Source organism: Pyrus communis, chromosome 4 (assembly GCF_963583255.1).
Source record: "Pyrus communis chromosome 4, drPyrComm1.1, whole genome shotgun sequence".
NCBI classification, from domain to species: domain Eukaryota; kingdom Viridiplantae; phylum Streptophyta; class Magnoliopsida; order Rosales; family Rosaceae; genus Pyrus; species Pyrus communis.
The window spans coordinates 27,522,753-27,594,841 of NC_084806.1; the positions used below are offsets into that span (position 1 = coordinate 27,522,753).

General features: G+C 38.2%; 3 protein-coding genes and 2 pseudogenes across 4 annotated transcripts; 1 reads left to right on the forward strand and 4 right to left on the reverse strand.

Annotated features, from left to right (window-relative positions):
* Nucleotides 1–914: 914 nt before the first annotated feature.
* On the reverse strand, nt 915–4,848 carry LOC137732047 (probable xyloglucan endotransglucosylase/hydrolase protein 30). The gene is made up of 4 exons (XM_068471341.1): nt 4,533–4,848; nt 4,330–4,430; nt 3,898–4,106; nt 915–1,599 (listed from the first exon to the last, which is right to left on the reverse strand). The coding sequence occupies exons 1-4, from the start codon at nt 4,759–4,761 to the stop codon at nt 1,071–1,073; spliced, it is 1,068 nt and encodes a 355-aa protein (XP_068327442.1). The 5' UTR covers nt 4,762–4,848; the 3' UTR covers nt 915–1,070.
* A 14,580-nt stretch (nt 4,849–19,428) lies between these two features.
* LOC137730907 (UV-B-induced protein At3g17800, chloroplastic-like) lies at nt 19,429–35,057 on the reverse strand (annotated as a pseudogene).
* Nucleotides 32,839–34,455, reverse strand: LOC137731179 (AAA-ATPase At2g46620-like; annotated as a pseudogene).
* A 3,725-nt stretch (nt 35,058–38,782) lies between the features above and the next one.
* On the reverse strand, nt 38,783–49,044 carry LOC137730918 (bZIP transcription factor 16-like). 2 transcript variants are annotated; one of them, XM_068469920.1, is made up of 13 exons: nt 48,835–49,044; nt 47,751–47,922; nt 47,560–47,616; nt 47,396–47,470; nt 46,606–46,695; nt 46,448–46,507; nt 46,188–46,357; nt 45,754–45,808; nt 45,510–45,552; nt 45,145–45,431; nt 40,034–40,111; nt 39,817–39,942; nt 38,783–39,269 (listed from the first exon to the last, which is right to left on the reverse strand). In XM_068469920.1, exons 2-13 carry the CDS (start codon nt 47,823–47,825, stop codon nt 39,156–39,158), a joined length of 1,230 nt encoding a protein of 409 aa, XP_068326021.1. In that variant the 5' UTR covers nt 47,826–47,922; nt 48,835–49,044; the 3' UTR covers nt 38,783–39,155. The 2 variants fall into 2 exon arrangements, with proteins under 2 accessions (XP_068326021.1, XP_068326022.1); XM_068469921.1 differs by lacking the exon at nt 48,835–49,044 and having other exon boundaries at nt 47,759–47,843.
* Nucleotides 49,045–65,680: 16,636 nt separating this feature from the next.
* On the forward strand, nt 65,681–68,402 carry LOC137732928 (uncharacterized). The gene is made up of 7 exons (XM_068472171.1): nt 65,681–66,092; nt 66,174–66,574; nt 66,932–67,051; nt 67,289–67,342; nt 67,496–67,682; nt 67,954–68,027; nt 68,136–68,402. Exons 1-7 carry the CDS (start codon nt 65,681–65,683, stop codon nt 68,400–68,402), a joined length of 1,515 nt encoding a protein of 504 aa, XP_068328272.1.
* The last annotated feature ends 3,687 nt before the right edge of the window (nt 68,403–72,089 follow it).

Consider the following 72,089-nt stretch of genomic DNA (forward strand, 5'->3'; position numbering starts at 1 on the left):
AAAAATGGAAGAAAGAAGAGGTTGGGTGGGGAGAAGATAAAGGACTTGGACTATGAGTTAATGGTTGGCCTAAAATAAAAGCTTAAAACTTGGGTCTAAACTTAAATTGGGCTTGGAATATAAACATTCAAATATTAAATAAATAAATATGTAAAATTATATTTAATTTGGTTCGGTTCGGTTTTTGAATTACCGAAATCGAACCAATAACTTTCAGTTTGGTTCGGTTTTTTTTTCGGTTTTGGTTCAATATTCGGTTCGGTTTTTTTCGGTTTTCGGTTTTTCCAACCCTCACCTATGTTTCTCATTGTTATCAATGAGTATTATTTGCATCTGAAATCACATCCATTGATGTTTATAATTCGGACTCATGCCCTATTCTTTTAGTTAATCTTTTTTTTAATGATTACTTTTATAAGTTGTTCTTTTGTAGAAATATTAAAAATATTTGAATTTCTTATTTTCAGTTCTTTGTCTTGTGAATTGAAATAAGCATCCAATAGCTCATTTTACTAGGGGTAATGTAACATTTAAGTAATAATTCAATCTTTAACATCCATGTTATTTAGTTTACACAATTTTTCTACAAATTTAACCTTCCTAGTATTACCCTTTACTAATTCATGATTTCGTGTACATGAGAATGTGCTAATCAAGTTGCACACTGGAACGTCCGTACGTTGTATATGCAAATTTGTAGAGCACTTGTTTTTCTTAAATGAGATTTAAATTCGAGACAAGATTTCAACGAGGCAAATTGTATATACAAATTAATACAGCACTTGTTTTTCTTAAATGAGATTTAAATTCAAGACAAGATTTCAACGAGGCAAAAGATAAAAAAAAAAAAATGCGCGTGCACACACACACAATATACATATTGAAACACTAAAGATTCAAGTGTTGAACTGACATTGGAGAGAGAACAAAAGTGTGATGCACAGACGTATGGAGTATGGTACACTAGTATAAGCTAGGGTTGAATTTACACGTATGAGATGTATGAATTGATCAATCGATCGTATATAGTGTCTGAAAAGTTTCAACTGTACGTGATCCATGCACCATCATCACACCTCTGCAGCGTTGTCGGAGTTAGGGACGGCTCGGTTCCGGTTGCGGGACCTCCGCTTGGACTGTCGTTTGTGGCTGCCACCAAACTTCAACCTGCCAGTGTCCTTGAAGCGTGCCTTCTCGGCAGAAACGGTGACGCACTCGGGTGGTGGCACTGGGTAACGCAACGAATCGTAGCAATATGAGTAGTACATGTAACGCTGCCGAAACCTGCGCATGGCGGCTTGCCGCTGACGCGTGATGACGGAGTAGTCTTGGGTGGCGAGGTGGTTGTAATGTTCCGCGCACGCTTCAGCGGCAGGGATTTGCTGGATTGGGTCGGCGGGGCAGCCCACTAGGACTAGGTCTTTGAATTCTGCTACGAAAGGAGCATATTTGTAATTCACCTTGTATTGCCCGCCGGAGGTGGCCCAACTGCTTGCATCCCATATGGTCGTATACAATGACATTGGCTTGGAGGGGTAGTCAGCGCCCATTTCTTCATTTCGCACTACCTCTCTAATTGGGACTTCATCCACGTAGAATCTGAACGTTACATTCACATATTCTTTTTAATTTTAGTCATCGAATTAAATAAATCAAATTAAAACATATGACAAGATTAAACAAGAGTTTAGAAAGAGAAAGAAGGTATTTGGTAATTTCTCTTTTATAAATAGTTGAATATTGCTACAACCGGTTTCAAACATGAATACATCAACATCTCACATTAACGTTATACGATGACTTTGTCGAATAACATAATTCAGTTCCCATTTATTCCTCACCAAGTCAGTAGCATAAATAGCAGAAAGTATTGTGTGTGTCACACATAAGAGAAGGATGCTTTAAACATATATGACATGTTTTTTAACCAATAAATATGTGACATATTGTGCTATCATATTTTAGTCCAGACATTTAGCAATAATTATACATTATCTATCATTTAATTGATTCAATTAATAGGTTGATCTGGTATAAACATAACATGTACTTTGTCATAAAAGGAGATATAATGCCATTAGAAATGTTTTACAAAAATGCTACTCTTAGCATCTAGTTGTATCATCTCTCTAATAGAGATGAGACCTACATGCATTGGCGGACTCTACTAACCGATTAAATTTAGTCGCTCTTTTCGACCTCAAAACATTGAGGAATGATACACTTACCATCTAATTGTATCATCATTTGCATTATTCCTCTAATAAGATAAGACTCACATATGTTAATGATATCTATTTCTATTAGAAAAATAGTACAAATGACACTATGAGAAGTGTAGTATTCCTCAATGTTTTGGGGTCAAAAAGAGGCACTAAATTTAATAGACTTGTAAGTAGAAGCAACCCAGACGCAATCCCATAGTGCGTGGGGCCTCCCGTGAGGTCAAATAAAGCATAAAACAAAGTCCACAAAGCATGGTGGTTGCGTATCCGCGTTAACAACGAGAAAATTTTCATTATGACGGGAATATAGATTGTATATCACGTATTTTTATATAAGTAGTAGAAAATTGTATTTTCTAAGTTATTAACTTTTTAAAACATATATTTCACCATTGATATAGTGATATGTGGTGTACCACTCTATGTTTCAATTACACTGAAAAATCTCTGTTTAACAACAAGAATCAGCATGATCCATATATAAATACTAAAACTTTCCCAAAACAAAAGGAATCAATTAAAGAAATCAGGAAGTAATTTCCTAAACTTTCTTTTTTTCTCCCTTTACGCATCATTATCTATTTTTAATCATTAATTTAAAGGAAAACTAATAAAAATGGCTTGAAGGCTTTGAGTTTTAACAAAAATGACAAAATATAGGGTAAAGTAAATAGTACTAGGATTGACCTTTTAGTGTAAAAATGTGGTTTTTCGTTAAAATGAACAATACCAGAAGTTTTTCGTTAAAATTCCCTTAATTTAAATCAATAAGAAATAAAAATAAATGAACAGAAATAAACATCAACGTGTATAAGAAAGAAAAAGTGTAAAAAGAGAGGAATGACAATAAAAACAAAGCCATAAATAGCTTAAGAGGAAGTGAAATTAACTAATTAGCAAGGGCGGAGCCATGATTTTTTTCTTGGGCGGGCCAGCTAAAAATAGTATCATAAAATCGTATGTTTATTTTTTTGCTTATATAAAATTATCAATATAAAAGAACAACAATATAATATAAACTATTCTCAAAATCATAACCCTAACCGATAAATTCAAAGACCATATAAATAATTAATTAACCTACTAATTAAATCAAGAATAAGTAAATAAAGAGATTAAGAATGTACCAAATGTGACATTCATTGGAAAATTGCAATGGAAAGTCAAGAATTGCGGAGATAGGGATTTAATTGTGGATTTAAAGAACTTATGTTTCTTTTCTTGAGTAAGAAGCACAAAGGCTAAATTATATAGGGTAAATGGTCTTTTTTCTTTAAAGAATAGAATAAAAGTGGACTGGAGATAGAACTAATTTATAATTTTTAGCATAAAATGTATCATTTACTACCTCTCCTCTACTAAATATACATTAAAAAATAATCTGTATTGAAATTGAGTAGGTTATAAGCATGAGTTTACAAAAGAATAGATCTATTCACAAACTCATTTTTACTTCCAACACATCCTTGTTAATATTTTGCCAGTGATCGTCTTCAATTCATTTGATCCGAACAATCAACAATTGAAAGAGGTGTGTAAGAAGTAAAAATGAATGCGTGGATAGCATTACCCTTACAGAAAACCTCTTTGGGCTACAGACCACCTTAGCCTTGTGGGTGGCTACGCCATTGCTGATTAGATGAGAATGGAAGAAAGGATGGATCGGACTTACATGGTGTTTTCGGGTGTCCAAAGGATGCTGTAGCGGTGGAAGTCTTTCGTAGGGTCGAACCAGAGGCGGTAACGCTCTTCGCGGCCGCGGTTGGTGCTGCCATTTCCGTAGAGGTTGGTTTGGAATCTCCATGGCTTCCTTTCTGTGTTCCCTAAGAATTCTATGTCCAACTCATCGTGGTTCTTCTCGAATACGTCCGCGTTTGATGTCTGTTTGTTCAATTTGGTCATCGCCACCAGACAGATTTAGAAGCAAATTAGAATTACCTCCCCTAGTTATTTAGAAAATATCAAGGAATTTCCGTTCAATTCCTCAGACCAAAAACGGCTCAGACCAAAAACGGATCATTTCTACGTAAGAAAAAAAGGGTTGTTTCAAATTAATTTACCATATATATACAATTGTGGTACGTAGAAATAACAAGAAACTTACGTAAAAGGCAACACAGATACCGGCAGTGTAATCGGACGGCAACTTAATGTTAGCGCTGAAGAAACCATGGTTGTAAAGATTGGAGGAGATGAAGCCAGAACCTTGATTAATTTTTATTTTTATTAAAAATAACCGAGTTAATTAGTATGAATAAAAAAGAGTATTTCAAAAGACAATTAGAGAATTACAAATTAATTACGAACCTGTGAAGCGATCGAGGAGGAGACGTACACCTTTTCCGTCGGGTGACCGGACAAGGTTGCCATCGCCGAAGAGAGGGGTATAGCTTTGGTCGAAGGGGATGGTGGTCAGGTTGTAGAAAGCTGCGTCCACGTTTCCAACACACACAAGGATCAATAGTATTAACCTCAAAGGCTGGGAAAAGAGAGAAACTCCATTAAACCAATATCTACAGGGTTGTAATCCCTCCATTTGCTTTCAATATTTTTTTCTTTAGCGATTCAAATTTAATTTCTCTCTCTCTCTCTCTCTCTCTCTCTCTCTCTCATCCGATCCCACCTCTTTCGATTTCTCTTCCAAGTCCGTTTATATACACACACACACACACACACACACAGAGCAGCTAAAAGAGGCCAAGGGGAATTCAATGCAAAGGTTACGAGAGAGAGAGAGAGAGAAGGATAGAGTATATGGTCGTCGGCTGCTGATTAGCCATTGAATGTGTTAATCAATTATTTCTCCACCCATCATTTTCTTTTTTGCTGAATATTTCTTAAAAAATATTAAACTTTTAAACTTTTTTTTTTGACAAATAATGCATCAACAAGTTAAATTGTTAGTTGTTAGGAAAAGAGGGTCGGTGAATTGCACTCACACCATGGTGTATAGACATTATTGTTTTCCATCATTACAGTAAAACGTCATCTGACTACAAATAAGAACCGAAAACAACTTGTTTTTCCAAACTGGATTTTAACTTTTAGAAGGGATTTTAACACATTAAAATTTGAAAATAACATAAAGGTGGGTGGCTTGTTACAATTAGTATATAAATTATATAATGATGATTAATGTATACAGCAGGTGATTGGACAAAATTTAATGACCACCAATCCAATATTCATGCAAAGGAATAAAGGATACTGATTCCTGACAACTATAAATAACAAATATGATATGGATTCTTGTGGTTTTAATTTACAATTTATGACAAAAAAAATTAAAATACTAGTTCCATGCGGTGGTTCATTTATAATTTTAATGATAATGATCCTACCATGCAATTCAGATATGGTCAGGTTGTTATTCTAACCAAACCAGCAGGTCCATAACAAGAGAACAAACTTACACGTATATGTATGTTAAAATACCGTAAAGCGAACCGTGCCTCAAATGCTTCTATTTTTCTTTTTTTTTCTTTTTTTGGCTGTCAAGACGACCATACTCAAAGGACGACGTTTTGAGCTAGATTTTTCTATGATTAATCTGTAGCGTTCTCATCATAAATTAGTTATTTGTTCAGCCCAAACAAATTTCGTATTAAACGATTTTTATTATGATACTTGTGCAATAATACGTTAATTATAATAAGTCAACAAGTAGACATGTATTTTACAAAATGAAGAATAAGCTCCTTTTTAACTTTACCAAATGTTTTCCTTCATGAAGTCGATAATATGACGTTGGAAAAGTGGCATGTGTCTAGTTCTTTTTATTTTTTATTTTTTATTTTTTGAAAGGGGCATCATTTGTCTAGTTATGAGAAGTAGGTATATATGCTATAAGATTATGGAAATCAGCATCTTTATAAGATGACTCAATCCTTTAATTGCAATTAGAACCCTGCATGTGTACCACACATATTATAACACTAGTCTACTTTCTCGGGTCGTATTATTTATTCTATGTCTCTATGGCCACTGAATATAAAGCGAGGAATTTTATATGTATACGATAAAAATAAAAGACAAGCAGAGCAGATGAAAATTAGCTCACAAGAAACGAGAGCAATTTATATGAAATAAATCTATTTGTTTTTGGCGTCTTGATTTAATATTATAGTATCATGTAAAGAAAAGTTATGTATCTAATAATATATTATTACCTAAAAGACGTTATATAGAGTATACCTGTTTTATGTTGGTCATTTTTCTGTTTTTATAAACAGGAGGAGGGTTAGAACTTTCGGGTACTAGAATAATTTTGGTAAATGAAGTTACGTTCCAGGTGTCTTCTTGTTTTTTTTTTTTTAATTTCTAATCCACGTTCCAGGTGTCTAAAAAGCAAATTGACACTGAGGGGACGAAAGGGAGAATGCTTCACAAGCAAGCCACTTAAAGGGCGTTTTGTAACATTACAATTGTGCATCTTTTGGCTTTATGAGGTTGAAAGGTGTAAACCGCGTCTGAGGACAAGAAATTTTTCATTATGATCGGAATACGAGTGGTACATCATGTGTTTTCACATAAATGGTAGGAAATTTTATTTTTTAAGTTATTAACTTTTTAGCATACATATCCCACCATTTGTATAGCGACACATGGTGTACCATCCCGTGTATCGGTCACATTGAAAAATCTCTCACTTACGACGGCTCGTATATGTCATGTTGTCGTAGTTCTGCATGATAATTTCTTTCTCCTTTTTCACGTATAAAATTAATAGGAAACTAGATTATAATCCTTAAATAAGATCTATTTTTTATTAAAATTGGGTGTAATATTAAATACTGATTTTGGTCATTTGACTTTATATATAACCTATAATCTAGCTAATAATTAATAATTTTTATTTTGTTTTATTTTTACTATTACAAATAGAATATTTTTACTTAATTTGTATTCGGGTACAAAAATAGCTTAAGTGGTAACAGTACATATATGTTTATTTGCACGTATATATATGTATACATAATTTGTGTACATGTGTATATGTGCATAAATATATATTTATATATCGATATATATGCACCTATATATTGTAAGATCCCACATCGTCCAGGAGAGTGATCCTTATATGTATATTCACATCTCTACCTAGCACGAGGCCTTTTGGGAGCTCACTGGCTTCGGGTTACATGGGAACTCCGAAGTTAAGCGAGTAGCGCGTGAGAGCAATCACAGGATGGGTGACCCATCGGGAAGTTCTCATGTGAGTTCTTAGAAACAAAACTGTGAGGGCGTGGTCAGGGCCCAAAGCGGACAATATAATGCTACAGTGGTGGAGTGGGCCTGGGAAGTGATCCACCCCGGCCACATCGCCCAGGGGAGTGATCCTTATATGTATATTCTCATCTCTATCTAGCACGAGGCCTTTAGGGAGCTCACTGGCTTCGGGTTTCGTAGGAACTCCGAAGTTAAGCGAGAAAGGGGCTAGAGCAATCCCATGATGAGTGACCCACTGGGAAGTTGCTCATGAGTTCCCAAAAACAAAACTGTGAGGGAATGGTAAGCCCAAAGCAGACAATATCATGCTACAGTGTGGAGCGGGCCCGGGAAGTGATTCGCCCCGGGCCGGGATGTGACATATATACATTTGTGTATCTATACATATGAACCTATGTATATATGTTACCTATGTATATGCACCTATATGTACATTTATGTACCTATACATATGAACCTATGTATACATGTACTTATATATATGCACCTATGTATATATTCATGTACCTTTATAATGTATATTGTTTATTGTGTCTGCATATTAATCTATTTGTTTCGTTTTGTGATTGTCTATATAAATTTTTATATAGTTTAACTCTCATTAGCAAAATGATTTAAAAAGTCTTTCATTTTAAATTACTAAATTTGATATGTAGAAATAAAAATTTCTATTTCTAAGGCATTATTGATGATTAAATTAGGTGTTTTAGGAAAAAAATTTGAAAATAATAAAAGTGGGCAAGGGTATTTAATATGATTGATAATGAGTTTTAAAGTTAGGGATAGATTTATAAAAGCATCCTGGTTATAATGAAAAAATAATCTTCTTCAAGTCCTTAAGTCTAAATGCCCCTAAAATTAAACTTCTAAGTTGCGCAATAACATTTATTAGTTAAATAGTTAATTGTTAAAAAAAGAAGAATTGAGGTTAATTGAACTCTATCAGAATATATAAACGGTAGAGGAGCCATAATTTTAACAATGGAGTCATAATTTTAACAACAAAAAAAACTTCATTGAATCCTTTCATTAAGCTTTGATGGGTACTTGCCAAGTTATGCTACATTTTATAGGCCCATCTAGTGAGGCATTTCCTGAACACATGTTGTCTACCATGTGGTTGCACACAAGAAGTAGGAGAAGAAAGACAAAGGAAAGACATAAGAAAATTTACAAACAACTATAAATGGAGTTGCACAAAAGAAGCAGTAGGTTGTAATTCAGTGTTTTTAACTCCTTTCAATTCATATATAGCTGTCATATAAAAATATACAAATATGTACATTAGGGTTATGAAACTATTCCTGAGCAACCTATGATCCTATATTGACTCCTTCATAATGTATACATATGTTTATTTTTTGCTATTACTATAAAGCGCCATATGCTTGTTACAATACTTATCTTACAAAAAAGTTTGAATGTGGGAAGTCAGGGTATACTTTTGTTTTTCATTAGACTACTTTATGTAGATAATGATTATATGAAGACTTCTGTCAAATCTTTCTATTTACATCATTAATGAATTTAACTAATAATATTAAATATTGACCCAAGTGTATAATAAGTGTTCTAAAAACGGTGTAGGCGTTGGTTGGTGCGGTACCGTTCCGATTAGGTGCCAATTGATGGACAAAAGCGGGAAGGCGTTAGGCGCCCGCCTTGGCGCTCCTAGACGGCCTAGACAATGTCTAAAAAGTGGTGCTAGGCGAACTCGCATTTACCGTTCTCATCGCCTTCCACCTCCGGTCTCACCCACATACCTCAAATTTCCCAATGAAATTTGACGATGAGAGAGAGAGAGAGAGAGAGAGAGAGAGAGAGAGAAAGAGAGAGAGGAGGGATAGATCATAGAGCTGTTGCAGTGAGGAATGAAGGAGAGAAACGGCAGATGATATTGAGAGAGAAGGGTGGGGTGGGAGCGGGTAATGCATGACAGGGTTAGTGGGATTTTCTTTAATTAAAAGTTTGTGGACTTTTTTTTTTTTTTTTGATGTATAGCAGGCCCAACTTCAATTTTTTAAAATAATTAAGGACCAATAGTAATTCCTGATCTTAAAAAAGCTCTAAAGTTTTATATAATACTTATATTTTATAATAAATATTAATTTTTGTATGTTCTGTATTTTATTTTTTCAAGAAGTATGATATTTTTAGTGTAAACATGCACTTATTTATATATTATATAATAAATTTATTTTAAAAATACAAATTTGCCTAGTCCTTCTAGGCACCTAGGCACTAGGCTTCAGTCTACCGCCTACTAGCGCCTAGCGTATTTTAGAACTTTATGTACAATCATACAATTAATAATATTTACAACAGTCTCCGAGGAAGTGAATGACCGTTGTCCCGTTAAAATTTCCGTTGGAAAATTTAGTGGATAACCAAAATGGCATGTAAAGATAATAACATTGTATCAAACATTATAAATAGGGTTGGCCCTGAGATTTATGGGTCCCCATGCAACAGTGAATTAGAGGCCCTAAAATTGCTAATTGTTGTGGCTTATTTTATTTGACAAGGAGAGAGGGGTACGGTAGAGAGATAATGGAGATGTAATTCTGAGGTGTGTTTCGCTCTACGCAGTGCCTTTATTTAGAGTAAATAAGGGAGAAGAAGAATCCTTGTCCTCCAAGGAAATACAGTCCTAATAGGGAGAGAATAAATAGTAATAAAATTTATCTAGGATTTACAAAATCACACTTTAATATAATATCTATAAATACTCAAGTAGATTCGTCACCAGGTAGAGTTGTGGAAGTCGACTTGTCGGCACTAATTCTGGGAAGACGGTAATCTCAAACAAAGGAACTTGCATATGGAACTAAGTCTCACAAAAACTCAATGGCTATGGTAAAACCCGAGGTGGGACAAAAGCCCATAGTCTAGGGAAAAGTACGTGAGAAAGTGCAAAGTCAAATGAAACATGTATGAGACGTACATCAGGGATATGACCAACCCAAGATGGGTGCCTCGTCAAAACCTCGTTAGGTAGCAAAAACCCAATGGGAAAACTGCTCTTAATCATAGGAAAGAGTAGATTAAGCTCAAGTGAATATACTTTGGAATACTATCCTTGAGTTTGACATAATTCCAAAGAGAACTAATAATGTTACAACTCAGAAAGTTTGCACATACCTATTCCCTGAACAAGCTTCTGAAACGTCGTCTTCGGTAGTGATTTGGTGAAGAGGTCGGCCAGGTTGTCTTGAGAACGGATTTGTGTGACTTCAATCTTCTAATATTTTTATTGTTGATATGAGAATAAGAACTTTGGAAAAATGTGCTTGGTGTTGTCTCCTTTAACGTAACCCTTCTTGAGCTGTTCGTTGCATGCTGCGTTATCTTCATAGATAGTCGTAGGGATGTCAACGACGAGAAGAAGATGACAAGTGTTTCGAATATGGCCCACAACTGCTCTTAGCCTGATGCATTATCGAATAGCTTCATGCAAGACGAGTATTTCAACATGGTTTGAAGAAATGGTAACTAAGGTCTGTTTGGTTGACCTCCAAGATATTGCGGTTCTTCCAAAAATAAAGACGTAACCCGTTTGAGGATGCGGCACTTCTCGAGGATTCATAAGGAAAGAACAAGCTGAAATTCGTCTTACCCTTAAGGTAGCGGAAACTCTCTTTAACACCAATTTAGTGGCTACGTGTCGGTGCATTACTATACCTTGCCAAAAGATTAACAGCGAAAGAGATGTCGGGTCTAGTGCATTGAGCTAAGTACAATAGACCGGCTATTGCACTTAGATAAGGAACTTCGGGTTCCAAAATCTCTTTTTCGTCCTCCTACAGACAGAAGGGATCTCGTTTTGCATCTAGCGATTGAACGACCATATGAGTACTCGAAAACTTCACTTTATCCTCTTTAAAATGGCGCAACACCTACTGGGTATAGTTCGATTCCATTCAAACAATACTCAATCTCAAGACCAAGACAGTATCAAATTTTCCTAAAATCTTTCAACTAAAATTCCGGCTTCATGTGCACCCAATTTTCTCAAGCTCTTCAAGAGTCCTGATGAGATTCATGTCATCGACATAAACTGCAACAATCGCAAAACTTGAATGTCACTTCTTAATGGACATGAATCGGAAGAGTTCGTTATTCACATATTCCTAACTAATCAAATACTCACTCAAACGGTTATAACACATCTGCACGGCTTGCTTCAATCTGTAGAGTGAACACTTCAGTCGAATGAAGAGGGTATTTCGTGTGCTAGAACTATTTGGACCAGTCAATGTAAGTCTTTCAGGAACTTTCATATAGATTTCCATGTCAAGATCCCCATAGAGATACGCGATTACCACGTGTATAAGCTGCATATCCAGTTTTTTAGAAACTACCAAACTGATAAGGTAACGAAAAGTAATCACATCCATAACCGGTGAATAAGTTTTGTTATAGTCAATCCTAGGGCTTTGTGATAAACCATACGAAACAAGATGAGCTTTGTAACACATAATTCTGTTATTCTTATTACGCTTCTTAACCAAAACCCACTTGTAGCCAACAAGCTTTATATGTGTAGGAGTAGGAGCTACAGGCCCAAACACTTTTCGTTTCGCAAGCGAATTAAGTTTGTTTGGGATTGCTTTTTTCCAGTTTGACCAATCAGTTTTATGTCGACATTTATCAATGGAACGAGGTTTAATGTCATTGCTCAGAACAATCTGAGTAACTACTGCATATGCTAATGCATCGTTGATTATCATCTCATTTCTACATCAAACATCATCCAAGATAGCACAGTGGACTGAAATCTCACGATTCTCAGGAGGGAGATTTGTTTCTTCTAGGACGCTTCCATAATCTAGAATTTCCTCATGCGTTGCATAGAATGAGTAGGCAATGGTTGGATTCACGGTAGGCTCAACAGCCTATGTCATGGGTTTCCTCTTCCGGAGTTGTGAATCCTTTGAACCAAAAGGTCTGCCATGTTTCTGTAGGAGCAAAGGATTAGCTAGCCGCCAATGTACGTGGATCGGTCAAAGTGGCATCCTAGGCCTCCAAGATGGAATTTCGTCATACATTTGGTACATTTATCTTTGCAGGCACAGGCACATTTGCAGCTGGTATATGTGTTCTCGTCACTTTCGTTAGATCAGTGCTTTCTAGCATGCTCTAAGCTACGCTCTGAAGATCTAGTATGCATCACACTTCAGTCTCAGACTAGGCAGTGCAAGGATCTGCCCGTGGAATGGGAGTGAATGTTTGATTGGGCAAAATGGCCCGTGGATGTTGATTTGGGAGAAATGACCCGTGAAATGTGGAGAAATAATTGAATGGGCACAAAGACCCAGTGTTTTCGGGAGAAAAGCTCCATGTGTGGGCTATGAGAATAAGTTATCAATGTGATGTGTAGCGACCAAGCAAAAAAAAACAAAAACAAGATGAAATTTATCGAACGGGGAAGAAATCATAAATCAAAGTTATGAATTGTTCATTATAATGGGAATGGTGGGAAAACCGTGGAGATTTTTTCATTTATTGAATTATTGGTGGACATGAATAATAGAATGAGAATTTGAGTTCGTTTAATATAAATGGAAATTGCAGGTTGGTTTTAAATTCCTCACTTTTATGCAGTGATTGTGATTAGAAGTTCCAATAATTTTCGCTGGAATTTCTAACATTTAGGTTGCCAATTCTGTTGGTTTGACTTGAAATTGTAATATTTACTTAGCCATTGCTGATTATGGCTTGAAATTTTGATATTTATTTGGCCAATGATGGATATGATGGGAATATATGATAATTGTTTGCAAAAATAATAAATAAATAAAATTAAAAAAAAATGGATATGGCAAAAATTTTCTGAGGTCTAGTATCGCCAGTGATTGTGGCCATAAATTTTTGAGAAAGAATCAAAGTAACGGCTATGTGTAGCCAATGTTGGTAAGTAGTTTTACCCATGATTGTGGTTCTTATGCTAGCATTTATCTAGCTAATGGTAGATATGGTTGGATAATTTGGTATTTATTTAGCCAACGAGGATTGCGACTTGACGTTTAATATTTAATTTGCCAATGTGTATAGCTAGAATTTGTGATATTTATTGACACACCCCAATCCAGAATGCCCACTAGGACTTCGAATCAAGTTGTACTGATCGACACCTGGAAGGTGACAAAGCCATAAAGTGTAGTGATGTGGAAATGACAATAAATTTAAACCTAAAAGTGCCTAAATACAAGAGTGCGCGGTAAACGGGAATGAACCCAATTCACACGTGATGTCAGAGCATAAGTACATTACAGTAAGATAGGGTGAGAATTATACCATCGAATGTAATCGTCTACACTAAGACTTGCCAAGAATCATTGTAGATACAAAAGTTCAGCTGCTAAAACCTGGAGGGGCGAAAAACAATGGTGAGTGAGCCTAAAAATAAAGTTTTAATAAAAACCTTTTGAAAACGTCATAACCCCTCGTTGTAAAACTTGTATAGTTTCCAAAAAATCAAACTATGTACAAGTATGAAAACAACTGTAAATAAACAATAATGCCAGAAGTATGCCACATCAGAAATACTCAACAACAATATAGATATGATCATGTGAAGTAATCTATACTAGCATGTCAGTCGGAGTCACATAATGTGACCTGTACGACTGCACCAATTGCTTATTAGTCATATGCTAACACACGAGTCAGAATCACCTAATGTGACTTGTAAGACATGACTAGGTGTAATAATAATCGCTCTATTGCTACGATCATGTGAAGATTACCACTATGCACGGGATACCTATGAGTCGGAGTCACCTAATGTGACATGTGCGACAGGACTAGCACCTACTTAGATCCAAGGCGAGCGTGCGGTGCGGGAGGTGAACATACACGTGAAAGACTAGCCCTGGCCCTGAGCGGGAGCACTAACATCGGGGTGTAGCAATTATGAGCATTCTCTATGAAAAACATGCCATAATGATTCAACAATTTCAATCAACATAACCTTACCTGAACTTACTTGCGCATCCCGTAGGATCATTTTGGGCATTTCACAACTATGCAACATTTCTTATAACATTATTTAGTCATGGCATGATATGCATAAATCAATTTAAAATCATTTGTGGAAACTATCAATCATATATATACTACAAAAAGGAAAAGACCCACTCACCTGGAGTCCGCGTTACAATTCCCTAGCACAAATATCAAGGCTTCACGAACAATCATCGCTTAGAACAAATATCAATTCACAACTCAGAATTCTTATTGATAGAATATGTAAGTTACGTAAAACACATCCCCAAGGACGTTCTACAATGATTTGAAACCTATTGACCAAAAGTCAACCATCAGTCAAAGGTCGATGGTAGGGTCTACAAACCTACGTAACTCGATCCAGAAGATCCGCCTCAAATTTCTGATCTATAACTTCCATAGATCCACATTATGTTTCTAGAACACCATAATAAAATTTCATTACAATCCAACGGTTGGATCTTCGCCAATTGCAAATTCAAGTAGCGGTCAACGTTTTATTTTATAAGCTTACAAATCCATCTTGGGAAGATCCGCACGTTGGATTCCCAATCCGTCAGTTCCTATGGTCCTCAAATATTTCGTACTATAAAGTATTAAGGTTTGGTGACGATCCAACAGTCGGATAATCAATGTATACAAGGGCCCTGTGGCGGCCAACTACGAAACTATACTAAAACATCATAATGTCACTAAATGGATGTCAAATACAGAATCGAGACATCAAAATTAGCCTAGGATGGTCAGGTGGGGCCTCGGCCCACGAGCCGCCGCACGCGACTGCGAGTAGCAACAGCTCGTCGAAAAATTCCACTATTTCTAAAAATTACCAAATTTTACAGGGATAAATATCTCAATGAGAGGAACAACTTTCATACCTGTGGCCAAGGCCAATTCAGCCAAAAAATACCTCAAATTCCCCTTAACTCGTCGAAAACCCTAGAATAGGTGACCTTCGATTCTCCTTCCTCGGTGTTCCAACGCCCCTACAAATGGTTGGGTCTTGTTTTTAGATCTAAGGGGAGTTGATTAAGGGTGGTGGTGGGTGGTGAAACTCGCCAGAACGGCGGAAACGCCATCGAGCACCTCTGGTGCTCCTGTGGAGTTCCTCATGGTTTAAGCCTTAAAAACCCCTGATTTTTTGTGAAGATGGAAGAAGAAGGATAGCTGAGTAGGTTGCAGGTGGTGGAAGTGGATGAATTGCATGAAAAATGTTGAAGATTGGCTGGACTTTGGCCGGGTCGAAACTAGGTTGTACACGGGTTGAAAGGGAAGGGTTCTTCTCTTTCCTTCCTGATTGGTTGATCCCTCTCTCACTAATTTCTGATTGGTCCTTATTTTCTTTCCTTGAAACTAATTGGGCTTCTTTCCCATAAGGTGGGAGTTCAAATAATTTACAATCTAAAATGTAAGTAACCAATTTCAAACGTCCATAACTATACCGTTATAATCTGGAACAATTTTCGCCTATGCGTTTGTACCAAGGAGTACTACACAAATACGCTAAAAGAATAAGTCATACGTTTTTCTAGACGATGGTCAACGGAAGTCAAAGTTCTTGCCTCTACGGCATTTTCGTCAGTTCCCTAGATTAAAATAAATAAAAACGAAATTTTAGAGACGGGTTGTCACATTTATTTTGCCAATTAATGTGGCCAGAAATCTGAGTATATGTGTGAAAATCATGATAACTAATTTCGTTGAATTATTTATTTTCAGCTTGAATAAAATCGTAGACTGAGGTTATGATTTTATTCACTATAAATGGAACGGTTGGATTAGTTCTAAATTCCTTTTCATTATTCGATGGTTGGAAATCTCGGGAAGGGGATTTATTTTAATGGGGGTCGAATGTAATACCCTGAAAATTTAAATATATGAATTAGATATTCATAATTATGTATATGTGGAGAAAATAGAAAATAAATCGATTTATGGTTATGAATATTTGATTGAGAAATTTTAAAATTTTGTTACTAAAAATTATTATAATTTACGTCGTAAAATTTATCGATAAGTGAAAAAGATGAAAATGCCCCTAGTTGTTTTAACGTAATTATACGAGGACGTATTTTATACTACTTTATTTGAATTTAGATTTTAATTAAACTTGTTACGAAGTTTGAAGCTTGGAAACTAATTATCTAAAATCCAGACCTTTCGAGGTCACAATTTATATTTTTTTTATAGAGCTCAATCTCACGAATGCATAGGTGCAAACCATTTGTGAAACGGAATTATAATGAATGAGTTATTAACGTTTAAAATCAGGGATATTTTTGTAATTTTAACCTTTTCTAGAAAGCTCCAGATTTTCTGGAGCACTGAGATTGTGCCACAATGGTTTCCCAGCCACTTTACAACGAATTACGCCTAGACAACACCTGAGAAATATGTCACACGAGAAATTCTCAGTGGGTCACCCTTCTGAGGGTCACCCATCCTGGGATTACTCTCGCCCGAACTCGCTTAACTTCGGAGTTTCGTTGGAATCCGAAGCCAGTGAGCTCCTAAAATGCCTTGTGCTATATGGAGGTGGGCATGTACATATAAGGCACATCACCCACTCTCCGTTGGTCGATGTGGGATGTTACAATCCACCTCCGTTTAGGGGCCCAATGTCCTCATCGGCACACTTGCATCCCACGGTAGGGTGGCTCTGATACCATTTTGTCACATCCTAATCTCGACTCTGCCGTAACACGATATTGTCCACTTTAGGCCCCAGTCACGCCCTCACAATTTTGTTTCTAGGAACTCACACGAGAACTTCCCAGTGAGTCACCCATCCTAGGATTGTTCTCGCTCGAACTCGCTTAACTTCGAAGTTTCGATGGAATCCGAAGCCAGTGAGCTCCCAAAATGCCTCGTGCTATATGGAGGTGGGCATGTACATATAAGGCACATCACCCCCTTTCCGTTGGTCAATGTGGGATGTTACAATCCACCCCCCCTTGGGGGCCCGACGTCCTCGTCGATACACTCACACCACACGGTAGAGTGGCTCTGATACCATTTTAACACATCCCAGTCTCGACTCCGCCGTAGCACGATATTGTCCGTTTTGGGCCCCGGCCACGCCCTCATGGTTTTGTTTTTGGGAACTCACATGAGAACTTCCTAGTGGGTCACCCATCCTGGGATTGCTCTGGCCCAACTCGCTTAACTTTGGGGTTCCAATGGAATCTGAAGCCAGTAAGCTCCCAAAAGGTCTTGTGCTATATGGAGGTGGGCATGGACATATAAGGCACATCACCCCCTCCGGTGGGTGCGAGGGTTATTAGCTGAAATCCACCATTTCTGAAACGTTCTCTTCCAATTCCCACCACCATTAGACTCCACTTGAGGCCTGGAACAAAGCCCAAACAATAGTAGGTGCAGCGGAGCACCGGAGGTGACGAATCGAAGCCACCAATTTCTAGGGTTTTCGACGGGTTTGAGACGAATTGGAGCTTTTTCCGGCCAAATTGGCCATAGTCACAGGTATGAAACTTGCTCCACTCACTGAGATCTACTTGCCTGTAAAATTTGGTAATTTTTGAAGTTCGTCAAAAAATTTGATTTTCATTCGCCGAAAACCGCCCCTTGCGGCGGCGCGTGGCTAGTGGGCCGACACTGCCTTTTCATGCAATTTTTGATATTTTAAAATCCATAATTGGTACCTATTTGAGGTGATTTGTTGTGAAGACTAATGTTGAATATTTTCATTACTACAATATTTTCGGAAATGGATAAAAGAATGAATGGTGAACTACAAAAGGCTTGATCCCGTTCAAGGGTACGTAGGCAATCTAAAGGCAGTTAGATGCAGCCTTGAAATAACTGAGATTAATCTTTTGTTGAAAATTTTCTAAGAAAAGGGATTGGGTGTTTAGTTTAAAAATTAACCTTATGTTTTTGGTAAACAAATTTAGCTATAGATTTTGTGAGAAATTAAGAAATTATTAAATAAATTGTTATCCTTAATTAAATAAACGAATTGTGATAAATGGTAGAAAATAAACAAGAGTTTAATTTGGGCCTATCATAGTAATTATCTTCTGAAATAAATTTTTTGGGTCGAGGCGTTACAACAACAGTAGCACATGTCCACATCCATGGTGTCAGGTGCTTTGCCCTTATTCTTGAAGTTCGAAGCCTTAGGAGCGAGGTTAGAACGCTTTTGGGCTCAATGTGCTCCCTTAGATGGGCCTTGGCTCTGTTAACCTTGATTGGGTGGCTTTTAGCCACCCCTACCACGCCTAGAACATCGATTTAAGTGTCGATTCTCGTTATGATGTGCTTCAGGCACAACGGTCGCACCAGTAGGTCAAACCTGATGATTCTTCATCAACAGTTGATTATGCTTTTCAGCAAGAAGTAAAACAGAACCAAATATGAATACTTAGTGAACTTCTGAGCCTTATATTGTTGCTTCGGTTCACTCCTCATTACACAAATTGAAATGATCAGATTTGACAAACTTCATAATTGAATTCATTCGCAGACTTAAAGTCCTGGAAGCATAGTTGCAGCCCATTTTGTCTTGCTTCAGGCAAAAAGATGTCCCTTTGATGATTGAAACGATCAGCCAAAATAATCCATAGTGCTCATGGATTTCCTCAGCAAGGTACTTGGTTTGTAGTGCATCATGAATGTGTCTTCAGATGAAGATCATGGCAGTGACTTTCTTAGCTTTGCGAACTGTATTATCTATCTTAGCTTCAATGACTGGTCCTAAATTCTTTGCAGTGAGATGGAGCTGCACATCTTGGACCCACTTGAGGTAGTTTCTTTCAGAGACCTCTAAAATGGTGAAGTTGAGTTTGTTCAAATTAGACATGTCCCTGTTAAAAATAAATGGATGAGAATGTGGTTAGTGTAACAAAAACAAATCAATCCATTCACATAGGAGTAGAACATTCGAATTTTCATGGGTGATGTTTAAGAAAACTTTGGATATAAACAAAGAAACATAACATCACCTTTAGCTTTTGGCAAAGTGATATCTAGATTCAACATAGGTTTCAGCATCCTATAGGAATGATTCGAAAACAACAGCTTCCCAAATGAGCATTGTCAATCCAGAGAAGGTAAGCGCAATCACTTCATCATTTGATGAGTAAATTAAACCATCCTTGGCAATCCTGATGTCAAGTGTCCTAAACAGGGCTTGTGTCTGCTTGTTAATCAAAGAAATAGCTTCCTTTGATCTTATAGTAGTATATCTCTGAAAAGTATCTGCATCCAAGTACATCACATAGGATCTAAGTCGATATGACTTGCCTTTACCATTGTCCATAAAACCTCCTCCATCATTATCACTACCACCTTTAGGAGGTATTCGGATTAAAGAATCAGGATCCCACAACTGGTTTCATGGTGCAGGATCTAGAGTGAAACCCTTAGAAAGAGTGTTTATGGTTCTCTCAAGTTTTATTTTACTAATCTCAACCAAGGAAGAAAGGGGGCCCACAAGTCGTTCACTAAGAACAAGGGATAAATGGCTCTGTATCATCTCATATGCTTCAGGAGAATGAATAGATTCTATTTTATTTTCTGGGTTTGGCCAAAAATCAACTTTCGTAAGGATATGTATGATGGAGCAAGGACTGCTGTAAAAACTCATGAAGGACAAACTAAAATCTTCCCCATAACTGTAGAGTTACATCAAGGCTCATCTTTAAGTCCTTATCTTTTTGAATTGGTAATGGATGAGTTAATGGGACATATTCAAGATGATAATCCTTGGTGTATGCTTTTTGCAAACAATATAGTGTTGATAGATGAAACTTAAGAAGGAGTAAATGCGAAGCTTAACCTTTGGAGAGAAGTGTTTGAATCTAAAGGTCTTCGCCTAAGTCGGTCAAAGACAAAGTATATGGAGTGCAAGTTTAGTGCAAATAAAGGCTCCAATGGGTTAGAGGTGATGATTAGAGACCAGGAAGTACCAAAGAGCGACCGTTTTCGCTACTTAGGATCTATCTTGCAAAAGAACGGAAAATTGGATGCAGACCTCAACCATAGAATACAAGTTGGATGGATGAAGTAGAAGAGTGCATCCGACGTGTTATGTGACTGTTGTATGCCACTGAAGCTCAAGGGAAAATTTTATAGGACGACAATAAGGTCGACAATGCTTTATCGTAAGGAACGTTGAATGGTAAAGCATCAACACGTACATAAAATGGGTGTAGCGGAGATGAGAATGCTTCGTTGGATGTGTGGGCACACGAGAAAGGATAAAATTAGGAATAAGGATATCCGAGGTAAAGTAGGAGTAAGCCGAAATTGAAGGAAAGATTTGAGAAAATTGATTACGGTGGTTTGGACATGTGAAATGAAGGCCTACTGATGCTCCAATTAGACGATGCGATTACGAGATAGAGGTTCAAGGCTGAAGGGGTAAAGGAAGACTTTGGAAAAGACTCTAAGAAAAAACGTAGAGTACTTGGATCTAACGGAAGACATGACACAGAACTGAGCGCAATAACGTTCTAGGATTCATAAACCCGACCCTACTTATTGGGAAAATGCTTTGTTGTTGTTGTTCTCCAATAATTTACTCTGCCAGTGGGATGAGGTCTCAAATATCTTCGGGATCATTTGAAATTTCTTTGTCTATGAATTTGTGCACTATCAAGCAGTATATTATCTCTTCCAATGCCATGCACCTTTCTTTCTCCTTGACTTCAGCTATATGTCTAAAATTCATAATGTTATATAATTAGTTACTCATTTACCATACGCCAAAACAACTAAAAATATTTTTTGAGGAAAACAAATAAAACCCAAGGACCTTGTTGCATATGTTTAAAACTAGTTACAGTATGAAAGGAAATACGATAACAGCAACTTTTAGATACCTAATCATGTCTACTTCAAATTGGATTTTGAGTAAAGAAAGAAAATTTTGTAGTTATTATCAGTATTTTCAAAATTTCATAAACTTACTTGTAGAGGAGATCTATAAATGAATCAGCTTCTTTTCTTTGGGCACCTTTTTCCATTTGAAGGTTCTGAAGCTGCTGATCAATGGCTGCAAGCAATAGATGTGGATGAGTTTGCAATATTTGTGCCAAAAGCTGGCCAATAGGTGATTTGAATTGTTGAATTTATGGTTTAAATTGTAATGTATTTCATGAGTATCAATGTACAAGTGACCAAGTATATAAGAGAGAAGATAGAGGAAAGAGAGTTGGCAGCAAGCAACCAAAGGAAACCTTAGTGACCGGGTAAACCAAGGCCTAACCTAATCCTTAAATCAAAGAATTACACCAAACACTAGGTTAAGCCACTAATCAGTCAAGTCCCTTAAATCAAGGGAAGATGGATGCTTTACAAGTTTAAGATATAATGATGGCATCGATAGCTAACCCTAGGGACCAAGAGTCTTTAAGGTTATACTTCAACACTCCCCCTCAAGATGGATCAGTACATATTTTGGCATTGATAGCTAACCCTAGTATTTTGGCTTTTTGAACTAGGTCCAATACATATTTTTGTTGATGTAGAAACAATCCCTTTGAAGATGTTGCCATTTCGATGCCTAAAAAATACTTTAACCTTCCCAAATCTTTGATGGCAAAGGTTTGATGTAGGGAGAGCTTCAGTGCTTCAATCTCAACGACACTAGCTCCAGTGATGATAAGATCATCAACATAGATAAAAACCACCAACTTCCCACTGGCGCTAGTTCTTACAAATAATGAAGAATCAGCATTACTTCGTAGAAAACCAGCCTTCTCTAGTATAGAACTGAGCTTGGCATACCAAGCTCGTATGAATTGTTTCAATCCATATATTGCCTTGTGCAATTTACAAACGATATTTCCTTCAATACGATTATTGTTGGAAATGTGCCCTAAAACCAATCATATGATGATACTTTATGGACATTTCACATGTTAAACTAATCTAGTTTAATATTAAGGGCAAACATTATTGTTTGAGCCGTCTCATATAAATGTTATATGCTTAAACGATAAGTCCAAGGAATATGTGATTGGAAGAATGCGATCTAAAGAAGTTAGATTCATGAGACCATTCTTTCGTTGACACATCCTAAACGTTCCTGATCATAGGATTGTCAATTGGGCATTGACAGTCCGTTAGGATCAGTACGTGCTATGTCTTCTCTCAGGGAGAGTGACTAGTCTCGAGTCATTAGTGTGTGTGACATCAAGACAAGTACGTAGGTGCTCAATAGAGAATGAGTTCACTGAACACGATCAACGAAGAGTTCTCATATTCATGTCACATGAGAACTCATGGTTGGGATAATGCAAATTAGTCTTTTGACCTGAGGCATCACAGTTGTCTTGTGGTTAGGTCCTTAATCTTTGATTATGTCAAAGTCACTCCATCAGGAGGGTGTCCACGGCATCGTTGGGGTTAAGCCACTTAGCCATGGAGGCAAGTGAATGCGCAACAAGGGATCTCTAACCTTCAAACTGTTTGAGGGAGAATACTCTATGATATGATTAAGAATCTTTGGCCAAAGTATGAATGAGATTTAGGAATGTGTTCCAAATCACATTCAAGGTAATCATATAAGCACAAGACTCACATTGGATAGTAGACATGAATAAACTATCAAACCAAACAATGTGGTCAAGAGTATTGTATTAGAGAAAGACCGTATTGCATTTGTAATCCTAAAACTGAATAGGTTCTCCACCTCTTCTGATTAGCTTGGGTAACCATGACATGCTGCTAGGCGTCAACCATGGTTTGTGGAAGCCCTAAAAGTGTATTATCACTAACGGGAGAATTGAAAGTAAGTTTCAATTCACAATCGATTAGAAAGAGTTTTAATCGCCCACTGCCTCGCTAAAAGGAACCTAATGGATCGTTCACCGAGTAAGGTAGAGTTTGAAGAAACAACGGAGATGAGTAAGAATAATTAAATGGTTTAATTATTTATCTAAGGCTAGGATTAATTAATATGTTAATTAATCAAACGAATAAGTTCGTTAAAGACCTCGGGTTAGTTTTGGGCCGCAAGGCCCAATGGGATTTGAATGTCAAGCCCATTAACTCAAGTTGTATGACAACTTGAATAAACAAAGGGCTCGAAAGCCCAATAAACCCTATAGGCCGGCCATGTTAGAAGAATAGGGCTTTTGGTCCATTAGGTCACTTATTTGAAGGGACTATATAAAGGACTTTATAGCCTAAAATTCATTAAGGGTTGTTTTTGGGGAAAGGATGAGAACACAAGCTCTCCTTTCTCTCTAAAATTTCGGCCACCTTGGAGGGATCATCTAGCAATCAAACTCCTCCAAGGTCACTCATTTCTTCTTCATTATGCCTTGGTGATGAATCATTAGAGGTTCTCAATTTTGGGAACTTTGGAGAAACCTTTTTCATCCATCCAAATCCATGGATCTAAGATGCAAGGAATGAAGGCCCTCTCTTTGGGTGATTAGCCTTTGCTTATGCAAAGAGGAATCTACAAAGGTATTGATTTCTCAACTCACTTTGTTTTGAGTTGAGTCTTGGTTCACCTATCTACTAGGCTTTGAAGTTCATGGGTTAAGTTTTGTTTTTGAGTGCATATAAACATGATTCCACCTTTTAATTGTTAATTGCATGTTGTTGATGTTGCTCAAATGAACTTGTTTTTTACAAATCTTCCTTCAAGTGGTATCAGAGCCTAAGTCTAGTAGTTGCTGAATCCTTTTAGGTTTTGTAGTTCATAGTTTGTGATTTGAATGTTGTAATTGTTACAAGCTTTATTCTTGCTTCTTTGAATGTAAATTTTGTTAGAAAATTTGCCATCTCAAATGTTGTAGATGTAGTTCATATGAGCATGAATTTTGGAGCTAAATTTTGGTGCCATGTTTTTGGGGAAATTCGGCCAAATCCAAAGGGTGGATTTTTGGGTTCTTGTTTGACTTGTTAAAAATGTTTTAAAGTGACTTTTGGAACCCCTATATACCCTAGTATGGTTGTATGTTATTTCCCTTAAGTTTGAGTGGTTTTGGGATGTTTTTGGGTGAAGAATGTTCATGGAGCTCTTATGGGTTTTTCATGAATGTTCTTCATTGTTCTTGATATATTCTTGCAAAGAACAAAAGGTTTGGTGTTTTGATTCAAAGTTTTGATTTATTTCATAAAGTTTTGTTTTGAAATATTTCTTATGTTTAAATATATTAGATATTTATTTTGAAAAATTAAAGAAATTTTAGTGGGTAGGTGTGTAATGATTTATTCCATTTCACACACCCCACTTACAAAACCTTTGAAATTTTTTTTTAATACTTTGCTTCAAAACCGGCCACCCTACTCAATTAGGGTCCTTGTGGGGCTTTTATGCAATTACATAAAGTTTTGATACTTTTGTGTATTTGTACTTTGACCCAAAAGTTTACGTTTTTACGTAAAGGTCCAAAATCACTAAAAGGACAAATTGTTTTGCTCCTTTAATGAAGTTTTAGCTTTTGTGGAAATTTTTGGGTTCTAGTTGTAATTACATGAAGTAGTGGACTTTTGTGTTTTTACAAAGTGACCCCAAAAGTTTAAGTTTTTGCAAAATGGCCCAAATTAGGTAGAGAACAAAATTGTTTTGTCTCTTTAAATGAGAATTGGATTTTCATTTCATTTAGCTCCATTTAAATCAATTCTATGGATACAAAAACCAAATGAAAATGTTGCATTCAAGTTTAATTAGTTAAAGCGTTAATTAATTAAAGAAAGGGTGATTATGAACCTAAGCCTACTATAATTGAGCTATGTGAAAGGCCGTTTCAAATTTGTTTGAACCATGGGAATGTGTAGATTAAATTTTGGTTGTAATTTGATATGATCAATTGTTGTAAAAGAGCATAAGCTCTTCTTTACTTTAAAGTAATTTGATTTGATCAATTGTTGTAAAAGAGCATAAGCTCTTATTTACTTTGAAGTACTCCTTTCTTGTTTTATTCGATATGCATGAAATTGGAGTAGTTGGGTCCAACGCCCAATAAGACAACACGCCTTAATGTGATTAAACGCGTAACTAAAATCAATCACCATCCCTAGACCGAGATTCAACACTAGGCTCGTGTTGAATCGAATCAAAGGTTCATAGTCATCCTAAGGCCCTAAGGCAACTATATAGTCCATCAATGAATGCAAACCTTATGTTAGTAGTATCATATACTCTTGCTTTAAAAACCGTTTTAAAAGCTTAGTGGGAGTATTATATACAACTAAATCAATCAAATGGACCAATAGTTGTAATAGGATCAAAATTGTTTTAATTAGATTAAAATGAATATTTATGTGATGAGACCTAAAACCCTCAACCAAACCATTATTAAGTTGATAAGCGAGAGATGCTTTGAATATCTCTTCGTGGCCTTCCACCGTGGTAGGCTCCAATCGTTTGTGACTTGTACACCGGCTTCACCCTATCATGGGGGAGTACAAAGTGCATGCTTACACTCAGGAGGAGTCTATGCAAAATACATTGCCATATAGAAGCTTACAACATTGTTGTTTGGATGGGAAAGTTCATTTATGAACTCTCCATTTGGTTCCAACCAGAAAGTGTATGACACTAATGGGGCGATAGCTCAAGCCAGGGAATCAAGGTCTCATCAAGGTCCGAACTCAAATGAGAGACTGACTGAACCACATGATTGAGAATCATGTATAATGGTGACGTCGTTATTCTCAAGGTTGCTTCTATGGATAACATATAGATATCCATTGTCTAGGCCTACTACTCAGCCATTTATGAAATGACTACAGAAGAGGTATCATCACTGATGACTAAGCTGATTGGCTCTAGTGCAAGTGGGAGATTGTTGGAAATGTGCCCTAAAACCAATCATATGATGATACTTTATGGACATTTCACATGTTAAACTAATCTAGTTTAATATTAAGGGCAAACATTATTGTTTGAGCCGTCTCATATAAATGTTATATGCTTAAACGATAAGTCCAAGGAATATGTGATTGGAAGAATGCGATCTAAAGAAGTTAGATTCATGAGACCATTCTTTCGTTGACACATCCTAAACGTTCCTGATCATAGGATTGTCAATTGGGCATTGACAGTCCGTTAGGATCAGTACGTGCTATGTCTTCTCTCAGGGAGAGTGACTAGTCTCGAGTCATTGGTGTGTGTGACATCAAGACAAGTACGTAGGTGCTCAATAGAGAATGAGTTCACTGAACACGATCAACGAAGAGTTCTCATATTCATGTCACATGAGAACTCATGGTTGGGATAATGCAAATTAGTCTTTTGACCTGAGGCATCACAGTTGTCTTGTGGTTAGGTCCTTAATCTTTGATTATGTCAAAGTCACTCCATCAGGAGGGTGTCCACGGCATCGTTGGGGTTAAGCCACTTAGCCATGGAGGCAAGTGAATGCGCAACAAGGGATCTCTAACCTTCAAACTGTTTGAGGGAGAATACTCTATGATATGATTAAGAATCTTTGGCCAAAGTATGAATGAGATTTAGGAATGTGTTCCAAATCACATTCAAGGTAATCATATAAGCACAAGACTCACATTGGATAGTAGACATGAATAAACTATCAAACCAAACAATGTGGTCAAGAGTATTGTATTAGAGAAAGACCGTATTGCATTTGTAATCCTAAAACTGAATAGGTTCTCCACCTCTTCTGATTAGCTTGGGTAACCATGACATGCTGCTAGGCGTCAACCATGGTTTGTGGAAGCCCTAAAAGTGTATTATCACTAACGGGAGAATTGAAAGTAAGTTTCAATTCACAATCGATTAGAAAGAGTTTTAATCGCCCACTGCCTCGCTAAAAGGAACCTAATGGATCGTTCACCGAGTAAGGTAGAGTTTGAAGAAACAACGGAGATGAGTAAGAATAATTAAATGGTTTAATTATTTATCTAAGGCTAGGATTAATTAATATGTTAATTAATCAAACGAATAAGTTCGTTAAAGACCTCGGGTTAGTTTTGGGCCGCAAGGCCCAATGGGATTTGAATGTCAAGCCCATTAACTCAAGTTGTATGACAACTTGAATAAACAAAGGGCTCGAAAGCCCAATAAACCCTATAGGCCGGCCATGTTAGAAGAATAGGGCTTTTGGTCCATTAGGTCACTTATTTGAAGGGACTATATAAAGGACTTTATAGCCTAAAATTCATTAAGGGTTGTTTTTGGGGAAAGGATGAGAACACAAGCTCTCCTTTCTCTCTAAAATTTCGGCCACCTTGGAGGGATCATCTAGCAATCAAACTCCTCCAAGGTCACTCATTTCTTCTTCATTATGCCTTGGTGATGAATCATTAGAGGTTCTCAATTTTGGGAACTTTGGAGAAACCTTTTTCATCCATCCAAATCCATGGATCTAAGATGCAAGGAATGAAGGCCCTCTCTTTGGGTGATTAGCCTTTGCTTATGCAAAGAGGAATCTACAAAGGTATTGATTTCTCAACTCACTTTGTTTTGAGTTGAGTCTTGGTTCACCTATCTACTAGGCTTTGAAGTTCATGGGTTAAGTTTTGTTTTTGACTGCATATAAACATGATTCCGCCTTTTAATTGTTAATTGCATGTTGTTGATGTTGCTCAAATGAACTTGTTTTTCACAAATCTTCCTTCAATTATACTCCAAGGGAGGCTGCATATACACTTTTTCCTGTAATTCTCCATGAAGGAAAGCATTCTTCACGTCCATTTGGTAAAGGGACCATCCATAATTGATTGCTACTGAGAGTATAACCCTTATTGAGTTCATCTTGGCCACCAGTGCAAACGTTTCCTTATAATCTACTCCAAAAGTTTGAGTGAAACCTCGAGCAACAAGCCTAGCTTTATGTCTCTCAATTGAACCATTAGCTTTGAACTTGGTCTTGCAAATCCAACGACTTCCAATAGCCTTTTTCCCTGGAGGTAATTGGACCAAGCTCCATGTGTATTCTCTTCCAGTGCATGAAGCTCTTCTGCCAAAGCTTGGTTCCATTGTGGGAATAGAGATGCTTCTTGAAAATTTCTTGGCTCACAATGCTTATCAATTTCACAAAGAAAAGCAGCTTGAGTTGTAAAAAGCCTATGAAGACTGATACTTTCAATGATAGGATGCCGTGAGGCGTACGTCACATAGTCCTACAACCTAGCTGGAGGTTTTCTGGTTCAAGGAGGATTTCTCTAACCCCTTTAGGCTCCGTAGAAGATTAGGAATGATCTAAGTGGGATTCTTTGTCTCTTTCGCTGCTAGTTTGATCCCTGGAAGTCATTAAGTCAGTTTGTAATCCTTCATGCTCTGGAATCATATTGGTTTGTCACTCTTCCAACACTGGATGATTGAAGTATTGAGGAAGTGGAAACATGTCAACTAGTTCCTCCCCCTAACTTTTGTGAGTGAAATAAAGACAGTCTTCTTTGAACTTCACATCTCTTGATACTAGGCACTTCTTAGTGACTGGATTAAAGCACTTGTATCCCTTTTGGGTGGAAAAGTAACCCAAAAACACACACTTGGTTCCATGGCATCTAGTTTGTCATGATTCAAAGTTTGGATGTGAACAAATCAAACACAACCAAATACCTAGAGGTGTGTCAAGTCATTTTGCCTACCCTTGAGTACTTCATAGGGGGGTTTAAACCCTAGCACGCGACTTGGAAGTCGGTTAATGAGGTAAATGGCAGTGAGGATAGCAAACGACCAAAATTTTTTAGGGATATTCATATGTATCATGAAAGCACGAGTCTTCTCCAAGAGATCCCTATTTTTTCTTTCAACTACTCCATTTTGTTGTGGGGGGTCCCTACACAATTAGTTTGATGGATGATGCCCTGAGAACTTATGTATTGAAGCATATTGTTGGATAGAAATTCAGTGCCATTATCTGATCTTAAAACTTTAGGGCCTATTTAGTATCCTATTCGAAATATATATATTTTTTTTTATCATTTCTCAAAACATTTCTTGAAAATAATTTTCTTTAAGACTAAAAAACTTGATTGGTTTGTGATTTAAAATTTTTAAATCTTGCGACTTAAATTAGACAAAGAGATCTAAAAATAGGGAGGTCGTAAGAGAGGAAGAAAGAGGAAAGATGAGTAAAGAAAGTAAGAGATGATTGAAGAAAAGAGAATGAAAAGAGAGGATCGGACGAGATAGAGAAGAATGAGTGAGAGAAAGAACTGAGAGAATGAAGAGAGCGAATTGAAGGAGAGACAAAAAAGGTAAAAAAAAACAAAAGGAGAGAGAAAGAAGAAAAGAGAGAGAGAGAGAGAGAGAGAGAGAGAGAGAGAGAGATTTGGAGTGAGAGGGGAGGAAGGAGAGGAAAAAAAAATGAGTGAGTTTAAGTTTAAAAACTCACTTTTTATGTTTTTAGATAATAGACTATATTTTTTTGGTTTGGTCTTGAGTTCAGTTTTTGAAAATAGTCCTACCAAACAAGTTTTTAAGGCCTAAAACTTGAAAATTATTTTTGAGTTGGATTCAAGTAGAGTACCAAACATGCCCTTAATAATTGATTGAAATTGTGTTTTAACATGCATATGAAAATCCTTGAAAATGGTTGGAACTTCACTTTTTGATTTCATAAGATATAAAAAAAACTCACTCGAGAGAAGTCATCAACAAATAAGACAAAGCACTTAAATCCTTCCATTGATTCAGTTGTTGGTCCCTATATATCGATGTGCACCATTTCAAAATGTTTACTTGTCGTAGACACTAAATTGCCAAAAGGCAGTCTAGCAAATTTTGAAAAACAACAAGTATCACATCTAAGCTATGATTTACAAAAGTTTGGGAATAGTTTTGACAAGATGACCCAAGAAGGGTGAGCTAATCTCTTATGCCAAAGTTGGCTTTCATCTATGGACTTCGATTGAGCTTGAAGAGCCTGAGTAAAACAAGGATTCTTGCATAGGTAAAGTCCATTTATAAAGACCCCTTCACCAATCATCTTCATGGTGAGAACATCCTGAAACATCACATTATTTGGTGAGAAAATGGCACGACAGTTTAGGGTGTTTGTGATCTTTCCAAATGACAATAGTTGGAAAGGAAAGGTTGGTACATATAAGGCAGCAAAAGGCCTTCTGTGTGAGAGTAAGTTGATTTTCCCTTTACCTAAAACTAAGACATTCTTTCCATTTGCAACAGACGCATGTGAAGGACTTGAAAAAGGTTTAAAGTTATGCAAGTTTGTGACTTTGTTTGTCATGTGAACAGTGGCACCTGAATCAAGTATCCAACAATCTTTTTCAACACTAGTTAATAGTGTTGTAGTGAAAACTTTGAGTATACCTGGTGCTTTATCCCATGGTACTCTCTCATTTCTAGTGAGGAAGCCGGCAAACTATCCCAACATAGCTATTTGATTTCCCTCTTCATTGCATTGACCATGTGAGGCTCTTTTGTGTCCCTTACTTTGTAGGTAAGCTGCAAATTCATTGATAAGTGACATTGGATTTGCAGTGAACTCCACATATCCTTGTGGAGTGGTAGGAGGATGAGCATTAGCAAGTTGTGCCTTGTAGTGGGGTTGCTAATTGGTATCATTTTTCCATCTTTGCTAAACTTAGGCTTGAGTTCAGGATAGAGTTCCCAACACTTCTCTTCCACATGCGCAACACCATTGCAATATTTGCATTTTAGGTGTGTATTTCTACCCTTGTACACTTTGACCTCTGAGTTCTTGTAACTTAAACCATATGCACGAGTCTCAGTCAATCTCAAGTTGTGCTCAACATTCATCACCTTCGTCCTCACTTCTTCTTGTTGAATAGTGGCACATACATTGTTGAAGGTGGGCAGTTCTTGACTCATCAAGATGTGACTCCTTAGATCCTTGTACTCAGAGGTTAAACTCCCTAACAGCCGGTTAATTCTATCTTCCTTAGCTCGTTTTAGGAGAATGGTAGGGTCTCTGGTGTGTGGGAGATAGACATCCAACTCATTCCACATAGTTTTGAGGATCCCAAGATGTTGACCAAACATTTTCCCTTCTTGTTGAACACTAGCAATGTCCTTCTTCAGTTGGAAAACATGTGCATAGTTGTTTTGATTTCCATACATATCCTTCAAGGCTTTTCAAAGATCATGTGAGGAATTGGAGTAGCTAAAAATCTCAGCAACATGTTTCTACATGGTGTTGAGCAGCAAGGACATGACAAGTTGGTATTTGCACAGCTATGCATCGTATATGGGAGAAGAACTATCTAGAGCTTCCACGTTTCCATTTGCAAACCCCAACTTTCCTTTGCCTCCAAGAGCTAGCGAAACAGCTCGAGACCAAGGAAGGTAATTGAACTCGTTCAATAGAACTAAACGCAGATGTTGAGTGGTGTTAACCTCAACATCTGTGAAGTTTGAGGAGAGACTATGCTGGGTCTTATCCTCACAGTTCACCGAACTTTCTTCAACCATGGTTTAGACTTTGAATAAAAATCGCAGCAATAAGAGTGAGCAGAGACTGTTTACCAAAGAACCTACTCTGATACCATGTTTAATTTCTGGTTTAAATTGTAATGTATTTCATGAGTATCAATGTACAAAAGACTAAGTATATAAGAGAGAAGAGGGAGGAAGGAGAGTTGGCTGCAAGCAACCAAAGGAAACCCTAATGACTGGGTAAACCAAGGCCTAATCTAATCCTTAAACCAAGGAATTACACCAAACACTAGGTTAAGCCACTAATCAGTCAACTCCCTTAAATCAAGGGAAGATGGTTGTTTTACAAGTTTAAGATATAATGACGGCCTTGATAGCTAACCCTAGGGACCGAGGTTATACTTCAACACTTCAACACTTCAATATGAATTGAAGAGGAGCAACTGGCACAAAATTATCACTTGAATCCTTTAATGCTCTCACAATCAACCCCCTTGCTCGGCAGTTATACAGTCCGTTCCCAGCTTTGAGATGCAAAATGATGGACAACTCTGGAAAAGAACAAGAAAATTATGTTAATGCATCAAGCATCCATAACCTTGCCATATTGCCCCATGATGGATATGCAAGCACAAAATGGCATATGGCAATATAGTGCGGAACTATCCAAACAACTTTATTGATTGGATTTCAGCAATGTGATACTTGAATAACATATGTTTTCTTAAATAGGGACATCCTTAGTGCCAGAAGCCTCTATGTATACCTATATATAATGGTGAATAACCCCTTTAAACTGCTTGGAAGCAACTACCTTATGAAACAGATGCTTAGAATGAAAAGGTTCAAATTTTTTTAAAACTAAGACAAAATATATGGGAATGCAAATTCAATGAAGACATGAAAAATCAAGAGTAATTCCAATTAAGGAGCAAGTATCAAATCATATTAATCATTTTCAATATTTAGAATCACTGATACAAAATGACAGCAAAACAGACGTTCCGATACACAAATTCCTCCATGTAGCGTCAATGTCTGATTGATAAATGAACAAGCAGTTCACATCTGATCTGAATACTTACGCCTCCATATATTTACAAAAAGGATTTTCCCCTATAAAATATGTTGCAAATGATATAAAGCTCTATTACTGTTAGAGAAGTTTATTCACAAAATAACTTTCCAATAAATCAAATTAAGATATCCGAATATAAGGTAAATCTCAGTTTACTACCTTCAAGTTTCATGGTTTTCAACATTTAGTACATAAAGTTTTTTTCGTCTTAGATTCATACCTAAAGTGTTCATTTTGGGACAGTCTCATACATTTGTTAATCTAGCTGTTAAGTCTCCCGTTAACTGATGACGTGACACCCATGTGGATAATGACTGGGCACCATATGTTATTAAGGGGTCCACGTGGAAATTAAAAATTCAATCAAAAAATTTCCCACCCAAATTTAAAATATTAAAATAATTAATTAAATAAAAGTATTTAAAAAAAGAAAAAAAACCCAGAACCCCTTTGTCTTCCCCACCCGACACCCCTCCACCTGCGGGAAGAGCTTGTGCTCCTTCACCCCGAGATAACTCATCGCCAGATTTTTGAATGCTCCGAAATCGTAAAGAGGAAAGTGGATGTGGACGTTGATCCGACTCGGTCCAAGAAAGGCCGGGTCAACGTGGTATTTCGAATTCATCGTGAACACCATGACTCTGTCCTCGGCACAGCATGAATTCAACAGCCTGTCCATGAAATTCGATATACCCGAAAAGCTCAGACCCACGGGTTTCTTAGCGATATATCGGTCCAAGTCCTCGATCATAATGACCTATTTTGTTGTCGTCTGGAATAGCATAATCTTTAGCTCCGAGTCATCTTTGACACGCGAAAGATCCAGATCGTACAACTCGTACTCGAGAAAATTCGTCATGGTAGCAATGAAACTTGACTTTCCGGTGCCCGACAGCCCATATAGCAGAAAGCTCCGTTTCCAAATCAAACCCAATCAGTGATAGTACTGCTTCACCTTGAGAAACGACTCCAAATCAAATTTGACTTTCGATTTAAGGTCGGACTCCATTGATATGGTCTCCAAGGTTGATAGGTAAGTGAAGGGGACTGGCTTCCACACTCTGTCGGCCGCATCGACGTTCATGTAAAGCTTCAACTCCCATTTCTTCTGCTTGAGCTTGTCGGCGACGACGTCGATGTGTTGTTGTTCCTACTCCCACTGGCGTCGCTGCTTTCTATTTGCCATATGACCTTGGCGCCGAGGAAATCATCCTCGATAGTCTGATTGGGGTCCAGCTGGAGGACAATTTCATTGGGTTTTTTCCCCGTGACAAGGTTGGTGAAGTCTGATTCTTCAATGGAGGTGAGCGAGTTGAGATAGTCGGTAACTCGTCTGTAGAGCTGATTCTCCTGCATGTTATCGTTGAATTTGAGGACTTTAAATTTGGGGATGGAGGGGTGGAGCCATGGAGGGGAAGGAGGGGATGAAGCGGTGTCAGGTGGGGAAGACAAAGAGGGTTTTGGGTGTTTTTTTTTTTTTTTTTTTTTAATACTTTTATTTAATTAATTATTTTAATATTTTAAATATGGGCGGGATTTTTTTTTTTTTTTGAATTTTTAATTTTCACGTGAATCTTTAATGACATGTGGCGTTCAGTCATTGTTCATATGGGCGCCACAACATTAGTTAACAGGAAACTTAACAGTCAAACTAACGGATGTATGAGACTGTCCCAAAATTAACACTTTAGGTATGACTTTAGGACAAAAAAAATTTCATGTACTAAATGTTAAAAACCATGAAATTTGAGGGTAATAAATTGAATTTTACCCTTGAATATAAGTCAAAAATGGAGTTCTCAGATCCTAATTACAGAAAACAACATAAAAACTTTTCTTTTTCTACACTTTCTACTTTCTAGGTAACTAGACGGAAAACAAAAAGTTTCTGATCTGGGTTATATCCAATCTTTCCCGAAGAAACGAAAGGCTCTATTGAAACCAAAACTCAATACCATAATTATAAATTAAATTTCTCACACTTTCTTAGCAGCCAAACGCAACAGCAGAACATGAATGAGTGAGTGGAGGAGAGAGCTAACTCTGAAAAAAAAAAAGCAGCTGAAAGAAATGACTTGGAATCAACAAGTGGATGTGAATGGTTGTCGACGTGGTCATGGAAGTGACCGAATACTGGCCACCTGAGATCACCGCCGGAGGGAATTGACAATGAAACGCCGCCAATGACACCTGAAACCTGCATTTTTTCATGCTTATATATGTCCCAAAGAGAGGGAGAGACAGGTACAAGTGTTGGTGGTTAAGGAAAAGGATCCGGCAGTTAAGGAAAAGGGTCCTCGCTGGATCCTTTTCCTAGGATTTTAAAGATTCTGTGATTATGACCGTTCATTGTATATTGTGTATTCAATTTCGTTAGATACTATTTATATTTAATTTAAATTTTAAATTTTGAATGGTTTCTGACCACATAATGTACGATGAAAGATCACGATCATTAAATTCCTAAGATCCGAAAAGGATCCAGCAATGATCTTTTCCGATGATTAAATGCAGTTGGTATTGTCTACATTTTCTTGTTTATTTTTTGTTTCCTAATTATATGGTTTGGTAATTTTCTGTTTTTCTTTGGGTGGTCAAAGTGGCAAAAGATATTTTAAGTGACAAGGTACGGCAATGAATGTGTCTCATTCATTAAAATCTCAACTCCATTTTTTTATAAAATTAACATGTAAAGGCTATTGTTTGGAGATATTGTTTTTAAAATAAAATAGATATTTTATTTTTATTAAACATTTTTTTATTGCTTAGCTTAGAGTGAAGCAGCTTTTGGTAAAAGAAAAAATGCAATACCAAACAGGACCTTAAACCTAGATCACGGCCATTGTCAATGACATTGGTAAATTTCTCTTCACATGGTGTTGTATCATTTGCATGAGACTTTGCGGTTATAATTTGAACAAAATAGTGACATTATATAATTTGGGTTTAGGGGTGGGCACAATGTGGTTCGACTCGGTTCTACCATCAAACCAAAATTGAAAATATCAAACGGTTCGGTATAGTGCGATTCTGCTTAAATTTATTACTAAAACTGTACTGTTGGATTCTTGCTAGTTTACTATTTCGAATACCAAATCAAAAAGGTATTCAAAGTTTACTTGTATTGTTTTTTTACTGTTTTTTTCATGCTTGCACTCAAATACGTCTTCTAAAATGGTTATACAAAGTTACAAGCAAAACAAATCATGTGTGATTTTGATTGATTTGTCATCCCTAAAATAGAACAAACAACAAATCCCAAATCATAGAAAAACATCATCATACATAGCAACATATCAATATAAAAACACATTAATCTGGAAATCCCTAATTTGGAGGAAAAAAAAAAAAAAACCATATTACTGTATTGTACTGATAACTTTTATACTTTGGTTTTTTTCAAATGATAACTTTTGTGCTTGATATTAGTCGATTTCAACAATAGGCTCACTCTGGAAAATCCCTAATCCCAGAAAGCGGTAATTCTACAAGAGTGATACAATCTACACATTCATTTTTACTTTTTACATACCATCTCAATTTTTGACCGTCGGATCGAAAGAATGGACAAAAATTAACAAGTTTGTAGGAAGTAAAAAAGAGTATGTAAATAGCATTACCCATCTCGCAATAGGCTCACTCCAACATCAGGCTCAACAATAGGCTCACTCTAGAAATAAAGCTCAATCTGAAAATCCCTAATTCCAAAAATCAAAACACATTAAAATTGAAAAATCTCAAAAAAGGATTACATGATTTTACTGAAGCAAGGGTTCGCTCGACGAGGTGGAATCAAGGATGGCGGGCTGACAATGGGCGAAGACTGAAAGCGGAACACTCAAACTCGAGGTGAGGATTGAGGCACACACACTATGATCTCGAGTCAAGAGGGAGGAGGAAGGATCGAAGCTGTGACGACTCGTCTCTAATTTTCTATGTAATTTCTCTCTGAGTATGTGAATTGACATTTATGCCCTTGTTGGCAAGTGATGTGGACGTATTTTTTCGTTCTTAAATTATTATTCTCACAATCGTAATTAAATTGTACTCGTTATTACGAGTGTACGTTAATTTCATCAGTGTTAGAAACACTGATTCGAATAGATTTTCTGAATTGCTTCTACAGTAGGAAATCTAAAAATCCCATCCATTTCTTCTTTTAAAACCAGATCCGTGTCTCCCCAATCAACAACAAGCTAACTTCACTTTCCACCAATCACTCTCCTCAATTCCTTTCCCAGTTTCTCTCTTCACCACCCAATCAGATACTTTCTCTCTTCAAAAGCCACCAATCATATCACTCCCTCACCAGTTACCAATCAGAAACTCAGAAAGCTCTATCTCTCTCTTTTCTCTTCCTCACCGAGCTCTCTCACTCTGCAACACCCTCAAACTCACACCAAACCTCATGAACGTAAACCAAAATCACCACCATCGTGTTCATCTCGGCTCCACGAACACAACCATACCACTGGATCACGCGTTGAGCGAATTTTGGACATCGAACTCGAAAGGTCGGAACTCAATGAGTTTGAGTTCAACGTTGTCATGCCGAGTCGAGGAGGCTTGAAGGTCGGGGAGGCTCTCTTACAACTCCCTGAGACTCCTAGGCTAGTTTTGGTGAGGAGTTGACGTCAAAAACTCGAGGTTTCGTAGAGTTGAATTTTGGCCGTACCTTTCGAGGCATTTTCAGGCTATCTCCATCCACTTTTTGGACTCCAAAAAGGTATAACACGATTCTATTCTTCATAAGCTTCATTTCCATATAAATTTAGTGAAAAATGGTTGAGAAATGAAGAAGATATGAAGGTTTGAAAATTTTCTAGTTTCTAGCGATTTCAGACAGCGTCGACTGGCGAGGACCACTGGAGAAGACGACGGAATATTCTAACAACGTCAGGTAATGCCGTTAACTTTTGTTAGGGATTTAACAGAATATTCCTAACAGCCTTTAGGCCTCCGTCAGCTCTGCTTGCGCGTGGCGGCGCGTATGGTTGTGCCTTGGCCGGCGTGTGAGGGCGCATTTTGTGTCCAAAAATTATTTTTAAAATTTGTGTAGGTCCATGACGTCGAGTATATCGATTTCATGTATTTAAACCCTAGGTTTGAGCAAACTATGGGGTTTTATTCAAGTTTATGTATATGTGTTTTAATTAATTTAAATATAGTTATTTCACATATAGGGGAAACATATCCCGAGGACTTAAGGGGTCAGGCAAGGCTCGAGGGCTACGATTCGACGGCGTAATTGTGAGTGGGGCAGTTTGTTTTTATACAACATAATTATATTTTCCATAAATGTGTATTTACTTCACTTTTACGCTTATATTGCCAAGTATCGTTATTGTGTAATTTGTTCATCTTTTACATCACATTACGGTGACGGCCAGCATGCTCTGACCTCCTAAGGTTGGGGTGTGTCAGAATGAGCGACTGAGTGAGGCAGAGACGCTAAGGAAAAGTAAGGATTCAGGAATGATCGAATTCGAAGGAGCGAGGCTGCCTCACTAGGTGAAACCTAAATGAGAAATGGTCTTAAATGCAGTTGCACTAGTAGAAACCAATCTGGTTTTGAAAACCCATTTAGTGCACCAAGATGGAACTAATAAATTTAATTCATTAATTATATTCACGATTTGGTTCTGGCCGGTTTCGCCAAGATGAAAGAACTGGCCTGAACGATGACTTTTCGTCAACACAAGTTTTTACGGTTTATTTTGTCACAATTCGATTTGGTTTTATGGTTCCACAATTTTTATGCCCATCCCTACTTGAGTTCCTGTTGACTTCAACATGCCTAATGCAACCAGCATAGAAATGGTAAACATAACCAAAAACAAAACAAAAAAAGTACAACAAAAGAAAAAGATAATAAAAAAATAAAAACAAAACACTTTACGGATCAAGATTTTTGTTAGAGAGTAAACATAGAAATAAAGCAGTTTACGGATCAAGATTTCTGTTAGAGAGTAGCATATACTGAATCAATCTCCCAAGTTACGGATTCATCGGCCATAATTCAATACAAATGAATTTAAGTGTGAATGCGACTACCCTTAAGAAACAAACAAGGGTATAACATTAATTTCATACTCAAGACATATCATCTTCGGCCTTCAACTCTTAAAGGTAGGCCCAAGCAGAAATAAATATGATCTGCATCGCGTAAACATCTCCTAAAATATAAAAGGTTAAAACTTGGACAAAGGTCAAACTACACGCTATGCAAAATAAACTCCCTGTTGCTAATAGGTTAGATGGTGCTCCTGCAAGAACGCAGCACAAAGCTCAGCTACTCATCCTAGAGGCCGCCATGCCGTTCTGTTTGTGCAATCTGTTTAGTGTCATTGCTCAAATGTGGTTCACTTCTGGCAGACCGTACATCTTCGTGACCAGGAATTTCTCCAAGCCTCTCCTGTAGAAAGTAGCACGTCCGGTTTAACATGGGACTCCCTAATCAAAATTATATTTCCATTCAAGTTCCCACCAAGACAGATATCTGGAGTCTGGATCCACACATTGCTATGGGAAATGAAGAAACTAGAATCTGGATCAGACTGATAGTGCATCACTTACCCCCAAGGCTTATCCAATCAATTATGTTATAAGGAGTTAGAATGTGACCAGGCATTTTAAATGAAAATTTTAATTACTTGAGAGTTTACATGAAAACATCTGTGTCGAATTCAATTGTCGCTATGCAATACGTGAAAAAAACTATCAAGATCACGAATGTTGGCAAACTCTGTTTTGGATCAAAGCAATCCTAAATCAGGTTTGCTTGAACAATTTCTAGTAATTGGGATTGTACTGATTGAAAACAAATAAATTACAAAAAAAAAATTATAGCGAAAATTCAACAGATCCTTTGCGCCTTAAGGCAGGATGGGAATTAGCTGGTAATATAATCTCTTTTTCTTTGAAATAATATGTACTAAAACAAACCAAGTATTAAACGTTACCTTTAGAGAGGCATTCTCTGAGAGAAGCAGCTCATACTCGCTCCTGATCCGGTTAACTTCTGATCTAAGAGTGCCATTTTCCTCTTTTAAGGCTTCAGCACTCTGGGCCAGCTCATCGCATTCCGCCTATTCAAAATCATGCATATACATCATATGAGTCCATATGGTACAAACAGTGCCAAGTAGTGGGAGAAAATTAACGGAGGCAGAAAATTACCTGCTTGCGCAACCTAGATCGACGAGCGGATTCCCTATTTGACTGCTTTCTTTTCTGTCTTTTAAGCTCTCTCTCATCCTGAGTCAAAAAACAAGAGGTGAGGGTGCTTAAAAATGTGGTGAAGTGAAAAACAAAGAGGAGCTTGAAAACGTGCTAGATACTTTATTAAAGCATAGTTTGTGACACTCCGTAAGTCTGACACAATCTGAGAACATTGATATTAAACACATACCACAAAATTTCGCCCAAAACGGGAATTCAGCATTCACTCAAAAATACATACAAGTTCACTGGAAACTAATAGAAACATCTACCATGCTAGTAATCATAACATCAATGAAATATCATACATGACACCTTCAACTCAAATATGTAATCCACCTGCAAAACAAATTGGAGTCTAGATGCTCTATGGGGTAGGAATTTTGTAGGTCAAAAATGACCACAACAACAACAATAAAGCCTTATTCCACTAAGTGCGGTTGGCTATATGAATCCTAGAACGCCACTGCACTCGGTTTTGTGCCATGTCTTCCATTAGATCCAAGTAGTCCAAGTCTTTTCTTAGAATCTCTTTCCAAGTCTTCCTAGGTCTTCCTCCACGCCTTTGGCCCTAAGCCTCTGTCTTGTAATCACATCTTCTAACCGGAACGTCTGTAGGTCTTTGTTTCACATGTCCAAATCACCCTAACCAATTTCTTTCAACTTATCTTCAATTTTGGCCACTCCCAATTTACCTCGGATGTCCTCGTTCCTAATCCTGTCCTTTCTCATGTGCCCAAACATCCAACAAAGCATTCTCATCTCTGTTACACTCATTTTGTGTACGTGTTGGTGCTTTTTTTTTTTTTAGAAGAAACTATAACAATTTATTAAAAAAGAAAAGTGTAATACACAGAAAGTGGATAAGAAATCCACCAAGAACAGAACAAGAAAAACTCTCCAGAGGATCAGATTACAAGTAGGACAACCTCAACCAAAATCATTTTACTACTGCTAACATATCCCACAGTATGTGAGAAAGAGAGTAATTCTTAAATTCATTTGAAACTGAAGCCCAGAAGGCTGCCCAATATCTTACTCTTCCCCATAGATCTGCTACCCCCACACCAGTATAATCCTCAAAAATTCTTTTGTTACGCTCCAACCAAATGTTCCAAAAAACTGCCGACACCAGACCACCCCACAAAGCTTTAGCTTTCCTCCCAATTCCTAGAGCCTCAAAATTAGTGCTTAGAAGCTCGAAACAACCCTTTGGGATGACCCAACTTACTCTAACCTCCTGAAACAATTTCCAACACAGTTGAATCGTGTAAGAACAATGAAGAAAAATGTGGTTAACACTTTCCTCCTTTGCTTTACACAAACTGCACCAATGGGGAGAGATGCAAATAAAAGGACTTCTCCTTTGAATTTGATCACAAGTGTTGAGCCTCCCAATAGCCACTAGCCACACAAGAACTTTGACCTTCGGAGGAACTTTTGATTTCCAAATCTGAGAAGAGGGTGGAAAATGTTGCACAATCCCATTGTTGCTCAAGAAAGAGCGATAGGATTTGCAAGTGAACAATCCTGATAATTCCAGTTTCCACCTTCTATCATCCGCTCTTGATTGAGACAATCGAACATTTTCCACTTTCTGTAATAATCTAGCCGCCTCTTCTATCTCCACCTCATTCAAATTTCTCCTGAAATCAAAATTCCAGCTCAAAGAATTGATAGAAAGATCCACAAAACTTGCAATGTTCTGGTTGTGCATTCTCGATAACAAGAATAATCTAGGAAATTGTTCTTTCAATGGTCCCCCTTCCAACCAACCATCCTCCCAACACCTCACCCTCTCCCCATTGCCCACCTCAAACTTGCAACATTGTAGAAATGATTGGAGACCACACAAAATATCTTTCCAGGGGCTTCGACTTGAACCCCGCAATGGAGGATTTGCATTCCACCCATTATCCTGCAGCCCATACTTGCTTCTTATCACCTTGTGCCAGAGAGAATTTGGTTCCTTTGGGAATCTCCACAACCACTTAGCCAATAACGCTTCATTCTGATTCCTCAAATTCCCTACTCCTAAACCCCCTTCCTCCTTACTTTTAATAACTATCTCCCATTTCACCAGGTGGTTTTTCTTTCCTTCCTCCACCCCCTCCCAAAGAAATCCTTTCATTAGTTTTTCTAGGCGTCCAATCACCCCGCAAGGAATTTTGAACAAGGACATGTAGTAGATTGGCAAGCTTCCCAAAACAGATTGAATCAAAGTTAATCTGCCTCCTCTGGATAAGAAGGCCTTCTTCCAATTTTGAAGTCTTTTTTCCATTTTTTCTACCACTGGATCCCAAAACGTAAGTGCTCTTGGCCTACCCCCAAGAGGGAGACCCAAATACTTTATTGGCCAACTACCCACCTCACAACCCCAAGAATCTGCCAACCTTTTTAATTTCTCACAATCTGAGTTTATTCCAGCCAAAGAACACTTTGCTTTGTTGATTTTCAACCCTGAAACAGTACAAAATAAATTGAGCACCTCTAATAAATTGTTCCAAACTTCCTCATCATCCGCCAAGAAGAAAATAGTATCATCAGCAAATTGAAGATGAGAGATCTCCACCCTTTCTTGCCCAATGCCTAAACCTTTGATCAGCTGATTTTCTTGAGCCTTCTCCATTAATCTACTCAAGACGTCCACTACGTGTTGGTGCTTCACCGCCCAACATTCGTGCCATTAAGCTTTGCTGGCCTTATTGTCATCCTATAAAATTTTCCCTTCAGCTTTAGTAGCATACAACGGTCGCACAACACACCCGATGCACTCTTCCACTTCATCAACTTGCATTCTATGATTGAGGTCTTCATCCAATTCTTTGTTCTTTTGCAAGATAGATCCAAAATAGCTAAAGTGTTTGCTCTTTGGTACTTCATGATCTCCAATCCTCACCCCTAACTCATTTGGACCTCCGTTCCCACAGAACTTGCACTCCATATACTCTGTCTTTGACCTACTTAGGCAAAGACCTTTATATTCCAACACTTCCCGCCAAAGGTTCAGCTTCGCATTTACTCCCTCTTGAGTTTCATCTATCAATACTATATCGTCTGCGAAAAGCATACACCAAGGAATATCATCTTGGATAAGTCCTGTTAACTCATCCATTCCCAATACAAAGAGGTAAGGACTTAAAGATGAGCCTCAATGTAACCCTACAGTTATAGGAAAGCTTTCTACTTGTCCTTCATGAGTTATTACGGTAGTCCTTACTCCATCATACATATCCTTTATAACTTGGGTAAATGCTACTCGTACTCCTTGCTCCATCAACATAAATGACCGAACCACAAAAACAAATGAGGAAAAATGAAAAGATAGATATTGTGCGAATGATGTTGGTTTGCACACATCAAACTTTCAAGGGCAATGTAAGGAAGATTTCTTGGTAATGTACTATAATGGGATTGATAATATTTGGCCAGACCAGTCATATTAGACTATTATTGTTTTAGGCATTTTTGTAGTTTATGTATCACAGGTTTTTTTTTTCCTTCATTTTGGTACTACTTCATACTAGCTTGTGGGCTGATTTTAAATTAGTCCAGTCATGAACCTATATTATTTCTTGTTTGGGTGTTAAATAGTTACTCTATTTGGCCAATTCTTATTTCAGACATGTCCTTCCAAGGATTGAATCAGACCCCTTTGGTCTCTACACTAGCATCCCAACTGTTCTCTCCACCTGTATTTCGTAATTGTTACCTTATGCCACAATGGCTCCCTTTCCAGAGGAAATCAGAAAAAGCCATTCACCAAGCAGCGCCTTATTCTTCAACGTAACCCATCCCTAGACTTCACTCACCAATTCCCAATCCAACTTAAAAGTCATATCCGACAAACTCTCACAGTGCCAATCATCAAAATCTACACAAAGTACAAAAAATAACCAAAACAGTGTTCTTAAATTACGGCTTCCCAGCCCAGAACACGAACAAGTATTTGTCGGCCATTAATGAGCTACCCACCCTTTACATTAGTACTTACTACACTGTTTTTTACCATACACCTTAAGATTAGACCCTAGAATCTACCGCCCCTCCAATTTCTGGTGACAGCCCAAAACAAGGGTGATCCTACATCATGTATCTGAGGAGAAACCTATGAAGGACACCAACCTTGCAACATGCAATTAACAAGTACGGTGCCTATTGACAAAACCACATATGGGCATGCAAACAACTAGTTGTCGAGCATCCATCTCTAATTACCTCGAATATGTATGAAGTAAGGGATTTCTTTAAAAATTACATACATATTGCATCCCCTTACTATAGAGCACACATCCAGAATCAGAACACCGCGTTTATGTGTAGGTTATAGCCACAAAACAAGTATAGTGGACTACTAAGTCATAATAGAGGTAATAGCAATCAGAAATAAAAACAAGTACTTGACTAGTGGACTTGCTAATCTTAACATGGTTCATGTTAACAGCAATTCAGATGAGAAGAAAGCCAGAATGCAATTCCAAATAGGATATTGCTATTCACACAACCATTTTTACCTCCCACACACCCTTGTTAACTTTTGGCCATTGGTCTTCTTCACTTTATTCGATCCGATGGCCGGAAATTGAGAAGGGTGTGTGAGAAGTAAAAATAGGTGTGAAGATAGCACTACGCTTCCAAATAAGCATGAAAATCAGAATAACTGCGTAAAAATAATCCATGCAGATGCCCTAGGTGGTTATAGCTTTCTTCAGAAGCAATGAAAAATTTGTTTTACCCATTAACTATAAACTCAATTGACTTAACTACACCATGTTTTCATATAACAACGTCCATCTACAGTCCTACAGCCACAAGATATAACTGTTTCAAAATTCTATTGATAGCCTAAATGCTAAGAAAGCATGCACAAATACCACTTTTCACATGGAATGCAATTTATGCAACACAAAAATGTAACCATCACTTTGCATTCTCAAAGTGAATATTCTTCCTCTTTTTAATAAGATCTATAAACTATCTCTTAACGGAAAGCAGATTAACTAAGAGCACGTAAAAAAACTTGATAAGAAGAAAAGAGATTGAATTTAAAACACAGGGGCAAATATTACTTGTAACCAAAGCTGTGACTGAACACTATCCCGAGACCCAGCAGTAACTATTCCTGCTGATACTGGAGTGGTTGCAACCTTCCCATGCATTGCAGGCATGGCGGCAGAAGGTGGAGCTCCCCAATAATCCATCCCAATATTTAAGTTAGTTGCAGGACCAGGAACAACGCCAGGAGCACCAGCAGCCGTTATTGGCATGACGGCCATCGTCTGATTCAACATGGTATGTGTGTTTGGTGCTCCATTTTGAGAACCATGTGCAGAACTGCCATTCTGAGATACATCACCTGCAATAAGGCCATATAAATTCTTAGTAAAATCTCTTAAGTAAAGATTAACAGCCTCAGAAAATAATATAATCAAACCTTCCAAAGAATCTTGCCTGACCCCAGACTTCAATTGTGAATCCTACACAAGTAATGAAAATATGATGGAAAACAGAAGCAGCACGCATAAAAATTATTTCTTAACAAAAAACTGCAAGGAAGAAAAAAAAAAATCAAGAGCCGTTCAATACAATAGGCTCGATATAAACAACATGAGGGCCAGTTTATCTAGCTCAAATAAAATAAACAACCAAATATTCAACTTCAACGGCATGGAACTTACACTCTGAGAATTTGCATCACTTCCTTCACTTGTACCATCACTAGCACTCTCAGCACTGCATTTCCAAAGTATATTCAAGCATTACCAAAATTAACATGCGAAAACATGGTATAAGAATGACAGATCCGAGGAAAGACACCATATTTGCCCTGAACTGCTCTGACCTAGATTTGATTTCATAATAAGGATCCAATCCTTACTAGACATTATGAGCTACGACAAGCATCTATGCAAAAATGATTTCCTTCACGATCACTTTCATGGAATAAATTGGAATAGACAAAAGATACACACACAGTTGATCAAATAGATGGCTTTGATCTCCCTATCTTTTTCCCTTTCCATCCAAAGTGTTTTAAACCCAAATATTTCAGTAAGGGGACAGCTGGAATCCCTGATATAAAGGCCAATAGGCACTAAACATTATCAGTTACCTTTTGGAATAAACTCCATTAGCAGAGGCTCCTGATGTTTTGCCAAGCTCGTTATTCTTCCCTGTAATCATATTCAAACTGCCCAAGCTTCCTTTTGATCGTTTTATTGGTAATTTGTCCTTGACCTCAGATGGCTTACCATCTGCTTCCATGCTCCCAGGTGTGTTACCCTAAATGGAATTTTTTAAATTCTATCTCATCTACTCAAATGGAAAAATACCTTATCTTAAGCAACAAATGGTGTAGCGACAGAAACTTACAGAAGCCTCTACAATACCATTTGGAGTAGGCATAGCAAACGGGCTAAAAGGATAAGATCCCTGTTTAAAATTAGAGCAAGGCATCAAGAGTTAGTGCCATCTGGAAAATGAGGCTAGAGACTGGTAATTCAGCTGAAGCAAAATAGACAAAAACTTACAGGAGGCATAGACGGGTGAGCATATAAGCCACCATGGGGATACATTGCAACATATGGGTGCGGAGGGGTACCATAGGGTGGCATAATATGCTGAAAATTAGACATTGTTAATATAAATAAACCAGTTATCAGCCCATTTGCAAGTTTGAAGCATCAAAAGAATTAAAATTGAGTCCCATTTTCAACAATACTTTCAATACCATTACCCACGTCCTTTTGTAACTTCAAAAGGGAAAAAAAATCAAAATTGTAGACTGTTAGTTAATAGACAAAAAAAAGAAAAAAAAAAAAAAAAAACCAAAGGTAAGTCACTTCATTTTTTGTGTTTTTTGTTTTGGAATGAGAGAAAAATAAGTTACTTCATCAAACTAAAGAAAAATCCTTTCTAAGTCTAATTCTCAAGAACCCGTGGTTAAAAAGACAGTCAGTACACAGCCATAATGCTCCTACATCTGTATCCCATTCTTGTTAACGTGCTCAATATCCCAGAAACTTGAAAACAAATCTTAAAGGCAAGGTCTTTCAGATGAACCAATGCTGTCTTCAGGTCTTCAGTTTATTAACACTTTCCAAATGATTTGTAAAAAAATAACAGATGTTTAGTTAAGTTCCCACTATACTGCCCACAGCTCGCAACTCTAGATGTCCAAAAGCCACTGAGTAAAAAATAACATAAAAGTCAAATGTTTTACAAAGTGCAGTCCAAAGTTGAATAATCAGGAATTTTTTTCGTTGATCATGAATCAAGATTAAACAAAAAAAAAAAAAAGTCTTATAGGCACCAATATACCTGAACCCCCCACATATAGGGGTGAGCTTGAGGACTTGAAGCCATAAATCCATGTGGAGGTATTGGAGAATATGCCTGTTGAACAAACAACTACCCGCAATAAATTCCAAAGATACCTTAAACGAAACAGAAATACCAAAAACTAAGGCTTTTCATATTGTAACCTGAAATCCCGACCACTCAGGATTAACAGCACCAGCACTGGTAGTCGCAGACTGCTCCTGCAAATTTGAATTTAAAAAAAATATAAAAATAAAAAATAAAAAAATAAAAAAACATTAAAGCTCTTTGCTAACTGCCAGTATGAGAGGGCCTCAAATTATCATAACAAAGACAATAAAACACACAAATGGACCTGCGTACTAGCAGGTGTTGTCTTTGTCTCCTTCTCTTTCTCTTTAGAGGGTTTGTCCATCTCACTGCTACCCATTACTCCAAATCAACGGCCTTCGGTTCTTCAAACCATCCTACAATTACTACAAGAAAATCACCCAAAGGACACTGTTGGCAACAGCAGCCTTCAATGCCTTAGGCCACAGATGAACAACGCCCAAATATTAGATTAAGGTCATCAGGATGAAATAAAGCACGAAATCTCAATCTACCGATCAATCTCATCATGAACACTCAGAATTGGATAGTTTATTTACATTCTGTTAAAAACATCCAAAATCAAATCTTTAATAATTGAACTCAAAGAGGGCAAAACCCGAAGCACTGACATGCAACAAAGACTTGCTTGTTATCCAACAATCAGCCGATAATTATATTCCCATTTTTGTGCACTCCTATTCATTCAGAAAACTACAATAATTATATCAGGTAGCTAAACTATCAATTTTTTCTTTTCTGACAAAATCAGTTTTGAACATCAATCAAGAGCGTATAACAGAGAAACCAAGAACCTATAGTGGGAAACCAAAAACGTCTTTTGTCAATAGAGGGCATACCAAATTCAGATACATCAAACTGGTAGATCTACTATCATTTTTTTCTTACCAAGTTCGTTCCGAAACCAAGCATGAAACCCAGATAAGCGTATCATATGAAAATTACATGAATAAAAACTTACATGCTTAAACAACAACAAAAATGCGTGCCGTGTAACACCTTATGGATATAATAGACATATACTAAGAAGACTATATCTACTATCATATCATTGACATATCAATTTAATTTTTCTCATCGTCAAAAACAATCCTTTCAACGTTCGGGCCAAAATATAAAAAATTCTAGCAAATCCTACATCAATTGACCCAAAACATGAATCCCAAAATTATAACAAATACACAAACCCTAAGATCAATTGAGGAACAGAGAAATTGATTAATTAAAACCTCATTAATCCTAACCTTAAATTTGAAATTCCATAACCATAATCCTATCAACGAAACAAATAGAGGAAAATATTCAGAGAAATCAGTTTGGATACTTACTCATCACCGTGAGGTGGAGGCAGAGGGAGAGGGAGAGGTGGCGGCAAAGGAGCAAGCTGAAGAAATAAGAAGAAGAAATGGAGGTGGAGAAATTCGAAAGGAAAAACAAGAGAGTGGCTGACGGCGGCGGGCCGATGATGGAGGGAGCTTCTCTTCGTATTCAGTCTTCCTCAATTTGAGAGTGAAATAGTGTCTTTCTTTCTTTCGGGTTGTTCCTCGTTCCCTTCTTTTTTTTTTTTTTTTTTTGTCATTTATCTTATTTTTTTCTTTACAATTATTTTTTTTTGTTATAAACTTCTGGTTTAAGTATGAACTTCTAGTTTAAGTATGATTGTGTAAATCCTACATTATATTTGATTTTAGTTATTTTTTATTCTTTGGAAGAAAATGATTTCTTCTCTCTCTTATTACTATAAATAAAGGCATTGTATAAGGGGAATAAGACATCCTCTATACAAATTCCTCTACAATCCTAACAAACACATCTATCTCTATTTTCTTTCTCTGAGCCGCCGGCCCCTCTTCCCCTGTCAGTTAAATATAGGCCACAACACATTATCAGCACGCTTATACCGCTGTACTTAGGAATCTGACGTGGAAGCTTTCTACATCAAACCAGTTCATCAATATCATCACACAATCAGGTTCTTCCAAATACAACGATTTTTATCTCAATATTTTTGCAGCCGTGATAACATGAACATTCACCATAATGCATGACCCAACTTTACGTTTTTCAAATTTTAGATTCTACATAAATTGTGTATGCATTATATTCATAATTGTTGAATTATGTGAATTTGATATTTGCCATGAATTGAATCAAATATATGTTCATTCATTAAAATTACTTGCCAATATGCATTGAATTATAAAAAATAAAAATATAAAAATATAAAAAAATCGGAAACTCTTAGGATTCTTTAAACCCATGACATGTGACACAACCCAAGCTCAAGCGAGCATCTCTAGGCTGCGATGCACCGGAGCCGAACCCATGCTCCATCTAAGACGACACCGTTTTGGCATCAAACACATGACCCAGCGCCGCCCGTAGTCGGTCACGGCCTCATCGCCATTTTCCATGGGAAATCACAACCTGCAGTCGTGCTTCGAACCAAACCATTGTCGGCGACGATGAGTTTTTCTCAGAAAAACAGATAGAAATCGTTGAATTTCTCGACGGATTCTTCGAATCCTCAAAGGTTTCTCAGACCCCCCCCCCCCAATGTTGAAACTTGATTTTTCCGTCCAAACCTAGGGTTCCCAATTAAATCCTCGTGCATCGCCGTGCCGTGACCACCCGAGGAAAGTCACCTAAAGCAATGCCGGAGCTTTTTCCGGTTCAAAACCAACACCCTGCGCCGCTGGGGTGTTTTGGGTTTCCAGACCCAAGCCCTAGTAGGCCTCGAACCCTCAGGCCTGCATCGCACATCACCTTTTTTGGGCTTGCTGTTTGCTTTTGCTACCACTATCCAACTCCAAACAGCCTATTAAGCTGAATTAGACTCTAGGCCCGCAAACGACACTAGCCCGTAACTATGGTGTCCCCGTGTCCTGCGACGCACTGGATTGCATCCTCCCGGGTTCATCTGTTCGCGCCACACACAATCCCAGCCTGCAGCTGGTGCATCGGTGCACGTGCACCATGCCACATAGGATTAGTGCCCTTGCCTGGGCCTATTTTTGGCCCCGTTTTTTCCTTGGTAGCCCGTTTACTGCATTGGGCCTGAACCCCCTTGGCTTGATCCGCCCATTCCAGCCCAAGTTTGGGCTTGGACCGCACAGTTCCAATTTGCTCAACCCACATGTGGCCTTTGGCCCATGTTTTCGGGCCTGAGCTTAATTGTTTATTTTTTTTAGACAATTTGGGTTTTATAATTTTTCATCCACACTTTAAATTTGACCCGAAGTCCAAATAATTAATTCAATTATAATTATAGACCTGAAGTTCTATTTGCATATTTTCTTGTTACATATTTTTGTATATATATTTGTGTTTGTTTGCAGGAACATATGAACCTAAAGTTCATACTTATTTCGAAACCTGAAGTTTCTAGAAACATGTCTTGTTTGAAAACCTGAAGTTTTCCTTAAAAACATCACCCATGAAAACCCGAAGTTTTTCATGCGAATTTAAACCAATACATGTCTATTAAAACCTGAATGTTCTACTCCTATGTGAATGGATTGATTTTTTCTCCATTACACTAACCACATCTAGTCCATCTATTTTGTAATAGGAACATGTTGAATTTGAACAAACTCGACTTCATCGCTTTAGAGGTCTCTGGAAGAAACTATCTCAAGTGGGTCGAAGATGTGAAGCTCCACCTCACTGCAAAGAATTTGTGTCCCGCCATTGAAGATGAGATGGACAACCCAGTTGGTGAAGCTGAGAAAGTCATTGTCATGATCTTTATCTGAAGACATATTCATGACGCATTGCAAACCAAGTATCTTGCTGAGGAGGATTCACGAGCACTATGGGCCGCTTTGGTTGATCATTTTGATCACCAAAAGGACATCTTCTTGCCTGAAGCAAGACATGACTGGCAGCATTTGTGCTTCCAAGACTTTAAGTTTGTGAATGAATATAATTTTGAAGTTTGTCGAATCCAATCACTTCTCAAGTTTTGTAACGAAACTTTGAAAAGGATCTTCTAGAGAATACCTATTCAACATTCTCTGCTACTAATATTTTCTTTCAGCAATAATATAGAGCTAAAAAGTTCACTAAGTTTTTCAGATTTGATTTCTGTTTTACTTCTCGCTAAAAAGCAGAATCAGCTATTGATGAAAAATCATCAAGCTCGACCTACTGGGGCGACTGATGTGCCTGAAGCACACTATAGCATAAACCAACGCCCAAAACGCCAAAAGAGGCGTGGTAGGGGCGTCCAGAAGCCACAATGACAAGGTCAACAGAGCCAATGCCTATCTAAAGGAGGAAACAAAGCCCAGAAATGCCTTAACCTCGCTACCAATGCCCCAAACTTCAAGAATAAGGGCAAAGCACCCGAAACCATGGATGTGGATATGTGTTATCACTGTGGTTTAAAGGACCATTGGTCCCGTGTTTAACGAGCTCCCCAAAAGGTTGTAGCTGAATATCATTGTCGTCTCAAGAAGTTTGAATCAAACTTTATGAAAGTGGACGAACCGAAGAGTACCAAGCTGGAGGTTTCTAACTTTCAAGAGGCCGTTACCCTTATGGAATATTAGAATCTTAGATATAAACTATTTTTCTAGTTGAAATTTAGACATTAGGGCCGAATTCCACCTAGTGGCTGAACCCCCCTTGTGTTTTTGGTTAAATTTTGAACAATTTTCCTCTGTGTTTGGATTATTTGTTGGAGATTTGTTTTTTGGATATTAAGTTTTTATTAATTAGCATCCTTGAATACTTAAAATTATTTTGAATGGATATTTGTTTTTAGAACTTTTATGCATGTGACCGATTCAATTTAATTTTTATTCTAGGTATGATTAGTGGGAAATTTAGTTGTCTGGCAGATAGTGTAACCACGCACATTGTTTTGCATGAATGCATCTATTTCACTAACTTCATACCTAAGAATGCACCTCTGACAACCTTCTCAGGCCCATCCAACTTGATCGAATGATACAGTAAGGCACGTATAATGTTGTCCAATGGTTCAATTTTGACCATTGAGGAGGCACTTTATTCTCTGCATTCCAAAAGAACGTTGTTGAGTTTCAAGGACATTAGAGATAATAATTACCATGTTGAAACCTATGTAGAAAACGGAGTTGAATTTCTGTGCATAACTTCCTACGAATATGGCCAAAAATGTATTCTAAAGAAGATGGAGCCTATCCCGAGTGGTCTGTATACTACGACCATATGCCCTGTAGAAAACCACTATATGGCCAACCCTACCTCTAGGACCGCACAAGAAATTACACTTTGGCATGATTATTTGGGACACCCTGGATGAATAGCGATGCGCTGTATCCTTAAATCATCACACAGACATCCATTAACACGAAGTTTAGGTTCGATTCAAGGAATCGCATGTCAAACTTGTTCTATGGGAAAGCTTATTATTAAGCCTTCTTATGACTTAGGTTGATTTGAATCCTCCTATTTTCTACAAAAGATTCAGGAGGACATTTGTGGACTGATTCACCCTCATTGCAGACCATTTAGATATTTTATGGTTTTGGTTTACGCTTCCACACGTTGGTCACACGTATGCATGTTGTCCACAAGGAACGCTGCATTCTCCAAATTGTTGGCTCATGTTATCAAGCTTAGGGCTCACCACCATAATTATCCGATCAAATCTATTCGATTAGGTAATGTTGGAGAATTTACATTCAAAACTTTTTATGATTATTGCATGTCAGTTGAGATTGAAGTTGAACATCCAGTACCCCATATTCACATCCAGAACGCCCTGGCAAAGGCATTCATTAAGCGCTTACAAATGATTGCTTGATTGTTGGTCATATGTACCAAGCTCTCGATTGCTGCTTAGGGCCATGCAATATTGCACGCAGCCATGTTGGTCTGCCTGAGGCATGTTGCGACATAATCATATAGCACCCTTCAATTGGTTATCGGATACGAACCCGACTATCGCATCTGCACATTTTTGGTTATGCGGTCTATGTGTCGATTTCGTAGCCCTTACGTACATAAATGGGGCCTCAGCGAATAATGGGAATCTATATCGGATATGATTCTCTTTCGATTACTCGCTACTTAGAACCTTTGATAGACGATTTGTTTACCACTCATTTTGTGGATTGTCATTTCTATGAGACAGTCTTCCTGTCGCTAGTCAGAAGAATGTGGTATAATCGTCTGAGTGAGTATTTGACTAGTCAAGGATATGTGAACAACGAACTATGCCCTTATGTGTTCATTAAGAAGTCACATTCCAATTTTGTGATAGTTGCCGATGTTGATGACATGAATCTCATCAAAACTCCTGAAGAGCTCACGAGAACTACCGCACACCTAAAGTCGAAATTTAAGATGAAAGATTTAGGAAAAACTCGATACTGTCTCAGTCTCAAGATAAAGCAATGTTCGGATGGAATCTTAGTACATCAATCGAACTACACCCAGAAGGTTGCATCATTTTAACGAGGATAAAGCGAAGCCTTCGAGTACTTCTATTGTCGTTCAATCGCTAGATGCAAAACGAGATCCCTTCCGTCCGAAGGAAAATGATGAAGAGATTTTGGAGCCTAAAGTTCCTTATCTAAGTGTGATAGGTGCTTTATTGTACTTAGCTTAATGCACTAGCCCCAACATCTTCTTTGCCGTTAATTTTTTGACAAGATACAGTAATGCACCAACATGCAGACACTAAGACATCTTCTGTTACCTTAAGGGTACTACGATTTTAGGCTTAGGCTTTTTTTATCCCTACGGATCCTCGAGTGATGTCGCACCTCCTTATCTCGAGTCGATTCTCGCCTAGTTGGTTATACCGACACAGTATACTTATCTGATCCGCACAAGGCACGTTCTTAAATGGGTTATGTCTTTACCATTGGAGGCACCACAATCTCTTGGAGGTCAACTAAACAGATCTTAGTTGCCACTTCGTCTAACCATGCTGAAATTCTCGCCTTACATGAAGCAACTCGAGAATGTTTTTGGTTGAGAGTAGTTGTAGGCCATATTTAAAGCTCCTGCAATCTTCACCCCGTTATTGACGTCCCAATGACGATCTATGAAGACAACGCAACATCCATCGAATGACTCAAGAAGGGTTACATCAAAGGAGACAACACCAAGCACATTATGCCAAAGTTTTTCTTCTCACATCAACAACAAGAACATCAGAAGCTTGAAGTCACGCAAATCCATTCACAAGACAATCTGGCCGACCTCTTCACCAAATCACTACCGAATGTGACGTTTCAAAAGCTTGTTCAAGGAATTGGTATGCGTAAACTTTCTGAGTTGTAACATTGCTAGTTCTCTTTGGAATTGTGTCAAACGCAGGGGGAGTATCCTGAAGTATACTTGCTTGATCTTAATATACTTTTTTTTCCCTACGATTAGGAGCATTTTTTCTAATGGGTTTTTGCTACCTAACTAGGTTTTGATGAGGCACCCGCCTTAGGTTGATCATATCCCTGATGACATCCTGTAGACGTTTCATTTGACTTTGCATTACTCACGCATTTTTCCTTAGACTATGGGTTTTATCCCTACTTGGGTTTTTACCATAGCCATAGGGTTTTTTTGTGAGACTTACTTCTTTATGCAAGTTCCTACCTTATTGAGAATAAAGTGTTCCCAGAATCAGTGCCGACGAGTCGACTTCCTCAACCTCTACATGATGCTTAATCTACTTGAGTATTTACACACTCAAGGGAGAGTGTTATAAACTTCTAGTTTAAGTGTGATTGTGTAAATCCTAGATTAGGTTTGATTCTAGTTATTCTTTCCTATATGGACTTGTATTCCTTGGAGGAGAAAAATTTCTTCTCTCTCTTATTACTATAAATAAAGGCACTGCGTAGGAGGAATAAGACATCATCTACACACATCCCTCTACAACCCTACAAACATATCTCTATGTCTATTTTCTTTCTCTAAGCCGCCAGCCCCCTTCCCTTCTCAGTTAAATATAGGCCACAACATTTTTTTTCTTTTTAGATCAAGTGCAAAAAATGAGTGTAGTGAAAAACTTAGGATATGTGGGCACCAAAGAAAAGATTAGATTAAGAATGAAATATCCAAGATACAGTAAGAGTGGCTACAATTTTAGATAATATGATAGAAAATCAGTTAAGATAGGTTGAACACATGAACCGAAGACTTACAAATGCTTCGGTTAGAAGATGTGACTACGAGACAAAGGCTCATGGCAAAAAGGGTAGAGAAAGACCTAGGAAAAACTACAAGAAATGATATGGTGTACTTGGAGCTAAAGAAGGACTTGGCGCAAAACCAAGTGTAATGGTGTTTTAGGATTCATTAGGGTTAGTTGTTGTTGTTGTAGATCACATGGAATGGTGTAGGTTAAAACTTAACCATGTTTTGGCCTATTTTACTGAAAGGAAGAGGAAGTGGGGCAAAGAGAGATGGAGAGAACCTTGAGTAATTATCTATGTTATTCCTCATGTCTTGTACATTTATTTATAGTAAATTGGAGAGGACTCATTGCCTTGCAAGTAGTACAATCATAAAAGGATAAGATCTTTTATTATCCTAAATACAATCTATTTATACATATTCACACATGTGCTATTAATATCAAAACACTCCCTTTTGAGTGTGTAAATACTCAAGTAGATAATGCATCAGATCTTCAGGCAAATGTAAAAGCTATGAAGTAGCAAATGTGAGTCTCAAATGTGAAATACATGTACGAGTAAGCCTCTTCAAAACTTGGATATGGTCAAACCCAATCGATAAATCTTCAACAAGTAATAGAAAAAGCATACAAGGGTATGACCATCCTGATGTAACTGTCTCACAAAAACCTCGTCAAGTAGCAAAAATCTAGTGGGAAGAGCTTTTTGTTTAATGAAAAAATAGTATATTAACATCAAGTGAGTACACTTCAGGACTCTCCCTGAGTTCGACAAAACTCCCCTTGAGAACTATAAGCATTGCAAATGAGATAGTTATACATAAAAATTCCTCGGACAAGATGAAAGTATAGTAGGACAAGAGGCAAAAATCAACTCTGGAAGAACAAGTGAACGTGCCAAGGGAAAATAAAGTCCCCAAAGCTCAAGCACATGCATTTGAAGCCTAAGATTTTAACACGGGAATAGTTTCCCTACATGCTATCACTCATATACATATACATTTCCCCACCCACACCATGTTAACAAGCCGATAAAAGAAAGTAACTCCAGCCAAAGGAAAACATGATATCTAAACATTCATACAAAATGCAAGCTATATACAACTAAACAATCATGCCAAGCTAAACACTGCATGTAACGACTTGTCCTAAAATTTTACAAATTTCAGAACAATAAGAGTAATTTTATAATTTCACTTTGGTCAGGATATTTATTTTAAATGTTGTGTTTAGGGGATCTTGTAGTGTGAGTTACTGGGGCCCACAAGTTATCCCGTGTCCCTTTTCTGTCTCCCTTTCCCCGTCACTTCTCTCATCTTGGACTCTCTCTCAACTATCTCTCTCTACCTCTCTCTCTGTAAATGCTGAGACACTGAACCCAATCACCACCCTTGTCGGAACGGTGAACACCACCACCACAAACCTAGGCTAGTCACGAACCACCGCTTATTACCTTAACTTCATCTCCCTTACTTCTTACCTCTATCTCTCTCTCTTTCCCTATGAAGCACAGAGACACCGAACTTAGCACACCCACCACACCGGTGAGTTCCACCTTTTCTAACTAGGTAAGGCTCGGAACACCCTCGATCCTTCTTTCTTTTTAGCGTCTTGGGTTGATTTAAAAACTATATGTATGTTTTGATGACGTTTTATGACAAAAAACACCTTGGGGACACTTCCCTAAATTTAGGCAAGAAACTGAGCCCTTTCAGGCCATTTTCCAGCCAACTTTAACCATGACACATCTCTAAATTGGTATGAACCTCTTCTTCTCATTCTAAGCTTCATTTTTATAGCTAGAACGTCGAAAATGGTGAAAAAATAAGCTCGAACGGAGCTCTAAAACCTCTGTTCAGATTTTGGCCGACCCACAGCCTGAAACTGAGTCGACTTGACTCGCAACCCAAAACTGGATCCACAACTCAGCAACCAGGTCCAACCTAGTAACTAGCCCAACCCAGCAACCTAAAACCCAAATCCGACAGAGACCCGATTCCAGATTTCGAAGGTCAGTGAGTGGGTACGCATGAAGGGTTATCATGGTGGGCATGTGGAGCACACGCGCCTTGGTCGGAGGTACTATGCTTCGCTGTCATCTACGGTGGTGCCGGAAACTTTTCGGCAACCCATCTCGGCATATGTTGTGACGTGTAGCTTTTCGGGTCCCTGTCCTGTGGAGGCGCGTGGGCGAACCTAAGGTCCCCTATAGGTTTTTCGACGTCCTGAATCCGATTATGACATCAGTTTTCTCAAACTTAATCATTTTAGTATAGTTTTATTAATTGGTCCCTTTATGTGCTTAGGTGCATTTGTTGTGATGACCCCGTCCTTGCTAGTTTGAGTAGCTCTTCGGTGACGGAGTATTTGTGAGTGGGCCCCTTCCAAAATGCATGATTTTATTACTAGAAATGCATACATGAAAAACATGATTTTATGACTATGTTTTATGAAACATTTATGAGTAAATCGAATTATGAAATATCATGCTTTATCGAATTTATGTTTACTAAGATATTTATGATATGATGTTTGAGCTATTAAGCTCTAATGAGATATATTTTGGAAAGACTATTTTCATGATTTTCTATTTGTATGCTCTGAACACATTCCCACATTTGCATATTCTTTATTAGTAAAATTTACGTGTTTTATTTATGTTCGTTCTTTGTTCATAACCTACATGCATGTTAATATGGCTTCGTCACCTTTGAGTTGTTGACCATCACGTGCCTACCCTAGTGTTTGGAGGATATCGGGGTCACGCGTGTCACTACACTTAAATTAAGCCTACTCAAGAAAGCACCAACAAGCAATGAAGGCAGGCTTCGAAACAATCACACGACACACTTGAAAAGCAAGAAGAAAAGTCACAAAGGGTAGGCACACAGAGTTCCCAAGCCAAAAACCATTGAGGAATGCGAGTTCAGTTTCTCGAGGGAAAAATCACACTCTTTGCCTATGAAATCTGAAACCTTAGAATTTCTCAAATGTGCAAGTGAAAGAAAAAGAGGGAATTGTGCTTAGATTCACCACTGGCGTCGATAAAATGAGACAAAGAACATGGAGAAATTCAAAATCTTTAAAGAGAATAGCTTTTCTTACTTGTGGAAAGTCTCGGTGCAAAGTCTGGAAGAACGCAAATAGGGAGCACAACTTAAGAATGAAGATTTCATAAGGCAATGAAGTAAAGAAGAAGGAAAAACAAATTAAAAGCTTGTCCTCAGAAGGATAAGGATTTAAAATAGTTGTCGTGAGAAGGTAGAGGAATACCCAGAGTTAGGTTAGAGTGATGAGACATGCACGGGAAACAAGGGCACACATCAGCACTAAGTCAAAAGCTATGACACGGGAAAGGAAAATGTCATATCAGGAAACCCACATTCAAAAAATTTCTTGGGCCTGGGGTTTTATTATTTAACACATTCAAGATCTCTTAAGGCCTAAATAATCAAGGGGGCTAATGTTGAAGCCCAAAAATGTCACATGCGAGGCTAAGCTTAAGCACAAGCAAAAACGCAAATCGAGAAAGGAAAATAATCACAATCATGCCATGAAATTAAAATAATGATGAACATATTGAACATTTGTCTAATCACGCCATGCCCATGCAAATCCATGCATATTCACCATGCCAAGCTTTATCACACTAACTACGATACACGCTAAAATAAACCCAAGCCATATGTTTGGGCTTGCCAAGTGAATCATAGTGTGGATAGTTACAAAAGTATATCAGGCCTACACAAAGTCAAGATTACGGTAGACTTTAGGCTGTTTAGGAGCTTAAAGATCCAAGCCCACAATCTTTGAAGTGTATGTAGGTGAATTTGAGAGAGAACAAACCTAGTTTCCCCTTTTCCCTAGTAAACCAACCAATTCAGTTATAAAAGAACCAAACTCAAAGCCTTAAGTTCATGTGAAGACCCATTGCAAACCCCACATCAAATGAAGAGAAAGATGGATTTTCCCCTTCTAGCTCACGCAAGAGAACAATGAATGCAAGCGAGGAGGCGCGTTACTAGAATTAACGCTTGCGCAAAATGACGTGGGAAAAGGCAATGGTGCTAATATGTTTTACACCAAAAAGGAAGGTTGCAATTGTGCTAGGAAAAAAGAGGAATGAAGACTTAGCTATAATGGGATAAGGCATAAAAGCCTAGAGAAGCCTGGAAAGAGAACCTTTCACCCATAAAAAGGCAGGTTCAACTCAATGTAAGAGGGACAACATAATGTTAGAGAGAGAGAGAGAAAGGAATTCAAGGTTGTATTGCACTAAGCAAGGGACATCATTCTCTAAGTGCAAGCAATCTTGAATTCTTAAGGGAGTCATCTTCCTACAATCTTAGTGGTTCCTCCAAGGCTTCTTTTGATCTTTCTCAGTCAATAGAAGCTCTCTTAAACCCTAGGAAACCTAGATCACCCAACTCTAAACATCATGCAATCATGCAAAGTTCTCTCCCGCTAAACCGACAAGTTTTAAGCTTCCCTGCTATGCTTTGCTTAAGTAAGTCATTATTTGTCTAATCGTGCTCTTTCGAGCCATTAATCTAACCAAGATACTTCATAAGAAAAAATTCTTTTGAGGTATCCTAGGACTTGGTATTCAAATGAACTAGGGGAGGTAAACGGTGTCCTCCAAAGCCCAAGTCTAGTTCGACCTAAAAACCCGCAACAAATGTTAATGGTCCAAAGGAAAAACATATTGGATCATAATTTAAAAAAGTGGATTGCGGGCTAAAAATATGTTTTTTTTTGTTGAATTTATGGATTGTTGGTCACTAAATTAGTTCAATAAGCCCGGTCCCAAACAAGGGTTGATAGTAGATGTAAAAAAATATAGTGGTTTACATGGTTTAATGTTAGTTGCAAGCCAATCAAAGAGTAGGCCCAAAAGAGGGCTCAAGTCAAGTGTGGCAACCAAGCTAGGTTGGGAGCCGAAGCAAAGAGAAAGCCCAAATTGGGTTTGGGTTATGAAGAGAAAGCCCTAATTAAGTAATTATAAAGGGTAATTTATTAAAAAAAAATTATTAGAAAGGGCGTTGATTTTTGGAATTGGCATACTTGGGTGTAATATGAGCATTAATTGGTATGGGTTACAATCTGGTTAGATTGGGTTTGGTTAGTCGGGTGAGGTTAGGCTGGGGATGGAAGGGCAAATGATCAACCAAACTCAAGCCAATTAATGAACGGGTTGAAATTGGGTTGGGTTGGGTTCGGGGCTGGTTATAACTAAAAAAAAATACTCGCTTGTTCGAGTTTTAAGTCGAGTCGGACATGGGCGGGTTCAGATTGGCCCAACCCAAGTTGCACCCCTAGCGCCCTGTATCTTTATTTTATACTAATAAAGTAAATTACAATTACAACTAGAAAACTATCAGATATCGTAGTTATCTACACATAATCAACTATAATTTATACAATCACACTCCTAGTAAATATAGAATTGCACCAAGAGATAATTATTTTTTTAAATATGATCGACCCAAGAAAAAGAGTCATTTCGTATTTCCAAACCCAAAGCAAATGACACCACTCACACTGTCGGGCTACCTCAATACACAAGAGATTTTTCAGTGTGACTGAAACATGGGAGCATAGGGAGGTACACCACGTGTCACTATACAAATGGTGAGATATGTGTGTTAAAAAGTTAATAACTAAATATTAAAATTTTCCACCACTTATATAAAAATATGTGATGTACCATCAGTATTCCTGTCACAATAAAAAATAGGAAATTTTATTTGGACCTAGTTATCTTATCTTTACACCCAACTAAAAAGTTTTATGAGAAAATTAGAATTAGATGCCTCATTTTAGACTTTTGTAGACTAACCATTTATGCTTTTTGAGTTTTTGATTAAGCTTTTGAAACATTTGATTAAGATACTCAGACTTGAACTACTTCAGATTAATTGAAATTAATTTACATTTAAATATTTGTTATATATTTTAAATAATTTCAACTATATTTAAATCTAAAAATTTAAACTTTTCGAATCTAAATGTGACAACCCGTCCCGAAATAGAATCTATTTTATCTTTGCTAGTGTGGAATGACAATTTTGCCCTTGAACGTTGTGGTGTTGTATAGTTTAATCTTTGGATGTGGACCAAATATGTCAAGTCCTAATGGTTTAGACCCAATTAGAACTTAGATTTTCTTTGTTTTTGGTTGGCTGCAACCTGGACCACACACTCATACACACACATCAACCCGTTGACCCTCTCTCCCCCCTTCCTTCTCGGATTTTCTTCCATTTCGGTAAAACTGTACGGACAACTCTTAAACTAACCCTTGCATGCACGGATCGACATCGATGAGGTTGTTTTTATGTTCCCTGTGAGCCCAAGAGCTTATCCATATAGTTAGTTGGACATGAAGACTTCATTTACTCGAGAACCAGTAAACCTCGATGAGGTCCACTGTTCATCCATCGTGATCGAAGAGGTTTTGTCGAGTTTGGAAATGTTAGAGAGCCTTAGAACTTCTTCTCGAAGCTTAGGGAAGAATTTTGGAAGGTTTTGGACGTTAGGAAGCTCGGGTTTGACAAGTTGCAAAAGTGGGCGGATAATCGTGATTTTCCCGACGAGATCCCATGAGTTTTAGGACCTAAAAGTGGTAAGGTTTTGTCCTTCTCATCCTAAGCTTCATTTTGGTTTAAATTTCATGAAGTTTGGTTGAAAAATGAAGAAGATATGACGATTAGAAGTTTTTCCAGTTTCAGGCGACGCAGACGACGGCCAGCAGGGGCTCCGGCGAGGATCATTGGAGAAGACGAAGAATATTCCGTCAACTTTGACGGAATATACTAACAGCATCAGGTATATTTAACGGTATATTCCATTTTTGGATGGAATATTCCCCAACGCCGTTAGGGTTTCTGTACATGTGCTAGGCACGTGCCTGCGCGTGGCCGATGTGTGTGGCCGTGCCTTGGCTGGCACTTGGTGGCGCGTGGGTGGTCGGAAATTTTTTCTAAAAAAATGGGGATGTTCGTGGTGTTGAGCAGATCACATTGGTATATATATTCAAACACCCCATTTGAGCATTGTATGAGAAATTATTAGCTAGTTTTGTTTATATGCTTTAAATTAACGTTTATATAGTTGTTTCGCATATAGGTGAGACCTATCCTCAGGACGAGCACAGTCAATCGAGGCTTGGGAGCTACGACCCTTCCACATACCAGTGAGTGGGCTTTTGCTTTTCCGTATATACCTATATACTTGAGATTTTTCCCAAAAAATCGATTTAAATGAAATTATGTTTAGAAATGCCATGCATATTGATTTATATGTAGATCATTATTGAATTAATATAGCATGCATAAATGTGATTTGACACTGTTGACACTCAGGTAAGTACCAGGTGAGTTGTAGATTGTTTATGTAAATTGATGATTATGTGAGATGTGTTGAGAGCTCATAAACCTGCACCCCGGTGTTAATGCTCCCACCCGTGGTTAGGGCACAGTCCTTCACGTGATGTTCACCTCCCGTACTATACGCTTACCTTGGATCCAAGTTAGGTGCACATTCCTATCATACAGACTACTATAGGTGGTTCCGACTCGTAAGTGACCCGTGATTATTCTCACAGTCTTCACGTGATCGTAGCACTTGAGCGTATTTATTTACAACTAGTCCTGTCGTACATACCACTTTAGGTGGTTCCGACTCATGTGCAAATATATTTGTTAAGATGTGGATTTGAGCCGTACAGGTCATGTTAGGTGACTTCGGCTATATGGATGAGCTCTAGATTCAGCCATACAGGTCAGGTTAGGTGACTCCAGCTGACATATCATTTTGCATTGATTTATATCACCTGGCCTACATATTTTTATGCTGAGATATCCAACATGGCATATTTGTGAATTGTGCTACTTTGAGTATGGTTGTGGTATAGATATATATTCTATTTTTTAGGAAATTATCCAGGTTTTACGACGAGAGATTACTATCTTTGATAATTGAAATGGTTTTGAAAAGCTTTGTTTTTGCCCACTCACACTTTCTGTTTTGCACCTCTCCAGGTTCTAGTTAGGAGTGCTTTTTGGTGGTTTTCGAGAAATCTACGGCAGCTTTGACAGATTATCACCATTGTAGGATTACCTTTGGTGTTGTATAATTAGTATTCGTCCTGCTGGACTGCACTTAGCCTACTTATGCTCTGGTTATGAATTCACACTTAGTTGGTCTTGCACTTATTCTTATCTAGTGCTCTAGTTAGTTTGGTTTTTATTTATTCGCATTTCTATTATTATTATTGCTTCTGCACTGTGCACATGGCTATGTCACCCTCGCGTGATGGCCAGCACATCTTGATTTCGGTCGGGGTGTGTCAGTTTGGTATCAGAGCCTGGGTTTGGCAATCTTGCATATTTTGTGAATATTCTAATTATTTAGGTGTCTTCTGTCAGAACTATGTCGCCTCGTAGAGAGCCACATCGTTCACCTGAGCCTAGTTCCCCGATATAACTCAGTTAGGGGAAGTTATAACTCATGTTATTTAGTTTTCGCTTTGCTATCCTCAGAGGACTCCCCTCGAGACTATTTATAACTTGAAGTTGGATAAGTTTAAGGGTCATGAATGACATGAAGGAGCAGAACGGTGGCTCGATCATCTTGAAAAAACTTTCCGAGTTATGCAAAGTCAAGGGAATCTTCCTCCTAAAAGGTATGGTCGAGATGACTATATGGTTCTTAGGTAAAAAACCAACATCCTGGTGGGAACATGAGGCTTGTCAGTTGACCCCAGAGGAAATTGCTGACTGGGAATTGTTTAAATAGTTGTTTCAGAAAAGGTTTATTACCCCTGAGTATATTGATCGCAAAAAGCAAGAATTTACTCAATTGAGATAGGGGAAGATGACGGCGAATAAGTATTACAGGAGATTCACTGACTTGTCTCGTTATCATCCGGATGTTACTGCTAATCTGGTTGAGATGATCCGTCGTTTCAGATTGGGTACTAAGAAGAAGTGGCGTTCTATGACGACCACAACTCATTGTGCTTCTTACCAGGAGTTCTATGAGATTTTGTTGAGGATTGAGGATTCAGAGGATATGCCTAGTGAGAGTGAAAAGGAAGAAGAAAATGACGAGAATCAGAAGAGAGATGATAATGGTAAAGGTTATTCATCTCAAGGACCTTGCAAGACTCAGAGCTTTCAGCGAAGTGGAGCTAGTTTTAGTTCTTCCAGCGGGGGTTTTAGTGCCACTGATCAGAGAAAAGGTGGTAGATTTTCTGGAGGTCTTAGATTCCAGAGACAGGGGGATGCTAGTAGAGGAAGTGCTCCGTTGTGCCACAGATGTAACAATAGACATTTTGGGGAGTGTAGGAGATGCAGCAGTGGATGTTTCACTTGTGGTCAAATGGGGCATAAAGCTATAAATTGTCCTCATAATCAGCAGAGGACCCATCAACCTTCCTTGCCACCACCAGTGCTGATCCAGCAAGTTCCAGGGTCTGGTAGTTATGGTCAGATGGGTCTTGGTGGTGCTTACCATTATTAGGGTGACGTTGTTCCTTATGCTTCAGGGCAATATTAGTATTTCCAGGATCCTTATTATCAAAGTGAGTATCCTCAGTATTCTGGAGGTTATACGCCGTATCCTCCCATTCCAGCTGGTGCATCTCAGTGGTACCAAGGAGAACAGCCCCAGTAAATAGAGATTGCTTCCAGTAGTGCAGGATTTTCAAGGCAACTTGGTCAACCAAGTCAAGGCTGTGGTGTGCAGGGGCGAAATAATCAAGCTAGTAGAGGTCGTAGGGGACGACAACAAACCCAGGGACATATTAACAATATCTCTCTGTAGGATGCTCAGAATCATCTGGACTTGATCATGGGTACGTTAAACATTCTTGGTCACTTTGCTAGAGTTTTAATTGATTGTGGTGCTACGCATTCTGTCATTTCTCATACATTTGCTCAAGTGACGCAACCTCATCCTACACCTCTAGGGTATGATTTAGAGTTTGCTATGCCTAAAGAGGAGAGATGTTATGTTGATTGTGTATATCCAGGATGTATCCAGGATGTCCAGTGATTGTGGAAGATATAGTTATACCAGTTAACCTTATCCCGTTAGATATTGTTGATTTCGATGTGATTTTGGGCACAAATTGGTTGCATTATAATCGTGCCAATATAGATTGCTACGGGAAAACAATTACTTTCCATCGTCCTGAATTACCTGAGGTTACTTTTGTGGGTGAGCAGAGTGGGGTGAGGCATGGCGTTATTTCTGCTGTGAGAGCAAAAAAGTTATTATCAAAAGGTTACCAGGGATATATAACTCATGTGGTGTTGAATGATGTTGCTCCTAGTAGTGTGGAGGATGTAAAAATAGTCAGGCATTTTCCTAATGTATTCCTTGATGATTTACCTGGATTGCCACTAGACCGATATGTGGAATTCACTATTGATTTGCTTCTAGGTACGGATCTTATATCTTTGACTCTTTATCGAATGACTCCTGCTGAATTGAGGGCATTGAAGATTCAGTTGTAGGAATTAGTTGATAAAGGTTTTATCCGGCCTAGTACTTCACCCTATGGAGCTCCAGTGTTATTTGTGAGGAAGAAAGATGGGACTTTGAGGCTATGCATTGATTATAGGCAATTGAATCGAGTAACAATTAAAAACCGTTATCCATTGCCGCGTATAGATGATTTATTTGATCAGCTTCAAGGCGCCTGTGTATTTTCTAAGATTGATTTGAGGTCTGGTCACTATCAGTTGAAGATTAAAAGTGAGGATGTTCCTAAGACGGCTTTTAGGACTCGATATAGTCATTATGAGTTTCTTGTGATGCCATTCGGATTAACTAATGCACCTGCAACTTTTATGGATTTGATAAATCAAGTATTCCAGCCATATTTAGACAGGTTTGTCATTGTCTTTATTGACGATATTCTGGTATACTCTAAGTCTAAATCAGAGTATGTTCGACATCCCAATTTGGTGTTGAAGAGATTGAGGGAACACCAATTGTATGCTAAGTTTAGTAAATGCCAATTTTGGTTAGATCAAGTGGCATTTTTGGGACATGTTATATCCGTCTAAGGTATTCTGGTAGATCTTCAAAAGGTAGCAGCCATTGAGAATTGGGAGCAGCCACGAACCGTCACGGAGGTACGGAGTTTCCTTGGTCTAGCAGGTTATTATCGACAGTTTGTTAAAGATTTTTCAGTTATTGTATTACCACTAACGAGATTGACAAGGAAAGATATTAAATCTGAGTAGGATGATAATTGTGAGTGAAGCTTTCAACAGTTGAAGTATTGTCTCACTCATGCACCTATTTTGGCGCTCCCAAATGATAGCGGTAATTTCGAGATCTACAGTGACACTTCCTTGAATGGTCTGGGTTGTGTGTTGATGCAGCATGGTAGGGTGATTGCTTATGCTTCACGACAATTAAAGCCTCATGAGATGAATTATCCTATTCATGATCTGGAATTAGTAGCCATTATCTTTGCTTTGAAGATTTGAAGACATTATCTTTATGGTGAAAAATGTAAGATTTATACGGATCATAAAAGTCTCTAGCATCTTTTTACTCAGAAAGATCTTAATCTTCGACAACAAAGGTGGATTAAGTTGCTAAGTGATTATGATTGCACAATTTAGTATCACCCTGGTTGTGCAAATGTGGTGGCTGATGCACTTAGTAAGAAGACTCCAGTTAGACTTAATGCTTTATATGCTTGTCATATTCCTCTTTTTGCTGATTTAAGGTTCACTGGAATGAAGTTAGGGGTGGAAGCTTGAGAAGAAGCTTTACTTGCTAATTTCCAAGTTAGACCAATTTTAATTGATCGTGTGCTCAAGGTTCAGATGAATGATGAAGAAATCCAGGAGTTAATTGAAGCAAGAAGTCAAGGGAAAAAGAAAGATCTCAAAGTTCGGGAGACTGATCACATGTTTATGCAGGAGAACAAAATGTACATGCCGAATAATGCAGAATTAAAGAAAGAAATTTTGGACGAAGCGCACTGTTTGGCTTATGCAATGCATCCTGGAGGTATTAAAATGTATCATACCATTCAACCATTTTATTATTGGGGGTATTAAAAGAGAAATTGTTGAGTATGTGAGTAGGTGTGCCATTTGTCAACAAGTTAAAGCTGAAAGGAAGAAGCCTTTTGGGTTGATGTAGCCACTTCCCGTTCAACAGTGGAAATGGGAAAACATTACTATGGATTTTGTGTACAAGCTTCCTCGTACACATAATGGTTATGACGTCATTTGGGTGATAGTTGATCGGCTTACTAAGTCAACACATTTTATTTCAGTGAGGGAGAAGTATTCTTTAAGCCGATTAGCTGAATTATTTATATCGACGATTGTGAAGTATCATGGAGTTCCAGTTAGTATTGTCTCGGATCGTGATCCCAGGTTTACTTCTAAGTTCTGGGTAGCATTTCAATAAGCTCTTGGTTCGAGATTACTTTATAGTACATCATATCATCCTCAGACAGATGGACAATCAGAGAGGACTATTCAAACGTTAGAGGATATGCTGAGATATTCAGTTTTACTGTTTAGTGACCCTTGGCATAAGCGGTTGGATTTGATGGAATTTGCCTATAACAATAGTTTTCATTCAAGTATTGGTATGACACCATTTGAGGCACTTTATGGCAAGTCTTGTCGTGCACCTTTGTGTTGGTTAGAGGTTGGCGAGAGAGTTTTGGAGGGCCCTAATGTGACATCCCACATCGCCCAGGGGAGTGATCCTTAAATGTATATTCCAATCCCTACCTAGCACGAGGCCCTTTGGGAGCTCACTGGCTTCGGGTTTCGTAGGAACTCCGAAGTTAAGCGAGAATGAGGCTAGAGCAATCCCCATGATGGATGACCCACTGGGAAGTTGCTCGTGAGTTCCTAAAGACAAAACTGTGAAGGAATGGTAAGCCCAAAGAGGACAATATTGTGCTAAGGTGGTGCAGCGGGTCCGGGAAGTAATCCACCCCGGGCCGGGATGTGACAAATTTATATCAGAGCCAATCCTTGGCTGGAAATGGGCCGACGAGGACGTCGGGCCCCTAAGGGGGTGGATTGTGACATCCCACATCGCCTAGGGGAGTGATCCTTAAATGTATATTCCAATCCCTACCTAGCACGAAGCCCTTTGGGAGCTCACTGGCTTCGGGTTCCGTAGGAACTCCGAAGTTAAGCGAGAAGGAGGCTAGAGCAATCCCATGATGGGTGACCCACTGAGAAGTTGCTCGTGAGTTCCCAAAGACAAAACCGTGAGGGAATGGTAAGCCCAAAGCGGACAATATCGTGCTAAGGTGGTGGAGCGGGCCCGGGAAGTAATCCACCCCGGGGCCGAAGCCAGTGAGCTCCCAAAGGGCCTTGTGCTAGGTAGGGATTGGAATATACATTTAAGGATCACTCCCCTGGGCGATGTGGGATGTCACAATCCACCCCCCTTAGGGGCCTGACGTCCTCGTCGGCACATTTCCGACCAGGGATTGGCTCTGATACAAATTTGTCACATCCCCGCCCGGGGTGGATTACTTCCCGGGCCTGCTCCACCACCTTAGCACGATATTGTCCGCTTTGGGCTTACTATTCCTTCACGGTTTTGTCTTTGGGAACTCACGAGCAACTTCCCAGTGGGTCACCCATCATGGGATTGCTCTAGCCTCCTTCTCGCTTAACTTCGGAGTTCCTACGAAACCCGAAGCCAGTGAGCTCCCAAAGGGCCTCGTGCTAGGTAGGGATTGGAATATACATTTAAGGATCACTCCCCTGGGCGATGTGGGATGTCACACCTGAGATAGTGGAGAAGACTACTCAGAATATTCAGGTGATTAAATTTAACCTGAAAGCAGCCCAGGATCGACAAAGGAGCTTAGCAGATAAACATGCCACTGACAGGGTGTATAAAGTGGGTGATTGGGTATTTTTAAAGCTTTCATCGTGGAGAGGTATGGTACGGTTCAGGAAGAAAGGTAAGCTAAGTCCTAGGTACATCGGACCATATGTGATTACCGAGAGAGTCAGTGAAGTTGCTTACAGGCTTGAGTTGCTTCCAGAGTTGTCTAAAGTGCATGATGTGTTCCATGTTTCCATGCTTCGTCATTATGTTTCAGATCCGTCACATGTGATACCTCCTTAACCTTTGGAAATTAATCCAGATTTAACTTATGATGAAGAGCCAGCAACTATTCTGGAATAGAAAGATAAGGTTCTGAGAAATAAGACCGTGCGTTTAGTGAAAGTTTTGTGGAGGAATCACTCAGTGGAGGAAGCTACCTAGGAGACAGAGGAGCGTATGAAAGAGATGTATCCACGCTTGTTTTATGATTACTAGTGGTTTGTTTGTTGTTGTTGTGTAATTTCGGGGATGAAATTTTCTTAAGGGGGTATGTTGTGACAACCCGTCCCAAAAATACAATCTATTTTATCTTTGCTAGCGTGGAATGATGATTTTGCTCTTGAACGTTGTGTGGTGTTATATAGTTTAATCTTTGGATGTGGACCAAATATGTTAAGTCTTAATGGTTTGGACCCAATTAGAACTTAGATTTTCTTTGTTTTTGGTTGGCTGCAACCTGGACCACACACTCATGCACACACATCAACCCATTGACCCTCTCTTCCCCCTTCCCTCTCAGATTTTCTTCCATTTCCGTACAACTGTACAGACAACTCTCAAACTAACCCTTGCATGCACGGATCGACGTCGATGAGGTTGTTTTTATGTTCCTTGTGAGCCCATGAGCTCATCCATATAGTTAGTTGGACTTGAAGACTTCATTTACTCGAGAACCAGAAAACCCCGATGAGGTCCACTGTTCAACCATCGTGATTGAAGAGGTTCTGTCGAGTTTGGAAGTGTTATATTGCTTTAGAACTTCTTCTCGAAGCTTAGGGAAGAATTTTGGAAGGTTTTGGACGTTACGAAGCTCGGGTTTGACAAGTTGCAGAGATGGGCGGATTATCGTGATTTTCCCGACGAGATCCTATGAGTTTTAGGACCTAAAAGTGGTGAGGTTTTGCCCCTCTCATCCTAAGCTTCATTTTGGTTTAAATTTCGTGAAGTTTGGTTCAAAAATGAAGAAGATATGACAATTAGAAGGTTTTCCAGTTTTCGACGACGCAGACGCCGGCCGACCACTGCTCTAGCGAGGATCATTGGAGAAGACGAAGAATATTCCGTCAACTTTGATGGAATATACTAACGGCGTCAGGTATATTTAACAGTATATTTCATTTTTGGATGGAATATTCCCTAACGCCGTTAGGGTTTTCGTACGTATGCCAGGCATGCGCCTGCGCATGGGGGCACGTGGGTAGTCGGAAATTTTTTCTAAAAATATGGGGATGTTCGTGGTGTTGAGTAGATCACGTTGGTATATTCAAACGCCCCATTTGAGCATTGTATGAGAATCTATTATCTAGTTTCGTTTATGTGTTTTAAATTAACATTTATATAGTTGTTTCGCATATAGTGAAACCTATCGTCAAGACGAGCGCAGTCAATCGAGGCTTAGGGACTACGACCCTTCCACATACTAATGAGTGGGCTTTTGCTTTTCCGTATATACCTATATACTTGAGATTTTTCCCAGAAAATCGATTTAAATGAAATTATGTTTAGAAATGCCATGCATATTGATTTATACGTAGATCATCATTGAATTAATATAGTATGCATAATTGTGATTTGACATTGTGGACGCTCAGGTAAGTACCAGGTGAGTTGTAGATTGTTTATGTAAATTGATGATTATGTGAAATGTGTTGAGAGCTCATAAACCTGCACCACGGTGTTAGTGCTCGCGCCTGTGGTTAGGGCACAGTCATTTACGTGATGTTTGATAGGAGCATATTTATGCGACTTAAATGGCTTGTTCTCGTACATTTACGTTATGTTTCTTTAGTTATTTTAGTTCTTTATGCTTCTTTTGTGTGTTTTCAGGTTCTAAGGGCAAAGTATGCAAAAGGATGCCTTTTGGAGCCTTTTGGAGCAAATTAGAGATTGGAATGGATATCATATGCTTGAAGCCAAAAGGATGGACGAAATTGAAGACTTGAAGTAGGAAAGTTAAAACCTAAAAAGACCTCATGTTTGAGCATCATTGAAAACTCCTACGCATTTTAGAACACAAAAACAACATTCCTAGCAACCTTAGGACATTGTCGTGTGTTTCCTTGTGTCTCCCTTCCTTGCCATGCAAGGAAGGGCTTTGTTCCCTATTTTAAATACTTAAACACTACCACTTATCATTCACCACATATCATTCACCACTTATCATATCATACATTCATTTATCACTTATCATAATCATTCACTTATCACTTAACATATCATACACTTATCACTTATCACTCATAATCATCTACACATTTCAACCATTTAAACACATGTACTTCACCTACAACATCCACCTACTTCACCTACAACATCCACCTA

Bases quoted from the DNA above. Each gene is read 5' to 3' on its own strand.
- LOC137732928 (XM_068472171.1), top strand. From the start codon at position 65,681: ATGTATCCAGGATGTCCAGTGATTGTGGAAGATATAGTTATACCAGTT. The intron at 67,343-67,495 runs GTTAGACTTAAT...CTCAAGGTTCAG, and splicing joins CACTTAGTAAGAAGACTCCA to ATGAATGATGAAGAAATCCA. The intron at 68,028-68,135 runs GTTAGTATTGTC...TATCATCCTCAG, and splicing joins TGAAGTATCATGGAGTTCCA to ACAGATGGACAATCAGAGAG.
- LOC137730918 (XM_068469920.1), bottom strand. From the start codon at position 47,825: ATGGGTAGCAGTGAGATGGACAAACCCTCTAAAGAGAAAGAGAAGGAG. The intron at 47,617-47,750 runs GTCCATTTGTGT...TCAAATTTGCAG, and splicing joins CAACACCTGCTAGTACGCAG to GAGCAGTCTGCGACTACCAG. The intron at 45,809-46,187 runs GTAACTGATAAT...TTGGAAATGCAG, and splicing joins AATGGAGTTTATTCCAAAAG to TGCTGAGAGTGCTAGTGATG.
- LOC137732047 (XM_068471341.1), bottom strand. From the start codon at position 4,761: ATGGAGGGATTACAACCCTGTAGATATTGGTTTAATGGAGTTTCTCTC. The intron at 4,431-4,532 runs GTTCGTAATTAA...AAATTAATCAAG, and splicing joins CCTCCTCGATCGCTTCACAG to GTTCTGGCTTCATCTCCTCC. The intron at 4,107-4,329 runs GTAAGTTTCTTG...TTGAACAAACAG, and splicing joins GTATCTGTGTTGCCTTTTAC to ACATCAAACGCGGACGTATT.